General features: G+C 37.2%; 10 protein-coding genes and 1 long non-coding RNA gene across 14 annotated transcripts; 5 read left to right on the top strand and 6 right to left on the bottom strand.

Moving 5' to 3' along the window:
* Nucleotides 1-396: 396 nt before the first annotated feature.
* LOC118482211 lies at nucleotides 397-1784 on the bottom strand. Its single transcript, XR_004867732.1, has 2 exons — nucleotides 1676-1784; nucleotides 397-759 (listed from the first exon to the last, which is right to left on the bottom strand). It is a non-coding gene; the product is annotated as an uncharacterized LOC118482211 (long non-coding RNA).
* A 3256-nt stretch (nucleotides 1785-5040) lies between these two features.
* Nucleotides 5041-6457, bottom strand: LOC110876654. Its single transcript, XM_022124818.1, has 4 exons — nucleotides 6034-6457; nucleotides 5721-5939; nucleotides 5520-5641; nucleotides 5041-5442 (listed from the first exon to the last, which is right to left on the bottom strand). Exons 1-4 carry the CDS (start codon nucleotides 6455-6457, stop codon nucleotides 5041-5043), a joined length of 1167 nt encoding a protein of 388 aa, XP_021980510.1.
* On the bottom strand, nucleotides 6043-9610 carry LOC110876655. Its single transcript, XM_022124820.2, has 3 exons — nucleotides 7122-9610; nucleotides 6734-7032; nucleotides 6043-6652 (listed from the first exon to the last, which is right to left on the bottom strand). The coding sequence occupies exons 1-3, from the start codon at nucleotides 7459-7461 to the stop codon at nucleotides 6599-6601; spliced, it is 693 nt and encodes a 230-aa protein (XP_021980512.1). The 5' UTR covers nucleotides 7462-9610; the 3' UTR covers nucleotides 6043-6598.
* A 6749-nt stretch (nucleotides 9611-16359) lies between these two features.
* On the top strand, nucleotides 16360-21619 carry LOC110874876. Its single transcript, XM_035977800.1, has 4 exons — nucleotides 16360-16392; nucleotides 16578-16636; nucleotides 16738-16787; nucleotides 20775-21619. Exons 3-4 carry the CDS (start codon nucleotides 16759-16761, stop codon nucleotides 21283-21285), a joined length of 540 nt encoding a protein of 179 aa, XP_035833693.1. The 5' UTR covers nucleotides 16360-16392; nucleotides 16578-16636; nucleotides 16738-16758; the 3' UTR covers nucleotides 21286-21619.
* Nucleotides 17067-20520, bottom strand: LOC110879330 (subtilisin-like protease SBT1.7). Its single transcript, XM_022127770.2, has one exon. It carries the CDS (start codon nucleotides 19520-19522, stop codon nucleotides 17237-17239), a length of 2286 nt encoding a protein of 761 aa, XP_021983462.1. The 5' UTR covers nucleotides 19523-20520; the 3' UTR covers nucleotides 17067-17236.
* Nucleotides 21620-22764: 1145 nt separating the features above from the next.
* On the top strand, nucleotides 22765-23952 carry LOC110876656 (glycine-rich cell wall structural protein-like). Its single transcript, XM_022124821.1, has one exon. The coding sequence runs from the start codon at nucleotides 22765-22767 to the stop codon at nucleotides 23950-23952; it is 1188 nt and encodes a 395-aa protein (XP_021980513.1).
* A 129-nt stretch (nucleotides 23953-24081) lies between these two features.
* LOC110879331 (acyl-CoA-binding domain-containing protein 3) lies at nucleotides 24082-26392 on the bottom strand. Of its 3 annotated transcripts, none has more exons than XM_035977798.1 (3): nucleotides 25635-26390; nucleotides 25318-25426; nucleotides 24082-24365 (listed from the first exon to the last, which is right to left on the bottom strand). In XM_035977798.1, the coding sequence occupies exons 1-3, from the start codon at nucleotides 26270-26272 to the stop codon at nucleotides 24201-24203; spliced, it is 912 nt and encodes a 303-aa protein (XP_035833691.1). In that variant the 5' UTR covers nucleotides 26273-26390; the 3' UTR covers nucleotides 24082-24200. The 3 variants fall into 3 exon arrangements, with proteins under 3 accessions (XP_035833691.1, XP_021983463.1, XP_035833692.1); XM_022127771.2 differs by having other exon boundaries at nucleotides 24082-24405; nucleotides 25635-26388; XM_035977799.1 differs by lacking the exon at nucleotides 24082-24365 and having other exon boundaries at nucleotides 25318-25437; nucleotides 25635-26392.
* A 1517-nt stretch (nucleotides 26393-27909) lies between these two features.
* Nucleotides 27910-28967, top strand: LOC110879332 (uncharacterized protein At2g23090). The gene is made up of 3 exons (XM_022127772.2): nucleotides 27910-28069; nucleotides 28160-28200; nucleotides 28650-28967. Exons 1-3 carry the CDS (start codon nucleotides 27994-27996, stop codon nucleotides 28767-28769), a joined length of 237 nt encoding a protein of 78 aa, XP_021983464.1. The 5' UTR covers nucleotides 27910-27993; the 3' UTR covers nucleotides 28770-28967.
* Nucleotides 28968-29585: 618 nt separating this feature from the next.
* On the bottom strand, nucleotides 29586-33385 carry LOC110879333 (transcription initiation factor TFIID subunit 4b). Of its 2 annotated transcripts, none has more exons than XM_022127773.2 (13): nucleotides 33090-33385; nucleotides 32892-32964; nucleotides 32583-32716; nucleotides 32392-32493; nucleotides 31828-32261; nucleotides 31651-31738; nucleotides 31287-31422; nucleotides 31116-31171; nucleotides 30976-31032; nucleotides 30756-30896; nucleotides 30389-30656; nucleotides 30164-30277; nucleotides 29586-29930 (listed from the first exon to the last, which is right to left on the bottom strand). In XM_022127773.2, exons 1-12 carry the CDS (start codon nucleotides 33138-33140, stop codon nucleotides 30171-30173), a joined length of 1647 nt encoding a protein of 548 aa, XP_021983465.1. In that variant the 5' UTR covers nucleotides 33141-33385; the 3' UTR covers nucleotides 29586-29930; nucleotides 30164-30170. The 2 variants fall into 2 exon arrangements, with proteins under 2 accessions (XP_021983465.1, XP_035833690.1); XM_035977797.1 differs by having other exon boundaries at nucleotides 29729-29930; nucleotides 32583-32798.
* Nucleotides 33386-43040: 9655 nt separating this feature from the next.
* On the top strand, nucleotides 43041-44484 carry LOC110879334. The gene is made up of 3 exons (XM_022127774.2): nucleotides 43041-43441; nucleotides 43924-43991; nucleotides 44073-44484. Exons 1-3 carry the CDS (start codon nucleotides 43360-43362, stop codon nucleotides 44262-44264), a joined length of 342 nt encoding a protein of 113 aa, XP_021983466.1. The 5' UTR covers nucleotides 43041-43359; the 3' UTR covers nucleotides 44265-44484.
* A 3125-nt stretch (nucleotides 44485-47609) lies between these two features.
* LOC110879335 lies at nucleotides 47610-49360 on the top strand. Its single transcript, XM_022127775.1, has 4 exons — nucleotides 47610-47800; nucleotides 47935-48201; nucleotides 48454-48774; nucleotides 48883-49360. The coding sequence occupies exons 1-4, from the start codon at nucleotides 47732-47734 to the stop codon at nucleotides 49156-49158; spliced, it is 933 nt and encodes a 310-aa protein (XP_021983467.1). The 5' UTR covers nucleotides 47610-47731; the 3' UTR covers nucleotides 49159-49360.
* The last annotated feature ends 11588 nt before the right edge of the window (nucleotides 49361-60948 follow it).

The following is a 60948-nucleotide window of genomic DNA, read 5'->3' as shown; positions in this document are numbered from 1 at the left end:
TTAACAAACATTATATTAGACTGTGATTTTAATGTTTTGGTTTTTATTTCATAATTTTGTGTTTGGTGTTTTTTACCAGCTTTTATGTTTACCAATAACGTTGAAAACTTTGCGTCCTAATACCATTATTTACTTTGTGTTACTTATACGTGAACATATATGTTTATAATTTGCAAACTATTGAATATACACCTATGTACAACTAACTGGTATATGCAGCAATTAAACAACATAAATAGAAGTAACATGTTGGCCATATTAAATTACTCGCTTTATAATTATCAAATATTGCAGAGATTTGTACACGTATGTACGCCATCCATAACATGTTGGGTTTAATATATACATATGTACAACAACCTACGTCTACATACAACAACATAACACATATGTACGTGGACATTAGTACGTTTCTGCGTACCATCAAATGCTTATTAAGTTTAAAACATATATACAAAATAGAACGATACCACAAAGTATGACTGTCTTTTCAAAAGTAAAGATTCACACAATAGATAAGAAAATTACTAACAACTTCAAAATCAGTACCATAGTTCAACTAGGATTAATATAATTCTTAGAAAAAAAGACTACTTCGCCTTTCCAAAGTCATTCGCTTCTTTCTTGATTCTTTTGAGGATGTATATTGGCATCGGATAACATAAGTTGCACTTCGCTTTTTCAAAGTCATTCCTTTTCCACCGCCTTCCTCTATAGATGCCTGTTTCAAATCCTCAACTTTCTCAAATCGTTTCCTCCCTACATTATACACTCAAAGACAACTCAATAAATAGTTTTTTTATTTATTTATACACAAATATTAAATTATTCACCCTCATATAATACAAGTATACACAATCAAGACATGGGCATACATAGGTATTTACATAACCTAATAAACCAGATTCAAACAACATACACATATGTACAATTAGTATTTTTCACAACATAATAAATACAAGTTATTTACATAAGGTAAAAAACCAGATTCAACTCACGTACACATATGTATAGTTGTATTTTCACAAAATATTAAATACATATATGTATTCTTATATCATACAACCAGAATGCAGAGCCAATACACATGTGTACACTCCCATTATACTCAAACATAAAAACCCAATATGCAAGTGTACACATCTCTATACTAAAAGTATACACAGGTTTACCAATATTTTAACAAGTACAACGGGGAGCCAATGCACATGTGTATACTCCCATCATACTGAAAGGTATACATATACATACAACAACAGAATATACATATGTGTATACACCCTAAGATCTAACGACACATAATACATATGTGTATAACGACGTCTTTCCCACTATGAAACACAACACAAGCTACTAGCAAATTACCAGTATCTTACCACATATTGTGTATATACACATACGTACAACAACATGATATACATGTGTGTATGCACCCTTAGACCAAACAACATAGAATACATATGTGTATGAACCCTAACAGAAAACCAACTATTAAACAACCATTAATTTCTATTGTTTTATCAAAAAATAAAGTTTAATAACCAATCTTCCTTACTAATCGGATGAACCCTAACATAAACACATCCAGTTGACAAAATCGGAACGAACCAACTAACAAATCCACATTCGGATGACATACAAGAAGAAAAAACTAATTTACAATGAGATTTGGTACCTTCAATAATAGCCGGAAGATGTAAATGGTGAAGAAGAACGTTTCGTCGGAAAAAGATATGGTCATCAGTTGTTGAACTTCTAGAGAGAGAATGTAGGAGTAGTTTTTATTTTGATCGTATGTTTATAAGTGATGTGAGAAAATTGTGGGATTACCTTTTTAGAATGGAAGAATCAAAATTACAAAGCTACCCTCATCTCATTTAATTATATAACAAGTTACAAATAACAATTACAATATTACCATTGTTATTAATACTCAAGATCTCCTAAATAGATGGTTAGGATATGTTCATTTTGTTCACAAAAATACTATGGTTCACTCTTGAACCCTACCCTATATATAAATATATATATATATATATATATATATATATAGAGTAGGGTTCGCACGGAAAGTGTGTTTTTCCTAGAAAGTCTAGCAAGCGATCTGGTCCATCCGATTGGTGTGTTTAAGGGTTGAGATTAAATCAATGGCAATCTTGTAATATTTGAGTTTAATTAATTGATTGTTTTAAATGAGTAGGGGCAATTTTGTCAATGGCCGTGTTTTAAATCAATTAGATAACCGCCAGTTCCTAAATTCAAGCGATTTTCCCTCTCTCTCTCTCTCTCTCTCTCTCTCCAAACCCATCTTGGAAACCCCAATCCCTACCAAAAATAACTACAATAATGGAAGAAGATAACTTTAGAAACGATGGAGAGCATCGGATCAAATTAAAACACTTCTCCATCTCCACCATCTCCGAGTTCATCATCACCATTCAAATATTGTTCTTATCATCTCCGTTTTCTTGATGATGTGTTTTAACAGCAAGCAAATTAATACAGTTGTGTTTTAGCAGCAAGTAGATTCATACAGTTGTGGTTTAGCATCCAGATTCATACATATGTGTTTTAACAGCAAGCAGATTCATACAGTTGTGTTTTAGCATTCAGATTCATAAAGATGTGTTTTAACAGCAAACAAATTCATACAGATGTGTTTTAACAGCAAGCAGATTCATACAGATGTGTTTTAACAGCAAGCAGATTCATACAAATGTGTTTTAACATCCAGATTCATACAGATGTGTTTTAACAGCAAGCAGATTCATACAGTTGTGTTTTAACAACAAGCAGATTCATACAGGTGTGTTTTAACATCAAGATTCATATAGATTCATAGAGATGTGTTTTAACAGCAAGCAGATTCATACAGATGTGTTTTAACAGCAAGCAGATTCATACATATGTGTTTTAACATCCAGATTCATACAGATGTGTTTTAACAGCAAGCAGATTCATACAGCTGTGTTTTAGCATTCAGATTCATACAGTTGTGTTTTAACAGCAAACAGATTCATACAGTTGTGTTTTAACAGCAAGCAGATTCATACACTTGTGTTTTAGCATTCAGATTCATACAGTTGTGTTTTAACAGCAATCAGATTCATACCCTGTGTTTTACCATCTTTATATTGTGGGATCTATAAAAAAATTGACTTTAGCCCTGTAAACTGTTAAAACACAGCACCAAGAACATGCTGATAAATTCCAGTAATCTTCTGAACAATGGAATATGTGATGTAATGTGACATGGAATTTTAGTTAATGAACACATTGACTTCCAGATTTGAATTCGAAAATAATAAAAATTCCGAAAATTATGGAATTTTAGTTAATGAAGATACATTCCAAAAATAAAATTAAAATGTGAAATTACATGATAGCCCTTCTACTTAAAATCCCTCAATGACACATGTCCAATTCTTATTCCTTCCTAAACTTTCTAGGAAAAATAGACTTTCCACCTAACTCCTACTATATATATATATATATATATATATAGGGGACTGCTAGAATGAGAACCACCTCGAGTTGTAAGAACCGCGAGAACCACACCGTACGGGGCGAGGTGGACCAAATTTTTTTTTCAAAAACGTAGATGCATGTATTATAAACACATTCCTAAAAAAATTTAAAAAAAAAGTGTCGTGCGTGTAGTTTTTTACACAACAAGTTTGTGGTTTACGAGTTCCGTAAATTTATGGAACTCGTAAACCACAAACTTGTGGTGTAAAAAACTACACGCACGGCATTTTTTTAAATTTTTTTTTTTACGAATGTGTTTATAATACATGCATCTACGTTTTTGAAAAAAAAAAAGTGGTCCACCTCGCCCCGGATCAAGTAGTTCTCGCGGTTCTTACAATTCGAGGTGGTTCTCATTCTAGCGGCCCCCTATATATATATATATATATATATATATATATATATATATATATATATTCACATCTAGAGCATATATTTATAGGGTAGGAGTTGGCTACAAAGCCAACTTTTCCTACAAAGTGTAGGAAGTCATGTCCTTGTGACATATGGCAACTAGTTAATTTACTCAAAAGGGCATGATAGTAATTGATTAAATAAGTTATTTATGAGATAGATAATTATGGATAATTAATTGAGTTTTTTATGGAAACCCTTATTTTTTAAACTCAAGATTGATTCAGTTACGTATAACACATTAATAGCATTTTCCATCTCACATTCATATCATCCTTCATCCGAATCAAAAGTGTGAAACTTAAAACACACTATATGTTTCTTAATGTTGTGTTTTACCAGTTTCTGAGTTCTTCGCATCGTGTTATACTAGTTTTCACAATAAAACATAGTATCCTTCATAGCACATTCATCTCATCCTTCATCTGAAATTCAAAACATGAAACACATTAATTATTTCTTGACGTTATGTTTTATCAGTTTATTGTCTCTTCACATTGTGTTATATCAGTTTTCGCAATTAAACACACCCCTTAAACATAAACACACAAGTGCCTGAAAAACACAATATAAAACACACCAAACATTTATAACACATTTCTGGTTCTCTTTACCCATCATATTGTGTTTTATCAGTTTATGATTTCTTCACATTGTGTTATATTTATATCCATGATTTTAAGAGATTTTGGTTGTTTTTTAGTATAGAACATGATAAGTGAGAGAGAGAGAGAGAGAGAGAGAGAAGCTTGCGAGATTGAAGAAGTGGTTTATGGAATGACGGTTACTTGCCTTTTTTAAAAACACGACAAATGACTTTTGTGTCCTTCATCAATCAAATCATTCCTTATTTAAAATACAACTATTACTAAAATGCCACCAAGATGATCTCAACCATTAAAAACACTCATCCGATGGTCCAAATCACTTCCTACACTTTGTAGGAAAAACACACTTTGTAGAGGAACCTTACCCTATATTTATATACTAAAAGTCTAGAACTTATCTAATATTAATAGCAAAATAAAGAAGTGTTCATCAAGATCAACCAATGCAACCGATTGTTCATTTGTTCATCATAATTCATAACCTAAAACACTAAAACCTAATCATAAGCCATAAAATCTTCCTCCGAGTCCACATCAACCATCTCATCCAATTGTACATTAAGATCATCTTCCACATTGATTGGAACATCATCATCATCTCTATAGCGCGATCTTTTGGTCCTAGTACTTGGCCCAACTTCTTCGTTTCCTCACATTGCCTCTCGTACATCCGACAGCGAAGACCATCCGTACCCTGAATAAAGTCTTGAAGCTCATCTTGTGTTGGTGTAAGCCAATCATCATTTTCCTCTACATCTCTCAACAAAATAGGATCCAAAGATCTGTTGGCTTTTAATGAGTTCAAGCGCCTTTGTAACCTTGTGTTGTATTGAATGAATACAAGATCATTGAGTTTTTGTTGCAAAAGACAATTTCTTTTCTTTGAGTGTAACTGAACATAAAGAATAAAAGAATTACTTAACAAAGTAAATAAGTTGATTTAAATGTAATTTAATAGAAAGAACTTACATTATTGTCAAATGTACTCCAATTGCGTTCACAAGGTGAAGCGCTACAAGTTTGACTGAGGACACTAATAGCAAATGATTGGAGCAAAGGTGTGTCGATCCCATATGGACGCCACCATATATCTATATTTAATCATTTACATATTTGTTATAAATAATTGGAGTGATTTAATAAAATAAAATAAACTATATATATACTTACATGATGCAACTTTCGTTCTACCCCTTATAGCAGCCGCAGATCCAAATTGCCCAACTGAATCAATGTATAGATTCAAGTCCTGCCTCACTTTATCATTCTCCTCTATATTGGGCACTAGACAGTCAATAGCCTCGTAAAGTCCCGACAAAACTTCCGCATTCTTCTTTTTATCTTTCGAATTTTCCCCATGTAAAATAGTGGGGTTCAAGTAATATCCAACTTTAACACATTAAATAAAGAGTTAATATGAAAAGTAAACGATCTATATTAATTTAATTTTATACAAATAAATTTTAAGTTCAATAATTAATACATGCATGTAACGGGTGATGAAGTTGGTCGGTCCATCTTGCTTGAATGATACCTAAAATTTGATGGACAAGTCTTTCATCAGTTACATTTTTCTTGATTTGATCCTTTGCTCTAACCATTGCATCATAGATATAACCCATACTTGGCTTCTCTTCCGTATCAACCAATCTAACCACATCAACCAAAGGAGCTAGCACTTGACAAGCTAGTTGTATGTTGTCCCAAAATTTCGTTCTTCTCGCTATTCGCTCGACTCTCTTTCCAGCCACTGTCTTTGAAAAACTACTTTTCCTCCATTCTTCAGAGACAAACAATATGTGAATATGATGTCGATTCTCGTGGACACTCTGAATGGTATAAAACTGAGTTGCAAACCTAGTTACACAAGACCTGTGCAACTCTTTGTTTCTCGTCAACTTCCACATTAGATTAAGAATCCTTTCGTGGTTATAAATGAAAACCACAATTGCTCTTGCATCAGCCAGGGTAGTCTTTATCTTTGGTTCTCACCAATATCTTGAATCATGAGGTTCACACAATGTGCTGCACAAGGAGTCCAAAACATCCTATTGTAAAATCTTTCCAGCGGATTTAAAGTTTGACCCGTTATCTGTAATTAACTATAAGAAACAAAGTAAAAACATAAGTCAAAACATAACAAATAATATTTTATGGCATTTTTAACAAATATGTAAAAGTACCTGCATAATGTTCGCCTCTCCAACTTCTATTATCACCTCATTTATCATCTTCACAATTAAATCAGCATTCTTCACATGCTCCGATGCATCAATTGATTTCAAAAATATTGTTCCAAAAGGACAATTGACTAGGAAGTTTATCAAACACATTCCTTTCCCGTCTGTCCAAAAATCGGACATGATGCTACACTTATATTCTTCCCAATGTGGCCGAAACGAATCCACAAATTCTTTCGTTTCTTCCAACTTTCGTTTCATCAATGACACACGAATATTATGATAAGATGGAGCTGGCATACCTATAATAATGTCATAACTTATAAACTTTAAGTAATAAACAAATTAATAAATAATAAACTATCATTAAATCTTTATCACATTTAAATACCTCTTCCATAATCTCCAATGGCATTGATCATATCTTGGAAACCTTCATCACGTACGACATTAAAGGGTAAACCAACCGAATAAGCCCAAGTTGAAAATTTATCCCAAGCTTCCATCTTTAACTTCTCTTTTATTGGATTATTTCTATCCATTGTAGTTTGCTTTGTTTTTCCATGATCGGTCTTAAACATGCTATCAATAGAATCTCGCACATTGCTAGAACCCACAAATTTCTTTTTCTTTGAAACATTTTTTTTTGTAACAACTTCTTGTACATTATATTGATCGTCCTCATCCTCGTCTTCATCAACATCAATTGAATGTGATCTAAGAATCTCCATATTTCTTTTCTTTTCTAGTTATACCTTTTCCTTTTCTTTAATTGACGCTAAGACACTTTGCTGGATATCCACACTCACTTTCGAACAACCTTTGACTTGTCCTCCGGTATGAGTAAGATGTTGCTTTAGTCGTGTAATTCCTCTGCTCATCTTATGACCACAAAGTTTGCACCATACACATTGTTTTCTAGCGGGATCTCTACACTCTCCCCATTCCCAAGCCATATCTCTATTTGAACTTTTTGGGAAGTGTTTGCAACTTGGGCTTATTTGGGACAATGTTTGCAACTTTATGTGATTCACATCTTTTCCTTCATTTTGTCTCTTAATTCATTTCCCTTCCCCTCCTCCTGTTAAATGAGACTCGGGAACACAGTGGTTTTCATTGCCAGTTCAAATCATGAAAAAAATAGTCCGTGTTTCAAACCAAGAATTGAAATCGACAATGGAAGAAAATCGACTGAGACTGAATGACATATTAGGGTTCAAGTATAATCAGGGGAATTAAACTATATTCTAAAGATGAATTGATATGAAGCGTACCTTAAATCAGATGAATCGACGACACAATCGTTTATTAAAACAACACTTTAAATCATACATCACGTGATCACCATTATCTGAATCGGAACCGGAGTTGAATACCGTAGTCCAAACCTTTATCTTGTTCAAAAGCTTCAAAACAAAAATTAGGGTTTACATGATTTCAAGTAATTATGACCGTATATTAGCGATTAAAACCTGAGATGGTGTAATTAGTCCAAACCTTTATCTTGTTCAAAAGCCTCAACACAGAGTGAAGCCGTGCAGATGAACTCGATTGTGAATATTTCTGTAACAATGATACATCAACGGAGTTCTCTCCCATAATTTGAAATAAGAGGAGAGAAAAAAAAGATAGAGAGAGAAGAAAGAGTAGACGACGTGTTGATGAAGAATGAGGTGGTGAACTGAATGAAGAACCAAAATTTCAAAACTTCATTTCAAAATTAAATGGGTAAATTACATTTTCCGTCCCATGTTTGTATTGGATTGTAATGGATGCCCTTTAACTTCATTAATTACTGACTTACAGTCACTATCCTTTATTTGGAAATCTCATTACAGTGTACGCCCTTTAGCATTAACCAGGTTAAAAATTTCAGTCAAGTATGGCATGTGTTTTACACATGAGGGTAGATTAGTAATTTTATAATCAAATCCCCTCCATAGGTAAAAACTTTTTTTTTTCCAAAAAAAACATCAAGCAATGCTACTGCTGTTTCTCATGGTGCTTCATTTCATAATCCAACTTTCTTTCAAGAATCAGTTTAACCTAAATCACGATCACCAATGAGTCATTCATTATCTATATATTGATGAATTTTTTATGAACATAAATGAAATTTATTTTGCATCTTCTGAACTTTAAAGTTCCATAAAGAATCCATAAAAGACCACTCTGACCAAATCATATGTGGTGTTGACATTGGCACCATACAGGAGTCTGCTGCTTTTAAACGAACCGTTTCTGAACATAAAGCCACCAGTAAATCCCTCAAATCCACCACCATCACCAAATCCCCAAATCCATCCGTCGTTACCACCACCAGTAAATCATCCGGCCACCACCACCAAATCTGACCTAAATCTGGCGGCGATGATGTTTTCGAAAATGTAATGGGCTTTGAGGGTCGCAGGAGGTTGGAGACGACCTATTGTGGGTGCGACAGTGGTGGGTTCTTTCGAGGATGTGAAGGGCGGCCACTTTCTAGTGAGAGGAAACCCTAGCCATGCCACGTTGTCGGGAGTTTTCGAGGATCTGATGGGCGGCGCCGGCCGGCAATGGTGGGGTTATTTCAAGGGCATGCGTAACACCACCGCCATGGCACGCTGTCGCCATGGCTCTGCCACCAAGTGTGGTGACCGACTGTTTTCTAGAGAGAGAGACATGAGAGAGAAAAGAGAGAAAGGGGATAAGGTTTTGGATTGTGTGGCTGTAAAAATGAGAGGGATAAGAAATTATGTTTTAAGTATTTGTAAAATTACTAACCTACCCTCATGTGCAAAGCACATGCCACATTTAACTGAAATTTCTAACCTGGTTAGTGTTAAAGGATGTACAGTGTAATGAGTTTTTCAAATAAAGGATTATGACTGTAATTATTGAAGTTAAGGGCATCTATTGCAATTCAATACAAACATAAAGGACGAAAATTTTAATTTACCCAAATTAAAATGTCCAGAGATGTACTTATTATAATATATCATTAATACATATTCATATATTTATGTATTATAATTTGTTAAATGAAGTGATAAAAAGAAAATTATTTAATAAAATGAGGTGATGTAATAATAAAGTCCTCTGTAGTGGGGCGCTATTTGGGTGGGTTTTTGACCCATAGCGCTCAATGGCGCCTAGAACATCACGACGAGGGGCTTTATCGGGCAAAAAATAAAGGGCAGCGCCATCTCCTATGCGGCGCTATGCTTGTTTGGTTTTCAAATTTTGACCATTGAACGGTCAGATTTAAAAAAAAAAAAAAATCAATTTCCAATCTATAAATACCTCCCACATCTCCCATTTTTTTTACAATTCATTACATCTCTTCCATTCTGTTAGTGCAGTTGTCTGTCGACTACATCTTTGTTCGAGTCTTAGAGAGAGAGAAAGACAAGTTGTTACGAGTTTCACTACGAGATTGACTACGGCAATATCCAAGGGGGAGATTGTTGATGCATATTTTGTCTATCGCCTTCGTCAATCCGAGTCATAGTGAGAAGCCGGAAGGAATCAAGCGCATAATGTCATATTTAGTTAGAAATGGCAAGGTGGCAAACTTGTAATTAATGAGAACTTTCATTAAGTTGCCTTGACCATATAAATAGGGGATTATGTCACTAGTTTAGTAAGACTTTTAGAGATTTTAGAGTTCTTGAAAGAGATTTTGAGAAAGACTTAAGAGATTTTTGAGAGATTTTGGAGAAGTTGGAGAAGACTTTTAGAGATTTTAGAGTTCTTGGAAGAGTTTAGGAGAAGACTTGGAGAGGAGACTTTCTAGAGAGAGAAAGTAGAGAAAGAAAGTTGTATATACGTGATTCTTGTATCGTTCTTGTCAAATTTAGCAATGGAATCACATTAGTAGTACGTTATCGTGTGTTCGGTCACGTTCGTTCACGGATTCCGCACGTGAAACGTTCGTTACGCAATCGAACGGTGCCAAAACCGGTCCTACACATTCTTCTCTATATTTTTTTTATAAAAGTGTAGAAACTTCTCCCACCCTATTCTAAAAAAAATGGGTTCCCCATCGGAAGATTCGTTCACCAATGTTTACCGAAGATGTTTTTCACCCGAAGAAATCGCAGAGGAGGAAGAAGCGGTTACGAGTGCATGTACTCTCGTGATACAAGCAATGGAGCACGTTCGGCCTACTCCTCCTCCACGCCCCATTTTGAGGCGCACCTATATCTTGCGAGATCGTGAAGCCGCGAACGAGCGTTTGATGAAAGACTATTTTGATCCCACACCGGTTCACGGACCCAATGTTTTTAGACGGCGGTTTTGGATGAGCCAAAGGTTATTTTTGCGCATTAATAATGATTTGGAAGATAAGTATGATTTCTTTAAGCAAAGAATGGACGCACGAGGATATTTAGGCTTCAACTCAATTCAAAAGGTCACTTCCGCTTTACGCATATTAGCCTACGGAAAACACGTACGACATCAATGACGAATACTTGAAGATAAGGGAGAAAACAACACGAGATTGCATGGAACAATTTTGCGATGGTATTTTTTAATCACTTCTATTTATTTACTTTTATTTTTAAGTAAAGCACTAGTAAAACTTTTATATATTAAATTAAATTTTAGGTATATGTCAGTTATATGGAAACTTTTATTTGAGAAATCCCACTTGGAACGACCTTCTACAAATAGATGAGGTGCATCTAGAAAAGCATGGAATACCCAGCATGATTGGTAGCTTGGATTGTCGTCAATGGCGTTGGTATAATTGTCCAACCGCATGGCGAGGTCAACATACACGGGGTGACCAGAAAGGGCCAACTTTGGTTTTACAAACGATTGCGTCATACGACCTTTGGATTTGGTCGGATTTCTTTTGTGTAGTCGGGTGTCTGAACGACATTAATACCTTAGAGGCTTCACCATTATTAAAGAGCTGTATTTCTGGAACGATACCAAAGGCCGGTTTTCATGCAAACGGGAACGACCACGAGCATGGCTACTATCTGGGCGATGGTATATACCCGGAGTACTCGATTATTGTTAAAATATTTTCTGAAACGTTCGATGAGAAAAGAAAGTATTTTAAAAAACTACAAGAGTCTTCGAGAAAGGACATCGAGAGGTGTTTTGGGGTTCTACAACAACGATGACATTTTATCAGAAATCCTTGTCGTATGCGTCATAAGCATAGATTACGAGTGACCATGTACGCTTGCATCATTATGCATAATATGATCATAGAGGATGATGGAAAAGCGATATGCCAAAACTATATTCCGGAAGATTTAGTTGAAGGAACCCAAGCAACAATGGAAGAGAGACTCATATATGCTCAACTATTGCGATCTAAGGAAATACATAACACGTTGAAGGCGGATTTGGTCGAGCATGCTTGGGCGATTCGCCCAATGCGACACAATGGTGACGGCGAAGAAGATTCCGAGGAAGAAGAAGTTGAGGAATCCGAAGCCGGGAACTTTAAAGACGTAGGTTTAGATGCTGGAGAAAACGAAGAGGAAGAATGAGAGAACGACGATGAAGACGAAGAATAAATATATTCTTTTTTTTAGTGTAATGTTTTTTCTATTTTATTTTAATGTCTTTTTAATTTTATTGTAATGTTTTTTTATTTAATGGAATGGTTTTTAATTTTATAAAGTTAGAAATTAATTAAAAAATTTGAAAACTAATTAATTGAGTAATGATGAGGTAGGTGCTTTATAACTACGGGCTTAAGTGACATAACGCCCCATAAAGCCCATGTTTGACGTGACACGACACGTGTCGTATAACGCCCACAAAGAGGCTTTATGACTACGGATAGCTTAGGTTAAGAAAAATATTGTTAACGTAACATGAGATAGATACATAAACTTTTCTTATGTCATATTCTAGTCTCCTTTAATAGGAAGGGGAGATTTTCGCAAAATCCCAATTACAAATGTATTATATATCAACACGCGTAACATAATATTTTAAATATGTTTGTTTTTCCTTTTGTACTCTTTTTATTTTTTATCTCTCTTTATTTTTTGATTATTTAACCAAATAAGTATTAAAAGGTTAAATTTAATATTTTTTTATCATTTAACCGTTATACTCCTTGTAAAATGTCATGATACATCAATTTATTTTTATCCTGTAACCGTCATACGAACTATCACGTCGGTTCATGGGACATGTTGATTTAATCGCCAACTTCAAAAATAAGGGATGTGCCGGTTCGCATGAAAAACCACGTTGGTTCATAATGGGAAAGGCATTCACGCTTTAAACTAATACAAATATTAGTATCATTAGATATATTTACAGATTTATATATTGGAGAAGAATACATTACTGTTAGATGATATTAGTAACCTATAAACAATCAACTACTTTAAGCATAAGGTGGTTGTAACTTTGGCTTTGGGAGAGTTTCAAAAAAAAATGGAATTTTCCGTTTTAACCTTCAAGTTTTAATTCTTGACAATTTAAGCTTAAAGTTTTAATCCTTGTTTCCTTTTTAACCCTAGAGTTTTAATCTTTGACAATTTAAGTTTAAAGTTTAATCTTTGGTAATTTAACCCCTTTAATTAATTTGATTTTTCACTTCTAATTCAAAAATTTCAATCTTTTGCGATTTAACCACTTTGATTTTTTTTACTTATGTGTTGTAATCTTGGCTTTTGGGGGGTTTTCAAAGAAAAAATGGTTATTCATATGGTTGTTCCGTTGTTGTAACCTTGGCTTTGGGGATTTTTCAAATTTTTTCGCTTTATAGCTCATTCGAAATTTTGTGACTTAACACATCGCAACGTGCGTCTTTGGTTTAACGTTTTTACATTTCGTTCTAACGCGAGTTAACACGACGCAACGTGCGTGTGTGGGTGAACGTTTTTACATCATCTATTTTTTTCCGTTTGACAGGTTTAACATAACGTGCGCATCCTAAATCGACTTAGTTATAACTAAAGAATTCCCGCCGCATTGCGGCGGGTCGTAATTCTAGTTATTATTAAATAGAACGTTTGGTATTTAACAATAATCAATTAAACGATTTATACAAAGTATTATACTCATTTAAGATCCGACATATTAATTCAATATTTAAAACCACCATGCTAAAGACAATTATCATCAACATCCCGTTGCAACGCGAATGATAGCGTTAACTCGTTAAATAACAATATCATATCATAATTTTTCGTTTCTCTCTTACTAAACAACGATATCAAATCATTATTTTTTCATTACTCACTAATATATTTAATATTTATTATTTCAACAAATTCTTTTGTTATTTTTGTGTATTAATAACTATTTAGTTTAATATTTTATTGATCCAACCCCATATAATACATGTGTTTTAACCTAATATAATATATTAACAAAGCTAAGTAAAATTTTATAATAGAGTAAACTACCATTTTGGTACATGTGGTTTGGGCACTTTTGCCAATTTAGTCCAAATCTCAAACTTTTTAAATCTGAGTCTCTGTGGTTTCACTTTTATTGTCATTTTAGTCCAAAATTCAAAAACCCCCTTTTGACTGTTGCAAACTGCCTATTTTGTCTTTTTGTGCAGAGGCATTTTTGTCCAACTGATTTTCATTTAACATATTAACTAAATAAATCAACCAGCACATCATCTTCCCCAAGTTGTTTCAAAACCAGCATAATTGATCCCCTGATTCACCAAAATCCTCCCCCCCCCCCTCTCTCTCCCTCTCTCCTCTCTGCCGCCACAAGCACCACCACTTGCCACCACCCTCTCGCACCCCCACACCACAACCACACCCACAAGCACCACCTCTTCAGAGCAGGCGGCGATCTGGAATCCAAGCAGCGATGGAGTCACACTCGAGTTAGGGTTTGACGGCGGCGCTCCGGCAGCCGGAGGTGATGAGTCTTTCGTGTGCCGGTGAGCCCTACAAACCCAAACCTTTTACATCTTCCCCTACAAAACAATCAAAGATCAATGAGAGAACAGTCTGACCGGATGTTCATCGGTCAAAACCCTACAACAGCTACCGGTGAACACCACTAATGGTGGGTTTCTGTTCATGAACAAGGAACAAAGACGGCTGTCGGCGGCTATGGGTATATAACACCACCGCCACCATGAACACCACCGCCACCTCCTCCTCCCCCCTTCTCACTACCGCCACCATGAACACCACCGTCACCTCATCCCCCCTAAACCCAACCCCATCTGATAAACCGAACCTAAATTGTACATCTAGTTATACCCGCCGGAGAGGGTTTGGGGGTTGGAGTGAGAATATGAGGGTTTAGGGGTTGGAGTGAGAGTATGAGGCTTTGGGGGTTGGGTTTGGGGAGTGTGTAATCCTCTGTTCCTTCGTCTTTAGATGTGTAATCATTCGTCTCGCTCCATTCGTCTCCGTTTCTTCTGTTATTATCTTCCGCCATTGAAGAGGATGGAATAGGGAGGTTGAGTTAGAGGTGTACAAATCGGTTTTTTTTTTCAAAAACCGGTTTCGGTTATTAACCGAACCGGTTTTTTCACTCAAAACGAAAACCGTTTTTTTTTATAACCGGTTTCGGTTACTAACCGGTTTTTCAAGTCCAAAACAATAACCGGTTAGTACCGGTTTTTAACCGGATTTTTTTCCCGGTTTTAACCGGTTTTTAAAAACCGGTTTCGGTTATTAACCGGTTTTTCAGATCAAGATTAGTAACTGGTCACAAACCGGCGGTTCGGTTATAAAACCGGTCCGGTTATAAAAAAAACCGGTTTCGGTTTTTTTCCCGGTTTCGGTTCTAAAACCGATTTTTTTGTACACCTCTAGGTTGAGTAGAGGTGGAATGTGTGGGTTCGGAGACTCTAAACTAGGGTTTCTGCTTGCTCTGTTTTCTTTTTGTTGTTATGTGGATGAAGAGAAGATTATGAGGGTTTTGTTGTTGTTAAATGACTATTTTGTCCCTGAGGAAAAGGACAAAATAGCAGGGTTTTTTTTTAGAAATCTGAGTTGATTTTGCTTTTGGACTAAAATGGCAATAAAAGTGAAACCACAGGGAGCCAAATTTAAAAAATTTGAGATTTGGATTAAATTGGCAAAAGTGCCCAAGCCTCAAGGACCAAAATGACAGTTTACTCTTTATAATAAGAGAAAAATGCCCGGATAGTCCCTATGGTTTCGCATTTTTTCACCTATGGTCCTAAACTTTCTAAAATTACCTGAATAGTCCCCAACTTTTCATTTTTTGTTCCCGGATAGTCCATGGGTCTAACTTCAGTTTGTTTTCTCTGTTAAATGGGTGTGAAATGACCAATTTACCCTTTCCTTTAAAAGGCCAAACCACAGGGACTATCCGGGCATCTTCTTCATTTTTAGAGAAAAACCCCACCACCACGCTTCATCTTCAACCTCCACCCAACATCACCCTCCACCATCACCTTCTTCTCTGCAATTTTTCTTTGAAGAAACCCTAAAACACCCAAGTCACCTCACACCCCCTCATCACCTCTGTCTCTCTCTCTCTGATGATTACCAACGGAGATGATGCCGGCCCGGCCACCGTCTTGTAAAGGCACCAAGATGATTTAGAGTGTGTTGATGGAAAGCATTCACAAATCAAAGGCTGAGAAGGCTAGAGAGAAGACGTTGTCTGACCAGTTTGAGGCTAAACGTGCCAAGAACAAGGCTAGCCGGGAAAGGAAATTGGCTCGCAGGGAGGAACGTTTTGCTCAGGTAATTTGTTTTTTTTTTAAATGCATTAGTTAATGGTTAATTTGGCATTAATGCTATTTTAAACCAACATGTATTCTTTAATTGTGTTTTGATACATCAATAAGCCGTTCTGATGGTGTTTGTGATTGTTTATTCAACATTCTTATCAAATTCTTAATTTATAACTGTTCATTCATTTTGTTCAGGGCCCACAGGAGAAAGTTCCAGCTCCAGCAGCTGCTGTTCCTGCAGCACAACCTGCACAGTGAGTGAACACATTTGCTTCTGTTTTCTTGATGGATTCTGTTTGATTGTATGCTTTTTCTTTATTTGACAATTGATGGATATTGCCATGATTATTTGCAGGGCAACAAAGAAATCCAAGAAATGAGATCTGAATTTTTTGTCGATGTTAGGTATGAAGAAATTGGGTGTTTTAAAAATGTAGAAGATGCCCGGGATAGTCCCTGTGGTTTGGTCTTTAAAGGAAAGGGTAAATTGGTCATTTCACACCCATTTAACAGAGAAAACAAACTGAAGTTAGACCCATGGACTATCCGGGAACAAAAAATGAAAAGTTGGGGACTATTCAGGTAATTTTAGAAAGTTGGGGACTATAGGTGAAAAAATGCGAAACCACAGAGACTATCCGGGCATTTTTCTCTATAATAAAATAACTAAATGGTACATCAAAATTTGATCTAAAAGACAAGGTTTTATTCAACCGAATACACAAGTTTTTTTAATGATACAAAACCTTTTACTACTTAATATATAAAATTTCATTTATTCAAACGCACATTTTGAACACCAAACATAATAGAAGTGCCTCAAGCAGAGATCAACAGTACCATATCTCTGCAACTCACTTCCAGATAAAAGCAATTGGACTATTAACAGTGTAATTTCCACCGGACCATGCTAGACGACCAAAGCGGGTGGTGTTTGGAGGCCTAGACATAGCGGTGAATGTCACAGTATACACCTTCTTTTCATTTTTCTTGATGAAAGTGAGCTCTTCTGGCTCAACTTTGATCTTCACCGCACGCGTCTTTGATGATGTCGAAACCTTGTAAGTTGTTGGAGCACCTTCATTCACATTCGTCAGAGTCCTCGTGTAATTAACGACGGTTTGTCCTGAAGTTGCCGACAAAGGAACCATAAAAGAGGGGTAATTAAGATCTTCTGCCCTGTAGTTCCTGCCTTTGACACATTTGAAGCTTTCATCATACTTCCTAATAGCAGTAGCATTGAGGTTCAAAGCACAAAGGAAGCTCAGGTAGTCGTCCGTCGAGGCATTATAAACAAGACCAGGATTAAGGGCGGAAATCGGGTTAACATGTCCTGCACCTAGATCAAAGGGTGTTGCTGGCTCACCCGTTACAACATCCAACAGCTCTTTACTATTTTTGTATGTGTTATATGCAGTGGTCATAAGTGCAGATTTAATAGCTGCTGGACTCCATTCCGGGTGCGCTATTTTTAGTAATACTGCTATCCCACTCACGTGTGGGCAGGCCATCGATGTTCCCCACTTAATATTAAATTCCACACGTCGAGTATCATTTTCTAATCCTGAGGGACTTGCTTTACCACTCCAACCAGCTAGAATATTCACTCCAGGTGCTATGATGTCAGGTTTGAGTAGATGTTGTGCATTCGGATTCGGACCCCTGCCACTGAATGCTGCAACTATTGGGGATGGTTGGACGCCTAATTTGGTTCCTTCAAATGAAATTGTAGCCTCTGAATTATGATTTGAGACTATATAGCTCTTGATTTCATCGCGAGCTCTCTTGTTTACCACTATGGTTGGTATGAGGTGGAGGTCAACTTCGAGCTCTTTCAAGCGGTAAACAGTGTTAGCTAGGATCATTCCTACCCCACCAGCTTCCTTTACCACCATACCCTGTTTCACTTCTGAAAACCATCCCATCTCACACATGACAATTTTTCCGGTAACACTTCCTTGTGGCAAAGAACCTGGAAAACATAGATTACTATATGATATGTTACTAACGTGACCAGCGAAAACAAGTGGCACCATGGAACCTGGTAATGGTTCCTCACTAGTGTACATTGAAACTCCTGAGAAATTCTTTCCATTGCCAAGGGTAACATAGGCAGGAAAATCACGGTCCAGACTCGATGCTCCAACTGTAATTACCCATGGGGCGTTGTTCATTACGGTCTGAGAAGCTGGTCCGTCATTGCCTGCAGCGATTGATACGAATATTCCATGGGATACTGCCCTAAATGTCATGTAAGCAATGGGTTTTAAGAAATAATTGTCTAATGGGCAGCCGAATGACATTGATAATATATCGACACCATCAGAGATTGCCGCCTCAACTGTAGCTAGTACGTCACTGCCAAAGCATCCTCTCCGCCAGCATGCTTTGTAAACAGCCAGCCTAGCATGAGGAGCCATTCCTCGTGCGGTTCCTTTGGCATAACCAAAGAGACTAGCGCCAGTGACTGCTGAACCAACTGCTATAGTCGCACAGTGTGTTCCATGCCCATTTTCGTCTACTGGAGACCTCGAATCAACATTCTCGTTAAATGTTCCGTTGAGCGACGCTTCATATCCTCTCAAGAAATATCTCGCACCGATTAGTTTTTTGTTACAACTAGATTCGTTGAAGCCTGTACCGTTCTGGCAAATACCTTTCCACCTACTAGGAATAGGGCCAAACCCCGTATCATCTAGACTCTTACTTCCGGGCCACACACCAGTGTCCAACACTCCGACGATTACATCAACTTCTGACTTGGCCACGGAAAGCATTACATCACTTGAATCATCTAGTCCAAGAAACTCAGGTGACCGTGTGGTTTGAAGCTCGTATATCGGCTCTTCTTGGATAGACACAACCCCATGTTTCCGTTTAAGTAGCTTTGCTTCATCAACAGTGAGCCTGGTAGTGAAGCCATGCATAACCTTGTCGTAAGCATACAGCATATCAGTGGGCTTGGACACAGATCCTCTCATTGTGGCATCATACCAGTGTAGGTGGTGAGAATATGCCATTGGCATGAGGGACTTGTCCATGTGAACGATATACGTCTTCCGAGGGTCTGCAGCCACGTAACAGTAACGGTAACACATTATCGCCATTACTGTCATCAGGAAAACATTCTTTGGCTTCATCTTCTTAAGATTTTTGGGTTGGATTTGAAGTGAGGTGGTGGTATCTACTGCTATTTATAACTTAAAACTATGAGAAAAAGGATATGCTTATCCTTCAAGTGTGGCTATTAACATCATAGATCCATAAAAAAAAATCAAAAAGATCTGTTCTAAGAGTGAGTCTTAAATTTATTCAATTTCTACATTAATATATGAAAAGTAGGTGTAGGATGTAATATGTACGATGTAAATTAATGAGCATTGATGTCTAACTAATGTATTGAAGACAAGAAGAGGGCCATCAATTTGAATGTAAAGTTTTCAAAACATGGGTTATTAAGTACTCAACAGTTTTCAAATTCAATGTTTATTTCTCAATACGATTACAAACTAATGGTAGGTAGACGAGCAACAAGCTGCGCCGCTACCCCTTTCTGAATAGCAAACCCTACCCTGCTAAACACAAAATTCTGCCCCTTAACATGTGCGGTGTTACTGCTTACCACCTGTTGAACCCGCTTAAGGAACCGCACCGCGTCAGGGGCGAGAGCGCCAAATGTATCGAAAGCGAACGGGACGAACACGTGCTGATTCTCGATGCAAGCTTTTTCGTGTTTAGCTACTTTGCCCGCCTCTGCCTTGGTAATCGCATGTCCCGCCACAAACCCGTGGTCCCTTAACCCAACGAGGGGGGACACACCTGTCAAATCGACACACGCGTGTTTCCCTCCTTCCCATCCAAAAACAAGAATGTCCGCGGGCCGTAGCGTAGATCTCCCTTCTAATGGATCAGTCAAGAAGTTCACCGGAGCTTCCTTTTTTGCCGAGATACCTGCTCGCTTAAGGACATCATACAGCACATCTCGAACTAAATCATGTCGATACTTAAAGCCCGGTAATTCTTTGCAATGTACTGCATGCTCCCCAAAAGAATCCAAGCAACACTTCCGACATACAGGAGCTTTTTTATATGATATGGGATTGTGAAATATATAAATATTTTTGTAACAAAAAAAAAAAAAAAATTAACGTTGAAGTAATTGAAGAAAGCCGTACATTAGTTGGACCTCTCCCATGGGACATATGTAAATTCAAGACGTGAGATTCAAAATTCTACTATCAAAAAATAAGTAAATGTTTTGCCATAGAGTATCACCATCGAAAGGCTTCTAACAAAGATGAATCTTAAAAAATCTGATCCTTGGGCCGCTATCGAACCGTTAAAAAATCTGTTCCCGAGTTTGTTCCAGATTGAAGTTGATAAAAAGTGCAGGATTAGCGAGAGAGTGTCTAACGGTTCGGGCCAGGTTAGTCTCCTTTGGAAGTGGAAAAGACCCCCGGCCCAAGGCTCTGAACGAGAGGAACTGCATCAGCTGAACAGTTTATTGGAATCGGTTACGGTTACGGATAGATCGGACAGATGGATTTGGATTGGGGAAGGAGAGGAGGTTTTCAGCATTGCTGCAGTTAAAAAAACGATTCTGAAGGGCAGGGGTTCGAGTACCGGATCGAATTTTAAGTGGTGCAAGTGGGTTCCTGTCAAGTGTAACGTTTTCGCTTGGCGTGCGGTCATTAACAGGATTCCTACTGTAGAAGCCTTGCGGAGAAGAAACATTAATATTCAGAATTCGATATGTCTTTTCTGCATGAAGGAGAAGATGAGGTATGTCATCTCTTTACAGGTTGCTTTGCGGCCAACGTTTTGTGGAATTATGTTAGTAAATGGTGCCGTGTTCCGCAAATCTTTGCTTTCTCTGTTCAAGACCTGTTGGTGTCTTACGTGACGTGTGGTCTAAAGGAGCCGGAAAACGTCATTTTTCAAGGTATAATGATCATAGCTTGTTGGAGTCTTTGGAAGGCGAGAAATGAAGCTAGGTTCAGGAACGTGCCGGTTAGAATTGAGAAGGTTATTAGTGAGGTAGCGTTGGGGTTTCTTTGGGTTAAGAATAGAACGAAATTCAAGAGTTTATCTTGGGATAACTGGTGTAAATTTGTAATTATGTAATTTTGTCGTGTTTTTGGTGCCCCGGTTTCTGGGGTGGTTGTTCGTTAATGAAGTTTACATTTCAAAAAAAAAAAACAAAGATGAATCTTAACAAAGATCGATTGCAAATGTCATGTGACTATAAAATTATGAAAAATAATCATGATTATTGGTAGTAACTATGATGGATGATGGAGTATTTGAGTGTTATTGTTCCTTGATAAGACCCTAGGCTGAAGCCAAAGTCCCATAATCGACCTCCAAAGATTTGGCCAATATTAATCCAATAGTTTCGAAAATTCCTACTGAGGTCAAATCAAATCGATGTTCGAATGAGGTAAAATCGATTCGAACTAAGAACACCGATTGGCCGAGTTTTTTATGTTGTTATGGGCGTCCAATGTTGCTCTTGTTAATGTTACAACCCAATTTAGGTTTACACATGTGAATCATTCAAACAACACCTTTTGGCCCAGCTAAGATAGCACCAAACTCCACTTGATCAAACTAAAAAGCAAAGTCACGAGTCGGTTCGGCCCTCTTACTAATATTGGAAATCTAGAACTGAGGACTGCCCATTAGCATCATATTGGTCCAATCACGGGTCAGCTTTGCTCCATTTTCGGTTATTTTCCGTACATTACTGAACCCGTGTTTTCTTATGAATGGACTGAAATTGACATATTTTTTACATAACATGTTTTGTCTCTAGAATATAAACATACCTAATTTCGATATATTGGGCTTAACTTGACTGTAATTGATATTCTTTACATAACATGTTTTGTCTCTAGAACATAAACATATCTAATTTCGATAGACTGGGCTTAACTTTTTGGTTGGAACTTGTTTCAGACACCTAATAACCGTGTTAATTAAGTTTCAACTGGACTCAATTAGGCTCAAGGCTGGTGGCAGCGAATAACCATCTAACATATCAGGGTCGTTGACCAATTCCGAAATCCAATCACCATGCATAGCATGCAACTCTAAAGTATCACACAAATCGTTCTCACTACCAAACTAGCCTAATTAGTCCAGATCATGCTAATTGTACTGCACCAACAATGTATCTAGTCTTTTTCCTTCAAAAAACAAACTAGTATATATAGAAGATCAACACAAGGACACCACGCATATTAACTCCCTGTTGTGCAATAACTATCTTATATCTTAGTTGACGTTTTTGGTCCGTAGGATGCTATAGTTAATTTAGCAGTAATTATAGTTTTGATCGATTACAAGGTTTCTACATTCATCGAATTGGTTTGAGGAAATCATGGGAAGAAAGAATGTTGTTTTCTGCTGTTTGTATTTCTTCATTACTGTTTGGAGGGGGGATGGTTTCCATGTAGCTGTTGGAACCGATAGAACGGGCAGTAATGGGACCCAAGGAATGGATATCAGGCATGAAGATAAAAATACTACGGTGGCTGCTTATGGCGGAGCGGGAAATGGTGGTGTGGGAGGTTCTGGTGGAGGAGTTGGGTCTAGTAACGTAGGAGGGAGGGGATACGGGTCAAGAAATAGGGGAGGGAATGGAAATGTAGGAAGAGGTGGAATAGGCACTGGCAGCGGTGGATTTGGTTCTGCTGGTGGTAATATGGGCGGTGGTGGTGGTGGTTCTACTGGTGGTAATACGGGCGGTGGTGGTGGTTCTGCTGGTGGTAATACGGGCGGTGATGGTGGTTCTGCCGGTGGTAACACAGGTGGTGGTAGTTCTACTGGTGGTAATATGGGTGTCGGTGGTTCTGCTGATATGGGCGGCGGTGGTTCTGCTGATATGGGCGGAGGTAGTGGTTCTGTTGGTGGTAATAGGGGCGGCGGTGGTTCTGCTGGTGGTATGGGAGGTGGTGGTGGGGGTAATATGAGGAGAGGTGGTGGTTATACTAGGGGTAACAGGGGAAGAGGTGGCGGTTATGCTGGTGGTAATATAGGTGGAGGTGGTGGTTATGCTGGTGGTAATATAGGTGGAGGTGGTGGTTATGCTGGTGGTAATATGGGTGGAGGTGGTGGTTATGCTGGTGGAAATATGGGTGGTGGTGGTTATGCTGGTGGTTCTGCTAGTGGTAATATTGGTGGCCGTGGTAAAGGATCAAGTCCCGGTTGGGGAATTGGTGTTGGTAGAGGTGGTGCAGGTGGCGGTAGTTTTGGTTCTGGATATCGCAATGGTGGCAATGCTGGTGGAGGTGGTGGTTCTGTCTCGGGATCTGGTAACTGGGGTGGATATGCAAATGGAGGAAATACATTCGGAGGTAGTACCCAAGGAGGAGTTGTGGGTGGTGGCTATGGGTCAAACGGAGGTTTTGCTGGTGGTGGATTCGGTCCTAGGACGGGTTCAGGCACTGGTTATGGTAGTTTTGGAGGTTCAGGTGGCGGTTTTGGTGGCCGTGATGGCAGCAACATTGGTACAGATGGAGGAAATGGGTTTGTAGGGGGTCCTCATGACACAGAAGACAAGAAATAAAATGAAAGAACGACTTAGAATAAGCATGTTTTTTCTCTATTAATCATGTAATCGTATTGTATTACTTATTGGTACTAATAAGTAGTAAGCCTTTTGATGATTCTAACACAGACCAAAACAGTTCCTAAAAGTGTTGAATATTGTTATTTATTATATCATACGCAATATTCTTTTAATTGTTACAGCCTTGATGCAGACCCCTAACGTCAATGCAATCAATCTATACAAATAATCGATAATTCACTTCCCTATACATAAATAATCAAACCACAATCATACAGTTGAACACACCATACTAGAATATTGTAAAATGATACCGTAAATTTCATAAATCGGCCTCCATTTCTTGCAGCAAAAGAATTGTAAGCTTTAGCAGCATAACTAAATAGCCTTGCTTTTGGGCAATCTAAACCCTGAAGATTAGGTGGGAAATTACAGAAGTCAGTGTTTATCCTGAAATAGTCAAACAAGTCAAAGTCAGATACTCTGCTTCGTTTCTTTGATCAAATATCATACCAGTAACGAACTAGATATGCTGTCCCATTTACGGAAAATTTTAAATACTAATACTTAACCTAATCTTCCAAATTAACAAGTTCCATTTGCCATGTCAGATAAAAAGAAAAGTCAGTACCGACACGTCAACTGCCACATCATATCATTTTGACCCACAGGTCCCGTTACTCACATTACCCTAAATCGAAATCTTTAGTTACCATAAAAAAAATTAAGACCCAAAATAGAAATTTGACCAAGTTGTTTACTTCATTATGTTATCAGCCTTTTTTACAAAGATTTCTTTCGCCAACTTGCTAGTTTCTTCAAATTGTTTTATTTAGATTTTAACCTCTTGGAACACGTTCATTTCCGTATAGTAAAGGGTTCTTACATCAATTTATCAATCACATCTCAAATAATGCATAAACCTCTCTTGTCATTGCAACCCGAACTTATAATGCATAAAACAGTTTTGATGGATACAACACTCTCATGCCTATTTCATAGACAAATACGGCTTCAATTTCATCCTATATCATACCCAAAATGCTCTAACGCAACAGTTTGACTTTCACAAAAGCCAATTGTTCTGTATCTTCATCTAAATCTCGATATAAAGTTTATAAACACGTGTTATGCAGCAATGCAGCATATCTAGTTGCAATACATTCATTAACCATAACTAATCATCCAAAACAATTAATCCTTTAGTATAGCATTTCTTGTATTAAAATCATAGCATTCAAATCAAGAACACAGTTTGACTTCAAATAAAAGTCAACTGTAACTCTGTAACTTCCTTCAATTCCACTAAATCAAAACATGATCAAATATCACATATTTGTAAATTAAAACATCAACACTTACAAAAGAATGAATCCCTTGAGACCATCCAGGAGCCACCTCCGAAAGAAGAGCTATATACTTCTCCATAGCCACATCCGGATTCATATTCCCAAGCTTTTGCCACGAATTCCTTGTACAATTCTATCCATCAGTTCATCTTTGTTCAAAAAATTTAAATCAAAAACAAAATACAACACATTTCATTAAGGCGCCACTACCATACAATATTAATGATCCCTTTTATTAATCATACTCAAACTCATTATGGCATTAGCCCGTAATTAAGCAAGTAATCGTAAACATACAAAACATATCAACAACATTAACTTCAGTTATACCATTTAGCTCGAGCGGAGACCTTTAGAGCCATCGGCTGAGCTTCACGACAAGGACCTTCAGTCGCAACTTTATGAAGCGCGTACAACTGCATCTGCACATCACTTCCTAAACTCTGCAAACCATCATTCAATTTCCCATAATCTGCAGCCATAGCAAACACTTTCTCCAAATCACTCCTCTCAACCCCTTCCCAATCATCATCCGACGAATCATCTTCTTCCGAAATCAATCCTTCTTTCTCCTTCTCAGCTTCATCAATTCCATCATCACACAACAACTTCATACACACATTTTCTTCACAAATCACCCTTCCTTCATCTACTTTTGCGCTATTAACATCACAATCATCTTCAATTTCGCTACAATTCTTCTCGAAAACGATTGATTCCGCTTCCGATTGACCGGCAACAGCCTTATTGACAACAAATTCATCATGATCAACAGCAAATCGAACTTTCTTCGTACCTTTTCTTTTACTGACACTCTTATCTGTCTTACTAGACTTCAAATCATCCTCTAAAGCGTCACGAATGCTTCTATTTTGACGATGATCTGTTGCTACCGCAGCAGAAGCGAGCTTTGCGATCAGGACTATGAACGCAAAAGCTGCGATAATTGTCATGAACAGCGTCTCCATTGATGGAAGGTAAACGTAAAAGTATAGGGTTTTATATGAGGGATAAAATGAAGGTTGAGGAAGAAGATGAAAGATTTAGTTGTCAGAGATGAGGGCAAAGCATATTCTTGCTTTTTCTTACGTGGGTTACCTTTATTGAATTTTAAATTTTGCTATTTTTATTATTATTTTTGTGTGGGGTCGAATTAGAGTTTGTTATTTTCGTTATGCGTGTGCCGCCCGCCAATTATTGATTCATTTGAATTTTATTTGGTTAGTATGCCATCACGACTTGGATTGAGTTTGACTTGGTTAACAACTATTGATGTGTTGTCGGAGCAGCCCAACCTTTATGAGTCGTGTATCGGGTGTAAGTAAGTCAAGTTATTTATAAACTATTGCAAAAATTTGGGTTTTATTACTGGGTTTGCTGTTAAACTGATCATCTTATCAGTACTAGTTAGACAGAGATAATGTTATAAATAGTTTTCAAAGTTTAAAATACAACTATATAATTTGGGTTTTGTAATTGGGTTTGCTGTTAAACTGATCACCTTATCAGTACTTGATTAGACAGAGATAACGTTATAAAGTGTTTTTTAAAGAGGTTTTGAATTTGATGTAACAGCTGAGGTAGTGGTTTAGCGTTGTGGATGCTTTTGATTGTCTTAAACGATGATAGATCCGTGAGACCAACCCGTAAGCTATAGTATATGGTGTGGAGGCTCGGGAACCCGAACCGTCTGTAATGTATAGGTCGTTTTTTCTTCTACACATAAGTAACCCCTTACCCTAATGCATCAAAACTTCAATGGTCTTTAACCTTCCAAATTATAACTACTCTTTATTTTTATCTGTAATAATCAAATTATTTTCAATAATAAACTAACTACTTTACTTTTCCATACCGTACACTGTATATACGCACACTTAAATCATATACAAATACTTTAGAAAAAAACCTCTTAATTTTATGGAAGATTACAATTTTTTAAAAGTTTAAACACAGTTGACACCTAATTTTTACAAATTATAAGTATTTAAAAATAAAAATTTTGTTTTTGGATTTTCATAAACAGAAAATTTCGGTTTGGATATACATCTGTGTAAAATCTCAAAAACAATCCAACTTAAGGGGTAAGGCCAAATTTAATAATACATGAATACGTGGTCTTGACATCACAACTACATTATTCTAAGTAAATAATGCGTGTACTGGACTGGACTTATCTATTGATGTTTGTCACGAATCAATAATAATAATATAATAACATTTAAAAGAGTAAATTGCCAAAATCGTCTCTGAGATTTGGGTATATTTGTCATTTTCATCCAAAACAAATTTTTTTTACAATATAGTCCTTTATTTTTTGGATTTTTTGTCATTTTCATCCAAACATATAATTTGTTTTATTTTTTCTATCAAACATTTGAATGAAAATGGCAAACAATCCCAAATTTCAGGGATGATTTTCGCAAAAGAGTCAGACGTTTGGATGAAAATGACAAAAAATCCAAAAAATAAAGGTCTATATGGTACAAAAAAAAAGGTTTTATATGAATGGCAAACATGCCCAAATCTCAAGAAACGATTTTGGCAATTTACTCTATTCGAAAAGAAAACAAGGTTAAAAAATTAAAAAATAACAAACATCTAAAAATGTTGAGTATAAATAGTAATACCGAGCGAGCGAGCTGCACCAAATCGCAGAATTAGGGTTTGTATTTGAGTGCAGAATAGAATGGGTGGGGGAAATGCTCAGAAGTCGAAGATGGCCCGTGAAAAGAACTTAGAAAAAGCCAAAGCTGCTGCCAAAGGTACAATTTTCCCCAACCTTTTTATTCTTCCGATCGATCATGTGTTTGATCTTTTTAATCAGCTGTTTGATTTTTTCTTTTTCTTTGCAGGAAGTCAGCTTGAAGCCAACAAGAAAGCCATGAACATCCAGGTTAACTAACTTTTCATCTGTTGAATCATTCATTAGCAGTAATATTATTATTTTCATTTTGAAAATTACAAGTTTTGTTGATATTTCTTCTTACAGATTTTGTCAAATTACTTTACTTGCTGCTCTCTTCTGATACTTGATTCTCTGATACTCATTTACACTTCTTTTTAACTTAGCTTAAGATCTTAATTTGTTGTGTTTATATTAGTTTTGCTGTCTGTTTGGCTAGATATTAAGCAATTTCTTGAGGCCAAGTGTTATGTTTTAACGCCCACCACCGCCACATCAGCCCATAGGAGGCGTGAGTGTGGCCGGTATGTGTGTGGAGTTAACGCCACATGGCATAGGGCGTTAACGCATAACACATAGTCTCAATGTGTAATGAATGATGTGGCCATTGGCAAATGTTTGTGGTTGAAATTTTGTTGGGGCTGATTGTTGAATATCAGTGCAAGGTGTGCATGCAAACTTTCATCTGCACGACTTCCGAGGTGAAATGCAGGGAACATGCTGAAGCAAAACATCCAAAAGCTGATGTGTACACTTGTTTCCCTCATCTGAAGAAATGATATGGATGATGCCACTGAGGTTTGAAGGTTTTCAAGTGTGATTGTGTTACACAGTATGTTTATAATATCTCATCAACTTGTATCTCTTGTGATCTTTGTGTTGTTTCAAATGTTAGTAAAAAGGGTACCACCTGCAGGTTCCAATGTTTGGAATAATTGCATGAAATTACTAACTTAACACAATTAGTTTTGATAATATTATTATTGCCTAGATAGAATAATGATTTTCATCCAAAAATGTGTTTTGGTTGGTTAAAGTTGTGGAGTTGATATTGGAGTAAGAATTCGATCCTGTCAGTTAATGGAAATAAACTTTCCTTCGTACTAGTGATGGGATATGGAGTTGAAATTGGTGTTAGAATTTGATTCCCTCAACTAATGGAATATAACTTGCGGTCGTGCTAGTGATAGAATATGGAACGTTTAAAACATTTACTAGAAAGCGTCCACTGATCACTAAACGTCTACAACTCTGAGAGAAAACGCATTCAAGTGCTACTGCGCCATTACCACCATCATCCCTACATGATCACATCCTTGTTTGTCAGGAACCCTAACAAGAGGACATCAACCCTAATCTGGACACACTTGTTCGTGTCATGTTTCTGATCTGTTGTTTGGTATTCATTTATGAATATGAATGATGTGTGATAACTGATAACTTGGTAACAATCTACACAGCCAATAACATCATATATAAGAAAATATCAATAAGTAACTTGATATAACTTGTTCATTAGATTTTTTCTCCTTGAATAAGAAAATATTAAAAATGTATAATATAAAACATTCCCATAATAAGAATAATAATAATAATAATAGAAATACAACTTTATTATAAAATGCAATAACTATTTCAATTCCTTTACAGTTTTATGGTTCAAACATGGGACTCAGAGTTCAGTAGCATTTTTTAAGGATTTCACCTGCAACCCACCTTACCATCAAAACATAAAACAGGTTCAAAACACATTATACTATAGCAACAGATATCTGAATTGCAACCAAAAACAAGAAGTGAAAACAACATTCATGTAAAACGTTACTTTCATTTCTATCTACTTCTCTAACCCTATCATCTTCAGTTACTTCTTTTCTTAACAAAAAATCCTCTCAACAAATCAACTTCCGTGGACGAATGCATCTGATGGTGAACTAAACCTGCCAATTCATATACAAACGTATGTCTAAATATTACTCACCAAATAAACATGTGTGCAAATAAACGAAAAATCAAACGAGTTTTTGTACATAACGTGTTTCTTTAATTTCAGGGGAGATGATTGAGAAGTAACAAATATCACATTCATATCAATTTTTAAAAAACTTTTTAAGAATGGAAGTAGGAATGTTTTATTTATACAAACTGAACGAGTTATGCTTCCAAGACTAACCAAGAATTTAGACTTGTTCATAGAGGTGATGTATTAGTGTGGATCTTGACATCTGAATCTCCCTTGTTAGAACAGACATTACATCCTTCACCGAAACAGTACGAGGTAATGGACCTGTTACACATGTAACACAACTCACTTGTAAGAACCACAAGTTCCAGAATAATTAAATTTGTCGTTATACATTGACTAAACCAAATAAAAGAGAGGATTCTAAGTTCTAACCACAATTAGCAGTGACAGGACCCGAACTCCGCTCTGTATCTGGATTATCTTTAGTAGAGTTTCTCTCAGAAGTTGGCACGAGCTTAGGCCCAAGCCCAAGCCCAAGCCCAACACCTAAACTTGGGTGAGAAGCAGCCGCTGCATTAGACCCACTTTCTTGTTTCTGACGGGCCCGCTCAGCCTTTAGTTGCCATTTTAACAGCATGTCATCTCCTCCTACAGCCGCCCGTGCAGCAACATTTGCAGCTGTGGTCTGCTCTTTGTTTACCTTCAAATATACAACTCTCTTTTACAAATTTACTATATTAACTTCATATAGTTCCAAAACAAATGTGTGTATGTGTGTGTGTGTGTGTGTGACACTTGCCTCAGCAGCTCTTTTGAGTTTATCAGCATCAGCGTGTGTTTCCTCCCATTCTTCCCGAGCCTTTTGATTTAATAACATGATTTGTTGTCGAATGTCTGATGTGATTACAGTTCGGTGTCTTGGCTTCTCCATATCGACCCTCTAAATTATTATTTTTTTGGAAAAAATAATAAGTTCGAATTTATAAACTGAGAGAAGATATGAAACACATAATAATTACCTGTTTCGAAAGTCTAATGAGGTTGGTAATCAATCCATGAATTCTTTCCTCTACACACTGGATACCAAGTTGCATAATATTATAATAATACAATTGTTTAATGACCAATTAATTATAAGGTAAGGTAACTTGAAACTCACGTGTGACATGCACCGCTCCACATCATTGCTTTTGTTCTTGACACCACACTTTGCCACTATAAAGCATTTATTATAATACCTAAACTGTAAGCTACATTCTGTTGAGGTTGTATGTGCATAAATTGCGTTACATACTATTATAATATAATTATCAATAATTTAAATCTTAACTGATTTCCGCCACTTTCTTCTGGAGTGGAACTTTATGTAAAAACAGTCTTTCTTCTTCTTCTTGAACAAGCTTTCTAGTAGCTTCTGAAACGTGACTCTCTTCCTTGAATCCGAAAAATAGTTGTTCCTCCTCTTCCTAGTGACCAACATCATCACAGGGATAGATACCGAATTAATCGATGAATTAAGTATTTATTAAACAAAGTTGAAGAATGGACAAAGAGTGTTTGTGGACCATTTTGACACACGTTAAAAAATACCCTTTTTGACCTGTACCGAACCCAGCTGACCCGCACAACATACCACCTCTTTTTATCCTGAATTATACATGATTCAGCATCCATGATACGGGAAGAAAACATACCCGTAAATTCACCCCACTGACAGCAGTCACATCGTTAAATTGCTCAATACTTTGATCCGAAAATGCACCACACACTTTTTGCTTCTTACTGATATACACCAACATAAGACAAGAACTACATAATCGAAAAGAGTAAAAAGTAAATCATATAGAAGTTTAATAGAAAAGTCAAACTACCTTAGTGAAGAAACATGTGGTACTTCCAATGGTTTTTTATGGGCAACAGTTGACTTTTTCGGGGGAGTCTTTGCATTACTTCCAGCCGCAGATGACAAGTTTACATGTGGTAAATTACTTGTGAAATGAGTGGGACCACCCCCCTGCATTCTGATTGGATGAACCGGACCGTGGCTCATTTGTAAAGACAGTGAGGACATATTCGTATTTGGACTAGCACCCGTGTGATAATTACCACTAGGATGTCCATACGCAGAAAAAGATGATTGCGGAAAGCCCATATGTTGTACTCCATGTGAATCTGATCGGTGTTCCAACAATCGTGTTTGCTGAGATTTGTTTTCCATAGGTGGAGTGTTTGGATCCGATGAACGATGGATAGATGATGTGGCAACATACGCAGATGAATTTGGGGCATTTAGTTTAGCAGAAAGCTGAGCAGGATGAGAAAATCAGAAAACAACGAGTTATGTCCTATATTTACAACCATAACACCTAAAATGAAGAAAAATTCCATGAAAGGCGTAGGAAATGAAAACATACGACAAATATGTTTTCGTTTACCTGCCCACGTTGTTGTAACTTGTAGAGTGCCATCTTAATCATATGTTCCCCTACAATAGTCCGCATGAGCCGAACAAATTCGTTTTTGTCAATCCTATTACTCTGTGAACAACATTACCATTTAGCACGGCAACAATTTGATAAAACAGATTAATGTTGCTAAAGGATCACCCGTAAATCCGTAATTATACCTTCAATCGATTATACAGATCCTGGAGTTGCATAGCCCTGTCTTTATTAAGTTGTGATTGTATCTCAGGGAGCAAAAGACCAAATGGCACCTGCGTGCCAGCCCGCTGATTCATCGCATTAGCCGCTTCCCCTCCTGTTGTCATATCTACCTGATTACTCATTCTTTGCAACTCACATTCAGTCTCTAGGTTTTGTGTTATATTTTGAACATACAACTAGTTGAAATATGATGATTTTTAGGTTACTTTATGCATCGTTGCTTATTTGACATCAAAATTAAAATCGAAAAACAGTACACGAATATATACCAAGGCCTTCAATATCTCTGTTTAGGGCAGCGGTAATTGCCTCCACGTCAGCCGCTGAATGCATTGTTTCGTCCTGCGAACATGAAATTCACGTCGGTATTGACAAAACGATCACAAATTTCACAACAAATGTTGGAGATTATGGAAGAAAACACACACACACACACACAAACGTAGAGAAGTGTATAGGTATATGACCTCGTCTTCGTCAAGAAATTTCGTTATGAAAGAATTCATTGGCGGGTGCATATGATTTGCCAAATTGTGGTTTGATGTTGGTGAAATCCGTTCGGTGATGATGATGATCAGCGCAGAAGATGATCAACTGGTTCTTCAACTTGGTTTCAAAATAAGGGTTGTTCAATTTTTCATTATTTTACGTTCTTGTGATTTTAGATTTTCTATCTTCATTTTTGGTTCGCTTAATAATTTCTACACAAAATTACGATTTTTTCCTACGTATATTTGAGCCTCAGAAGATCTTGACGGCAACCTGAAAGATCACAATAAGAGAAGAGAGACAACACACCGTTAGCCTCGTTATAGGGAGGGGGTCTTTCTGTGACTAAGCTCGGGCGTGAGAATAAGTATGAAAAATTGGAAGTAAGGAGAAGAAGGGAGAAGTTTTAGAGAGAGAAAGTAGCGATTACCTTTGCGGAAGATCCTTGTGGGGTATTTATACCTTTTGGGTATGCTGACGTGGCGAGGTAGTTATGGCCGAACCAGTCACCGTCAGGCGGTTAGAGTTGTGGGCCCCGAGTTAGTTATGGAAGATCCTTTAGGTCGATCGTTCTAGTGTAGTTCGTCCGACTTGGTCCAATGGCGTCTTTCCTTCGGTGACTATGGTTCGACCCTTGGCGAGGGGGACAATCGGTTCGGTGACTATGTTCGGTCCGGTCTAGCACGTATTCTCATCAAGTCCCGCTAGTTCGTGGCGTTTATTTAATAAAGTTACGAACTAGTCTCGAGGCGTAGTTCGGTTTTTCGTTTGGGCGGTTTATTTAAATTTCGTTTATTTAATAAAGTTACGAAAGAGAAGAACTATGAATTACCTAGAAGGAGTAAAAAGAAATAATTTAGTTATGATTTTTAAGGTTTTTAATTAAAACGACGTAATTATAAGAGGTTTCACATTTAAGCATAGACTCATATTCACTTTCCCTATTTATGTAGTGCATACCTTAAAATTAAGTGTAGGAAAAATTATAAGTTTTGTCATTTATCTTTATACCACTTTTCAGGCGGTGTCCTTTTTAACGAATGTTGACAGACGGTGTCCTTTACTAGGTATTTTGTTGCAAGTTTAGTCCTTTACACCTAACCCAGTTAAAAAACCCTGTTAATTAAACCAATCCTTATTTAAAACATAAATATTACTAAAATGCCGATCGGTTATGGTTATGGTTTTTGGTCAAAACCGACCCAAACCGACCCATGCACACCCCTATGTAACACCTCGTAAAATCATGTCCAATGATGTGGTGACACGTGTAATGAACCCTAATAAAGTCAAACGTTGACTATGAGGGACTAATTTTGTCAAAAATCGAAAACCTTGATTGTAGAAGGATTGAAAGTGTCAACATGCCTAAACTAGGCCTCTGAGTGACCTTATACGGTGTCCGTATTCTCAATTGAGCCACTTGTTGGACGAGAGGAGCCGTTTGCGTAATTATGTGAAAGTTTGCGCGTCGAAGGGTTAAAAGTGTCAACATGTTAATTCTGACCTCTGAGTGACCTTTTAACAAACCGAGAGCTTCATTATGGTTCATCATATTCTCGGGAATGCCTAATATTGGATATGCAAGGCTTTTATGCCAATAAGTGAAGTTATGCGCAAGTTTGAAAGTTAGAGGGGTTAAAAGCGTCAATTATAGCTCTGAATGACCTTTTAACGAACCCGAAGCATCGTGATGTATTATAATACTCTCAAGAATGCCTAACATGGACTACATAAGGCTTTGATGCTATTAAACGATGATATGCGCAAGTTTGCGCATTAGAGGGACCAATAGCGTCAACTTTTGAATTTACACCTCTCGGTGACCATTCAAGCCAACGGGAGCATATTAACAATTAAACACATGCTTGGGAATACCTGTTATGGGCCATGGAAGGCTCGGATATAATTAAATGACATTTTGCGCTAGTTTGTGCAATTAAAAGACTAATTGCGTCAACTGCAAAAATATACCGCTTCGTGTGGTATCGAACCTTCCGGAATATGATCATAAGTTAAACATGCCTTAAATAACCTAAACATAGCTTATAAATAAGCTTTGAATGGTTTGGTGTATGAAAATATGCTTATTTGATCTTACAGGGACTAAAAGTGTCAAAAACGGCGTAAATTTGCATTTACGCGCATATCTTACGTTCTGGCCACATCTGGACATCCAAAATTTTTGTACACACTAAAATATTTTTATTTTAGTGATCGGCATGCAAAAATTGCATTCGTCGCGTAATTTGGATCGTTTTTCGCGTCCGTTCGTGTTTCGTCGTAATTCGACGAATAACGTGACCGTACGACCAAACGAGCCGACATCTAGCATGTTTTTGAGCATATCTCATGTCCCCTATGTTTAGGCATCATATTGAAACCTTGAAATGAGGTTAACAGGCCTCAAATAAGTCAGAATGACATCTATCGAGATCAAGGACTAAAACTGTCAAAATGATAAAACCGAGACAAGGGTCATTTCTGTTAATCTGCTGACGGTTGTCTGGACTAAGCATTGTCTCGATTCACGACCAGGCCCGACTCGTTGATCACGGGCTGCTAAAGCAGAAACATATCAGCTGATTGAGCTATTGAGCGTGCAAATGAAAGACAGGGACCAGTTCTGCATTTTTCGCCAAACTTATAAGCTGGGCCAGACTTCCAGGCGGGCCGCGTGGGCCTGGGCCACCTGATTGCGCGGGCCGCGTAAACGAACAGCAGCAGCGACAGATGCTGTTTGCTGTTTTGTTGTTTCCTTGGAGCCCAAGCAAAATCTCTAAACCATCTAGAGGGAAACTAGCAGCTGGTTAATTGTTTTAGAAACCTGCTATACACATGTAATGATCTGATTAACTCACTAAACACATGTCTTGATCCTAATTCCTAACCAAAAACTATATATAGAGCTTAAACCATTCATTTCAACTTGCACCTCCTTTCCTTATCTCTCACATCTTCTGAATCTGGAACTTCCAAAGCTAATTGGAGCTTATATTTTTGTAGAAAAGATAGCATGGACCCTTTGTAAGTGCCTTAGCCCACTCACTAGTTCAGTTTTATGTTCTATCAACCGAAAAGTCAAGTTATCGTAAATTAACTTTGACTTTCGGATTAAACTCTCATGGTCTAGCCACTGATCGAATTGAACTTGGGTTTGTGACCATATTTAGGTAGGTGATTAACCCCTGAAAGGGCACCTCCTAATTCCTTCGTTTGCCTAGTTAATTGTCGGGTCAAACCATTTAGGTAAAAAGTCAAACTTGGCAGATTGTGCATATTAATTAAAACCATAGATGCAGATGCTATAAATTATATTTTTACACTCTAATAGCTTGGTAATTACTATTAGAACCTGTCTAAGCTGGTCCAACCCAACGATTATGAGTTTAAGGTCGGTTCGCAACCGAAAGTCGCAAAAGCTTGACTTTGCTTTGACTTTTCAGTTCTGACCCGATTAAGCTTGATTCTTCCATGTTTTAAGCTTCCATTAGGACCATATTATTCAGTAGTATAACCCTCTTGAGTTATATGGCATGGTTCCTTGTGGTTTGAATTATACGCTAGTTTCCGCTATTATGCTTATAAACGCCCATTTTGCCCTTTTGACATAAGGATGAGATTTTTAGAAATGTGAGAGGGGAAAAAAAACCTTGGTTACTGATATATAAGCTTGTCCCGAAAATTTGACATCAGTTCTTGGTTCCAAATAGGAGTTATGCTCGATATCGTAACTAGAAGCTTTTAACTAAGTAAATTGCGATATCTTGCATAAAGCATGTTTAAACTTAGATTTTAACCCAAAACTCATTACCTACTGTTAAGATATTATTTTTAGGGATTGTTGGAGTTATTGATCAGATTATAAACTGATCATATCATAGAGTTCTTGTATTATTCGGTAAATGACGATAATAACCTTTTCATGCATAAAATGAGATTTACAAATGATTTGAATGCCAAATCTTTTACTACTGATTTCATATATTTAATAAATTATTTTGAGCATTCAAAACTGATCAAAATCTCTGATTTCCATAAAACCCCTTAATTATCGTCAATTAGCGATTTTTACGCTATTTAGGTGCATAGTATGGTTTTAAACCATAATTAACACCTAAGACTTGTTACCTACTAAATTTTTAAACAAATTTTAATATCATTACAGTAGGTATAAGTTATGAACTCAGGTTTCCAAAAATGCCCTTTAAAGCCTATGTGAAATGACCAAAATGCCCTTTCGGGACATAGTTTGGTCATAAATAGTAAATTTCACATATGTGTAATATGTTACTGATGTAATGAGATAAATTAAATATTTTTACTGATTAGAAAGGACCAGAACTACAATTTGTTATAAAATCTCTTTTAAAAGTATTAAAGTTTACCAAAATGCCCTTACGGGACTTAAATGGTTTTAAATACTTTTTGGGGCATATATGTTGACATCCTACTGATGTATTGACGTATTCTTAGCATGATAACATATGGAACTTGTATATGATTCATTTGGTTACCCGTTACGCATTTTACGCGTTCGGATCGGTTTATTTAACTAGTTTACATATGTTTGCCGAAACGGGTTTAACCTTATCGTTTTTGTCTCAAAATCCGGAATGTGTTTAGTTTACCCATATTATACAAGTATCCAAACTTGTTGGGTCTAAATAACATTCTATTCCGGTCATCGCTTAATCTAGCGTGTCGTACCGCGTTAAGATACTTTAAGCTAGTCGGTTTAAGTCTACGACTTAAATAAAGACCGTTAGCATTCTGAATTGGTTATATATTACCATCACTCCAGACTAGAGCCACCCGGTAAAAGCTACCTGCATTTAGATAGATTGGATACGACTGAGTTATTTTGCTGTGAATCAAGTATTAGCTCAGGTAAATACTTTTAACTCTTTTTCCCTTATACGGGCTTGGGATACGGTAGATTAATACCGCTTGGTCGGGTGTGGATCAATCAAATGCCGGATTGTGGCTAGTAAATCCACAAAACCTGTTTTGATACTGTTTTGTTGATAGCTTAAACATTTGGGGTTAACGACCGTGTCCTGGATATATCCTTGGCTCATTCATTTGTAAATGGCCACGACCTATGCGCAGGGTGTAGGCATACACCGAAAAGATGCCAATTAAAAATTATTAATTACCCACAAGTTGGGGATAACTACTTTATGGGTTTTAAAAGTGGTGTGTCGTTTAATCATGTCTCAGTCTCTGTACTGGGCCCCAGATGTGCGGTAAACATGTAATTCAGTATACAAGATTTTTATTATGAATTGTCCCAAGTTATAAAAGGTTTTGCGCCTTGTGCACTTAAATCAATTTTCATAAACTCCTTTCAAATGAGTCGGTTAAATTGTATTTACCAGTGAAAACTGACGTACTTTCAAAAGGCTAAGTGGCAGGTACTACTCGTAATAGGCTTGGAGCTGCTCGGTGTCGAAAAAGAGGATCTTGTAAATCCTTAAAGATGCCATAAAGTCTGCTAAACTTCATTTTATATATTCTGTAATGATCCTCCTGTGGATTGATATTACAGACTCGTCTATAATAAATACTATGATATTTTCAGACAATTGAGTTTGTAATAATATTTTATATTCCAAGACTTCCGCTGTGCTATTCTGTGTATGTTTGACCATGATGACATCAACTACGTCACGATACTTCCCACCGGGCCCACCGGTGACATGTGGAAATATCGGGGTGTGACATTTTGATTGAGGGGAAATTGAGGGCTTTTGAGAGGGAGAGAGAGGCGGGGTGATGGTGGGTGGGGAGGAGAGAGAAGCGGTGGAGAGAGACGGTAGAGAAGGTGGAGGAGAGAGAGGAAGCCATGGTGGTTTTTTGATGGAATAGGATGAAGGAGATGGGTAGATAAGGAAAGTGAAGGTTTTGAGAAAGAGGAGTGTTCAAGATCTGATCTTTTGAAGAGAGAGAGAGAGAGTGTTAATTTATATATATATATATTTTAATTTAATTAATTTAATTTTAGAGTAAAGTTACCAACTTACCCTCATGTGCAAGGCACATGTTATACTTAACTGAAAATTTTGACAAGGTTAGTGCTAAAGGACGTAAGGTGTAATGAGTTTTACAAATAAAGGATTGTGCCTGTAATTATTGAAGTTAAAGGCTATCCATTGCAATCCGATACAAACATAAAGGACGAAAAGTATAATTTACCCTTCCTTTTTTTTTAAGTTTACCACTTCACCAAATGTCTAAACCATTGCCAACACTTTTCACCAATGTTTAAACACTTTTCACTGATTGACGTGGCACACTCTCATTAGTTGATTTTTTAGTTTGCCACTCTAAGTGTTCAACCACTCCTAAGGGTGTACGGTGTGGCATGTGGCAAGGGGCGGCAAACTTGTTTGCCGATCGGCAAACACCGCCGCCAACGTTTTGGCGACGCGGCAAAGCTCACAAATCGGTGACATGTTACCGACTCGGGAAAGTTGGATTGTTTGAAAGTGGGGGCCAGCCTAACGGTAATATTACCGTTTAAATAAAAAAAATATTTTTTCTTTAAAAAATTAAACTATAAATATCAAACCAAACCATTTAACCAAATACCTTCAAATATATACCCAACCAAACCAAAAAATACCACCAATTCTTCCCAAAAATTTACCATACAAAATGGCGGATGAACTCCCGTTATGGTTCCCACCCATGAGTAGCGACAATTCATCCAATAGTAGCATTCTTTTTTTTCAAAATCTCATCGAAGAAGCCGAACTTCAAGATACCGGCACATCTAACCGAAGGAGATATATTGAACGTCAACGTGAGGAAGGGCATGAGACACTCATGGCGGATTATTTTGTCGAAGACCCGAAGTACAACGAAGATATCTTTCGGCATAGGTTCCGTATGTCGAAACGTTTGTTTCTAAAAATTGTGGCCGATGTGGAAGAGAACGACACGTGGTTTGTAGATGCCCCCGATGCGCGAGGTAAGAAGGGCTTTACGCCCTTGCAAAAGGTGACATCGGCTATTAAACAGCTCGCAACTGGAAACACTCCAGACGAGAACGATGAGTACTTGCATATGGCCGAAAGAACTTCCCGCGAGTGCCTAGAATATTTTTGTGACACGGTTTGCAAAATATACGGTCAAGAGTTCTTACGTAGACCGACAAGCCAAGACATGGCACTTTTATACCAAGCTCATGAGGAAAAACATCACCTTCCAGGTATGTTCGGTAGCCTTGATTGCACCCATTTCGTTTGGCGTTTTTGTCCGACAGAGTATCGAGGCCAATATATGCGAGGAGATCATCGATACCCGACTGTTATGCTCGAAGCGGTTGCTTCTCAAGACTTATGGTTTTAGCATGCTTTTGCCGGTCCACCGGGTTCTCAAAACGATATCAATGTTCTACAACAATCTTCGTTATTTTTAACGGAACGAAATGGAACCGCGCCAAAATGTCCATTTCACGTTAACAACCATTTATACAAACGTGGTTATTTGCTCGTGGATGGAATCTACCCTTCGTGGTCCGTGTTTGTGAAGTCGATCCCTTACCCTCACGAAGTAAGCGAAAAGAAATTCAAGAGGCAACATGAGGCGGCAAGAAAAGACGTCGAACGGGCTTTTGGTGTTTTGAAGGCGAAATGGGGTGTATTGAGTCGACCGATGCGAGCAAGATCCGTTAAAAAAATTAGGAGTGTCGTGTACACGTGTATTATTTTACACAACATGATTTTGAAAGATGAAGGAAAGGCGATAGCACCGGTGCACATTCGGGATCCTCCGGTCGAGCCCGCTCTAGACGATACGGTGTTTGGCGAGTTAATGAATGAAGACACGCATTGGAGACTCAAACACGATCTCATAGATCATCTCGCAAGTCAAGATTTACCCCATCTTTTATTCGATTCTGACGAAGACTAGTTTAAATTGTTTCAAGTTAATGTAATTTTATTGTTTTTTAATTTAGTGTAACTTTGATGTTTTTAAATTAATTTATGAAAGTTTATTGTTTTTTAATTTAATGTATTTATTCTACATTTATTAATATTAAATAAAATAGTGCAAAAAAAAATAATAATAAAAGTTTACCACTTCAGCAAGTGTTTAAACCATTGCCAACACTTTTCAGCAAAGTTTAAACACTTTTGCCTGATTGACATGGCGCACTCTGATTGGTCGGTTTTGTAGTTTACCACTCCAAAGTGTTTAACCACTTCTTACACCCTAAGATCCTTATGCCACATGCGACAAGGATTTCTGAGAAAATGCCATCGTTGCTGTAGAACCCCAAAACACCTCTCGATATCCTTTCTCGAAGACTCTTGTAATTTTTTAAAATACTTTCTTTTTTCATCGAACGTTTCAGAAAACGTTTTAACAATAATCGAATACTCCGGGTAGATACCATCGGCCAAGTAGTAGCCATGCTCGTAATCGTTCCCGTTTGCATGAAAACCGGCCTTTGGTATAGTTCCAGAAATGTAGCCCTCTATTAATGGTGAAGCCTCTAACGTATTAATATCGTTAAAACACCCGGCTACACCAAAGAAGGCCGACCAAACCCAAAGGTCGTATGACGCAACAGCTTGTAATACCAAAGTTGGCCCTTTTTTATCACCCCGTGTATGTTGACCTCGCCATGCGGTTGGACAATTATACCAACGCCATTGACGACAATCCAAGCTACCAATCATGCCGGGTATTCCATGCTTTTCTAGATGCACCTCATATATTTTTTGAAGGTCGTTCCAAGTGGGGTGTCTCAAATAACGTTTTCCATATAACTGGCATATACCTAAAATATAATTTAATATACAAAAGTTTTACTAGTAAGCTACTAAAAAATAAATATATAAAAGTAAATAAATAAAAGACAATAAAAATTACCATAGCAAAAATGTTCCAAGCAATCTTGGGTTGTTTTCTCCGCCATCTTCAAATACTCGTCGTTGATGTCGTACGTGTTTCCGTATGATAATACGCGTAAGGCGGATGTGACCTTTTGAATTGAGGTGAAGCCTAGATATCCTCGCGCGTCCATTCTTTGCTTAAAGAAATCATACCTATTTTCCAAATCATTATTAATGCGCAAAAATAACCTTTGGCTCATCCGAAAACGACGTCTAAAAACATTCGGTCCGTGAACCGGTGTCGCATCAAAATAGTCTTTCATCAAACGCTCGTTCGCGGCTTCACGATCTCGCAAGATATAGGTGCGTCGCAAGATGGGTCGTGGAGGGGGAGTAGGCCGAATGTGCTCAAATGCTTGTATCACAAAAGTACATGCACTCGTAACCGCTTCTTCCTCGGCCACGTCTTCGTCGGGCGAAAAAAATTTTCGGTAAATTTCGGTGAAAGTGTCTTCCGACGGGGAACCCATTTTTTTGAATAAGGTGAGACTAGCTTCAACACTTTTTTAAAAATATATAGAGAATGAGAGTTGGAATGTATTGATTTGTAAAAAAATGGAAGAGTAGGAATGTATTTATAGTGGGAAAATAAAAAAAATATTGATTTTTTTTTTTTTAATATATGACCGTTTGACAACGGTCAAAAATTCAAAACATCCATCAAATAACGCCGTGAAAATAATAACGCTGTGAATTTTTTTTTGGGCATAACGCCCTTCGTGTTGGTGTGGCCGGCGCCATACTGGCGCTATGGGGGCATATCACGCCCCAGTACGTATGCTCTTAGCTTGATCGGTAAACTTGATGTTGGCAGTGGTTTACCGAAGCGGTAAAGTGGTTTACAGATTGATTTTGTCGACCACCGTTCACCCTAAATCATTGAAGGGTAGGTCTAGTCACTATCGCTTTTACTACCTGTCATGAAAATCGGGTCCTCGATTCCCTAAATCCAACAAAAAGGTGCATGGTGTTGGTTGTGGAGTCACCAAGTGTTCAAAATCCATGTTCTGCACGGAGTTAGGGCTCGCATTCCATCACCTCTTCTCTCTGTCATGGCATTCAATGCGAATCACCATTACTCCTCATCCTGCAACACAAAGACAAATCACCTTCACATCCTTATTCATCATTAATTACCCCTTCCGTTATCAATGGAGCACCGGCACACTCACATGACCTTCTTCAATACCCTCCTCTCTCTATTTTAATTTATCACCTTCTTTTCTCTCCAATTTTATAAAAGGGGGTTTCGGTTGTTCATGGTTTGACGGGATTCACTGAAAAAGATACTTCTTCATCCTTATTTAACCGTTAAAGAACATAGCAGGGTGTCTCGACCATGAAGGGTTTTGGATTGTGGATTTTGTTCTTGGTGTTTGGAACAGCTTTGCTTGTCGTCTGCTTGTCTTCACTTCCTCCTGGTAATGTATTATATTATCTCCAATGTTTGTTTGTTTGATTGATTTACATTTATGGTTCATTAACTTGTATCTTGTGCTTTTGCACTTGTACTTCTGGAACTTGTCTTTGTTGCAATGTTGCTGATGGAAATATCATATATGTATTGTAGAATTGAATTGCATGTGTGTTGCTTTATACCGATATGTTGTAGTTAATTGTCATTTGAATTTGTCGTTTCTTTTTGGATTGTAAACATATCATTATATAAAACAATGATAAAAATCATTAAAAAATTAGTTGTTATGTTGTATAGAAATTATAATTATACAGAATAATAAACAAGCCGAACTCGAGCTTGAAAATCTAGTCACGAGCTGAGCTCGAGCGTTATAATTAAAGAGAGCTTAAACGAGTAGAGCTCGAGCTCCAATCCAAGTGGGTCAACAAGCCTTTTTTTGTGTAAAAAGGTTTCTATTGACCATTTTCTGATTCTCTTTATCAGGCAGTGATCTTGCCCGTGCCCGACATAAGAAAATCATGGAATTAACAAAGCCAAGCAGGAAACTGAAGGTATACAAATGCAATAATACAAACACATTTGATACACATTATTTTGATTTAAATAATCTAAAGTTCATATATGTTTTACAGGACTATATTCGTGATGAAAGTGACAATGGAGGCATGGGTGTAGACGATTACCTCCCTAATGACCCGGTTCCAAGTTCTAAGGCAATAAAGCCCGGCCCGATCGAGCATGGCACGCCTCTTATGCCTTACATACCGAAGCCCGCGCCTCCTAGTCCCGGGCCAAATGAGTCGGAGTATTTCAGGTTACCTTAGCCTATGTTGGTTTAGTATTGTAATAAGTTGTTAGGAATGGTATGTAATATAATTGGAACACTAGTGGGCATCCCTTTGTTCTTCTATGCTGAATTTGCCCCGAGTTCCAATAGGAAGTGTGACGCATTAAACTCGGATTATGAAAACGGTTGTAGTTTGTGTTTTGAAATGTTATAATGTAACACGTTAGCTGTTTGTTTTATAAGTTGTTGATTATGGTGAGTAATTGAACAATTAGTCCAACTATCCAACAGGATGAACTTGAATGCATCACAGAGTTGAAAAAGTATATGACAAAAGTAGTAGCTCTAAAGTGTATAAAAGTTCGGCAAATGTGGATTGTAAGAGTCCAAATACAAATTCAATATATTTTCAATCACTTCATCATGTAGTTCTTTAAATGGGACACTACTACACTAAGTATTAGTATCAAGTATTCAATGTTTTAAAAACATAGATTAAATTAAAGGGTCATTAATCTTTATTGTGTCAGACGTTTAATTTACATCGCGAATGTTTACAATACATATACAAAGTTTTAACCAGGTCTTGCAAAATGGGTGGGTCAGATAATTGGTAAAACTAGATCAGGTCAAACTAGGTTCAAGTCAAAATGCCCCATTAAATAGGTATATTAGTCGGGTTTGGGCTAAAATGAGTTCAGACCAAAAAGGGTTCTGCGTTGAGATTAGTTGTTTTAGAAAAACTTAAAAAATGGTTCACTTGTAAACAAATTTTGTAGTTGGCGATTGGCGACGGGGAGAGGAGGTGGTGTCGATGACTCGACGGTTGCAACGGAGGCATCAACCAATAGTGTTAGTAGTGGCGATGGTGGAGGCGACGTTGATGGTGGCGGAGACTGAGGCGGCGATGGTTGTGATGATGACTGTGGTGGTGGGGGAGGCAGCAATGGTTGTTTGTGAATGCGACGGGGGTGCTGTTAGCAACGATGAGTAGGTGATTGAGATAAAACATCGTTTTGGGTGGTGAAATCCCATTCAGACTCCCTTTAAACTAACATGTTTTATAAGAATGATATGTTATCTAACTTGATTAGACCTAAAATGAAGTGATCTTATCCAAGCTTGAATATAAATCATGCTATTGTCATTTAGCATGCAAGCTCACTATAAATGTGTAGGGGTGAGCGCGATATGGTTTTAGAACCTCAGAACCTGAACTGGAATCATTGGCCTGTGGTCCCAGCCCACCCCCAGGGCCACCCCTGCATCAATAAAAGGTTCCGGGTCAATTCCGGTTCCGACCCGTGGGTATTAATTTAGAACCACCAGAACCTTGAAAAAACTGCCATCGAACTCCTATCTATTCCTAGTTCCTCGTATTTCTCCTAAAAACTAAAAGTCATTAAAATCATTCAACTTCCTTGCGTATACATAATCCTTCAAAGATCAAACTATCGGCCAATGAAAAGTTCGGACTTTAGCCAATGAAACCTTCGAAGATTAGTCCGTCAAACCTTTTGCGATTCAGTTTTTCAAGGTTGAATAATGTGTATGCTTTAGGGTTTTTTTTGATAGAAAGGTTTTATGTATTTGCTTTTCGATTGATGTTACTACTATTACGGAACATTTTTTTTTTGTTTTATGCAGCCCAATTTACATGCCCAAAATAAGTTAAGGTTCTCGCCCACCAGACCCTTTACCTGACCCAACGGACCCTTTTGGACCCGGAACTAAATAAACATAAAAGGGTTGGTTCGTGGTTCACATTTTACAGGGTAAAAGGGTAAAGGTTCTAGAGGTCCCGGGTCCGACCCGTTGCACAACCTTATATTAAATGTGATTAATAATTCTCTCGTGTGTATACCCATGGCATTATAGTCTAGTGGTATCTTGGTGGTGAGATAAGGCTTATGACCATTAGGTCATGGGTTCGATTCCCACAAAGGGGGTTTTTCCCAGATTTATTGGGTTTCCTCCTGAATTGGTGTATAGGCATTATTGCCTAGTGGAGATGGATATGATCGGGTGGTTCTGCTGGTGGCACGATGATACTCCAGTGGTCCGTCAGTGATCCAGATTTGCCGTTCAAAAAAAAAAAAAAAAAAAAAAAATTCTCTCGTGTGTATAAGCTGACCATCGAAAATCTTGCCACTATAATAGGTGCGACTATCATGCTCTTAAGTTCCTTTCTTTCCAAGTTTATCCTATTTTCTAATTTCTCAAGGTAAATTAAATTTAATCCTTAATATTATCATTCTCAAGGTAAATTAAAATTTAATCCTTAATATTATCATTGTAGTTTTTGTTATCTCATTGTCACTTTTGAAACTGTTACTTACGAAAAATCACCTAAAACTAAATATTAACCTTACATGAGTGTAGTGGTGCACAAATCGGGTTTTTTTAAAAACCGGGTTTCGGGTAGGATCGGGTTCGGGTAGGATCGGGTTCGGGTAGGATCGGGTTTTAAAAAATCGGGTTTTTTTTAAAACCTGGTCGGGTCCGGGTCCGGGTTTTCTACCAAAAATGTATACCCTATATACCCGGGTTCGGGTCGGGTTTTATAAAACCCGGGTATTATAATACCCTATTTCCGGGTTCGGGTCCGGTTCGGGTATTCATCGGGTAGGGTTCGGGTATGCATCGGGTTGGGAAAAAACCCGCACCGGGTATTAAAAAACCCGCATCGGGTTGGGAAAAAACCGCATCGGGTAGTGCGGTTGTGGCTGGAGAAGGCTAGACGAGTGATGCAGGTGGCTGGAGAAGGCTAGACGAGTGATGCAAGTGGCTCAAGCAATTGCATGTTGAGCCGAAAAAAATCAAATGAGAACAACCAGGACCAGCCATGCATTGTCACGAGATGTAGTGGGGTTTTGGTTTAGTTCTTTTGGGCTTTGAAAAGAAATATGTGGATTACATAATTTTGTTCATCATAAGAACTAGAAACCTAATACTTAAACAAGATTCATTACATCAAAGTGCATACATAATTTTGTAAAATCATAAGAACTAGAAGTCTTAACGCATACATAATTAAACAAGATTACATCAAAATCGGGTTTTTTTAAACCGGGTTTCGGGTATAAACCGGGTTTCGGGTATAAACCGGTTCCGGGTTCGGGTTCGGGTATTTATAAAACCGGGTTCCGGGTATAAACCGGGTATAAAAAAAACCGGTTCCGGGTTCGGGTTTTAGATCAAATATGCATACCCGGTCCCTACCCTACGGGTAGGGTCGGGTTCGGGTATAAAAAACCCGGGTTTTATAATACCCGGTTCCGGGTTTTTTTTTCGGATCCGAGTCCGGGTTCGGGTTTTTTGTGCACCACTACATGAGTGTATACATATAGACATATTTACATATTATCCCCCATCCCCATAGAAAGAATAACCTAAGAAATGTTTATTTGGGCTGTAGGCCTGCATCCATAACTTCACAGTTCACATATATAAACTCACGATTCCTTGCTCCCCAATTCATTGACAACGTTTCCTGAATTATCAATGGCTACTTTTTTGCTTTCCAAACCCTGTTTTTATCCTCATTCATCTTCTACTCACCTTTACCGCCGGGTCAGTAATTCTTAAAATTATGGATCTTTTTTTGCCCTAGGCTCATCGATCGTCGTACATTTCTTACTTTTTGATCTACAATATATATATTTTGAGGGGTTTTTTGTTGTTGTTGTTTCATGCTTTTCGTGCAGGATGTGTTTCAACGTCATTCGATTGTTAAATACAGCCTGAGGCAGTATCACCACACTCCTGCTGCTGCTACTGTTGCTGATGGTGTGCATCAAAGAGAGCCCTTCGGTTTAATCCTTCCCGGTGCCCCGAACACGCGCTCACCGACCCCGACCCCGAACACGAGTTCTGCAACCGACGCGAAACCGGTAACTAATCGTCCATTGTCTCATCAAATACTTAATCCCGGAATGATTGTCTTGAGGAATCACATCAGCATCAGGGACCAGGTATTTGTATTCCGTTAATTATGTTGTTTTGCATTTTTTTACATGCAATAAGGTGGCGGAATCAGAGTGGGGTCACGAGGGTCCGTTGATCCCGGTTACAGGAATTTATTGAATTTTTTTATATAAAATATGATATGTTTTGAACATCAAGTTGTTGACTCGTTTATTACCCTGATAAAGAAGTTATGGTTCCGCCACTGCAAACTTGGGTTGCGTTAGTTGTAATCTGTTGACTCGGATGTAATATTTCAGGTTGATATAGTGAACATATGTCATACATTGGGTGTGGGTCCCGGCGGGTTTCAGCAGCCGGGTTACAGTAGTGGATCTAAACTTCAACTACAAAGGATGTGTTTCGGTCGAAATTGGGATCCGGAAACAAAGTATAGAGAACGTTACCGAAATGATGGTTCTATACCGCCCCCGGTTCCACCTGTATTTATTCCATTGGTTCAAAGTTTAATTCAAGATGCTCAAGCCCATTTAACCTCAGCGAATGAAATTCCTTTAATGCGCCCGGATGTTTGTTTGGTCAATTTCTACACGGCCACTGGTCGACTTGGTCTTCATCAGGTTAGCGTTTAAGTTAACCCGTTAGATATAAAACAGAACACATATAAACTCATTAGGTAGGTGGTTTGAAATGGTTACAGATGTTTGTGTGTTTTTGTTTGAATGTAGGATCGCGATGAGAGGCCTTATAGTATCCGGGGAGGGTTGCCCGTGGTTTCGATCTCCATTGGTGATGCTGGAGAATTCTTGTATGGTCATACTAGAGATGAAGACAAGTTACAGAAAGTTGTTTTGGAGTCGGGTGATGTTGTGATATTCGGTGGCAAGTCTAGGCTTATTTTTCACGGGGTGAGGGGAATCTTCCCGAATTCAACTCCTTTGCCGTTATTGGAAAAGATCAAGCTCAGACCGGGCCGTTTAAACCTTACTTTTAGACAGTTTTGAGCCTGCTCGTTTTGCTAGAAGCGTATGGAAGTCGATTGACCTTTAACTAATTAGTGTCTTTTTTATGAAGTCTTGTCTTTGATCTTGTAGTTGACGTTTGTTTCGGTTTCATGTAGATGACTTGATGCGCATCGAACGTTTTGTAGTTTGTAATTGCCTAGATAACTCTGACTCGTTTAAATCACACTCTCAGATTAACGTATTTTGATGGTGCTCTTTGTTCTGCCTCCTCAACCAGTCAACATTTAGAGTTATATTGACTGTTCGAGGAGGCAGAACAAAGTTTATGCATGGACTGTTGATGATGAAGCAGGGATGCATAAAATGTTAAATGAAAATGTGGATGCCATTATCACAAGTCATCCATCTTTGCTTACAAGTCCCATGCTATTAGAAAAGAAAATGCCTTGTTGATGGTTAATTATATATAAGGATGATGATCATTTTGTTGGATATAATGCTCAATTGTCGATTATAATTAAATGTTGCCGTCAAGGTACGACCCAAAGAGTTACACTTTGGGCAACGAACATTTAACGGTGTTTTAATCGTTAATCACCGGATCACGAAATAATAAGCGTAATAAAAGAAACGGGTAATTATTTAGAATAATTACGGAGAGACGGATTAATATTATAATTAATTTGTTAATTATAATTAATATCAGATAAATAAATATGTATATCCATATTGTTAGTTATTAGATATTAATAATAATGAGAGATATTATTTAATTATGAGATAATTATGGAGGAGTTGTGATTAGATTACAATTCCTAATCCTTGTATATCTTTTATTTGAAAAAGGAAAAGGATTTACTAATCATTCTAAAATTAAAACTCTCAAAAAAAAATCAAATATATTCGGAACTTTAATTAGTTGAAGTGGGATGCTTCTAATGGGGGTTCAAAAAAAAAGAAGGAAACAGAGAGTAGAAAAGGGATACGAACTTCATTGACTTTGGGGTTCTTGTTCGTTGCAAAAGGAACCAAAAGGAAAGAGGATCAAGAAGGTCTAATTGATTCTAACTTTTAAGTTCGTGTTTCTTCGATTACGCAAAAGGTAAGTAAAGTTTTTGAACTTTATTTTTCTTAGTTTAAAGGTTTCATTTGAAATTGTTTCAAACGAACAAATATGATTTCGTGGTCAACGATCATCTAGCGAGATCGTTCGTTGAACCAAGGTGTCTTTCTTGGATGTCATGATTCTTTAATTTTATATAACCTATTTTGATTGTAATAAGATCACTGGTGGAAACGGTTTAGAACCGAACCTCGTGTACATGTTTTCCGCTGCGTTCAGTTTGTTTGACAAATTGATAAAATTTTTTTTTTCTAAAAGTTACACGAAATTTCCAACAGTGGTATCAGAGCCACCTTACAAATCAAAGTAGGTTTATTTTTGATAAAGTAGTTTATAGAATTGCATGCTTAAAATCGAGTAGATTTGGCATAGGAATTTGTCATGTATAATAGTTATAGGCAAATTTTATTAAGGCCAAACATGAACACTTGTCAAAGTCCACTTTGACAAAATAATTTTTGGCCTTAACCTATTTCGTTTAGCTTAATGATCGTACTATGCAAATCCGGGTCTAGAATCGGTTTTAATATAACACGCGTACTAAATAAATTTTTTGAGCTACGCGCGTTACACACAAAAAAAAAATAAAACCGATAATATTGAAATAATGATTTTAATATGAAAACGATATATATTTTTTTATTAAAAAAAAAATAGAACTCATTAAATTTTTCCAATCTGAAATTTAAACAAACAAAAAAAAGGAAGTTTTTTTTTAGGGTTGGATCCAAGATTAAGTGGGAGCACAAAAGGGTTTGTGCTACACTTATTGGGCTCGGTTCACGTTCTTGGGCTCGAACGAACCGAACATATTATGAACCCGGAATTGCATATTTATTTATTTATTTTGCGTTTTGCCATGAGATGTTTATTACGCCATAAAATTAATAACTAATACACGATCATTAAAACGACAATTTTAATAAAAGGTTTATTAAGTATTGGATAGGTAATTAAAATAAACAGTTTATTTTAAAATACAAAAAATCAAAATTGGTTTTTCAAAAATTAAAAGTTAATTTGAAAACCGTAATTAATAAACGTTATTAATTAAAATAAATTTGCGACACGACCAACTTAGATTAAATAGGGTATTTAAAATTAATCGGTCGAGTGATTGAAAGGTGTTTCAAGTCGTCACAAATTAAAACGTAAAATTGGTTTTTACAAAGGAATTGTATAGCCTATGTTCATGCCATAGGCCGTACAAGTATTTTAAAACGACCCGAACTGGTAATTTTAAAATATAACCCAAATTAAAATCGATATTCTACGCCACCCTAAATTAAGAACACCCGAACTGATCTATCCGAACCCCTGGTGCTAGTGTTTACCCTGCATCCAGGCCTACGGTTTTGGTTAGGGGTAGTTCCGCGATTTCCATGCTTACATGGGCCGGGTTACAGTTCTGATTTGAGGACAAATATCGCTTTTGCGACACGAGAGCGAATGTTAGTGTTTACCCTGCATTCGTCTTCTACGGTTGTGAAAGTGGGTGTAGTTGGGGTTAACGTACCAATGCTTGACAACACTCGTCATGCGACCCCAAACCGAGAATTGTGTAGTTGACACAATTGGTGATCGTCACCTACCCTTCAATCTATGCCAGTGAAGAGTGCTAAGTCCATTCACTGAGTTATGGGGAGATGGGATCTCATCCTAATTCCTAAAATTTTGTATATCTTGGGTCAAAATTGAATTAGGTTAATGCATGAAAATTACTAATAAAATTTTCTTCTAAATTCTACAGATGTCTACAAACAATTCTGATAACACCAAATTCTCGCTTAAGTCCATCCTTGAAAATGCTAAACTTGATAATTCTAACTTCATGGATTGGTACCGCAACCTGAAAATTGTTCTCAGGGCGGAGAAAAAGGCTTATGTCCTTGAAGGACCAATTCCCGAAGCACCTGCTGCTAATACGGGTGCAGCCCGTAGGACATGGGAAAAACATGTTGATGATTCCCAAGATGTGACATGTCTTATGCTTGCTATGATGATTCCAGAACTTCAGAAGAATCTGGAAAATTTGGGAGCATATGAGATGAGTGAGCAGCTGAAAAACATGTTTCAGCAGCAAGCTCGTCATGAGCGTTTTGAGGTGATGAGATCTCTCATTACATGTCGCATGCAGGAAGGTACTTCGGTCAGTGCTCATGTACTGAAAATGAAGTCTTTCGTTGATCAACTGGAGCGTCTGAACGCACCCCTTAGTAATGAGTTAGCTACGGATGTGATCCTTAACTCGCTACCCAATTCATATCATCAGTTCGTAATGAACTATAACATGAATGGGTGGGAAAGAACGATCCCAGAGTTGCATCAGATGCTAAAAACTGCTGAGACAAACATCCCAACTAAGGGCAATCCAGTGCTAGCGATCAGGGAAGGAAGAATTACCAAGAAGAAGCAATCCAAGGGAAAAGGCAAGGCGAGTAAGCAAGACAAGGGCAAAGGCAAAAAGGTTGCCACTCCGAAGGCAAAGCCTCATAAAGATGCCAAGTGTTTTCACTGTGATGAGATCGGGCATTGGAAGAGGAATTGTCCCAAGTACCTGGCTGAGCTGAAGCTTAAGAAGCTGCAGATAGGAGAATCCTCAGGTATACATGTTATTGATCTATTTTCCTTTTCGAGCAAATCTTGGGTGTTTGACACTGGATGTGGTTTTCACATTTGTAATGATTTGCAGGGACTAAAAAGGATTAGAAAGCTGAAGCAGGGTGACTTAGAGCTGCACGTTGGGAACGGGCAGAATGTTGCTGTGAAGGCAGTTGGAGAATTTATTCTTGAATTACCTTCTGGATTGTTTATTTCTTTAGACAATGTTTTTTATGTTCCTAGTTTGACTAAGAATATTATTTCTGTTTCTGCTTTAAGAGAACAAGGTTTTAATTATGCTTTTGATATTGTTAATGGTAACATCTCTGCATTTTTAAATGGTGTGTTCTATTTTGAGGCTAAGCCTCACAATGGTGTCTATGAAATAGATACTTCTAACAATAGATCAAATAATATGGTATGCTCTCTTTCCTCTAAACGTGTTAAAACTAGCTTTAATCAAACATATCGTTGGCATTGTCGTCTTGGCCATATTAACATCAATCGCATGAGGAAGCTCCAGACTGCAGGGATTCTAGAATCCACGGGCCAGGAGACTTATGATTTATGCGAATGTTGTCTAAGTGGCAAGATGACTAAGGCCCCTTTTACCGGAACTAGTGAAAGGGCCAAAGACCTGTTAGAACTCATACATACTGATGTATGTGGTCCATTCAGGACTATGTCAAGGAACGGGGAAAGATACTTCGTTACATTTACTGATGATTATAGTAGATATGGATATGTTTATCTTATGAAGTTTAAACATGAAACCTTTGAAAAGTTCAAAGAATTCCAAAATGAAGTACAAAATCAACTAGGGAAAACGATTAAGGCACTTCGATCCGATCGAGGTGGTGAATACATTAATCAAGAGTTTGATGAACATCTCAAGAAGTGTGGGATTATATCCCAACTAACTCCACCTGGAACACCACAACTTAATGGTGTGTCTGAGAGGAGAAATCGAACCTTATTAGATATGGTTCGATCAATGATGTGTCGTACAAACTTACCACACTCCTTTTGGAGTTATGCTCTTGAAACTGCTACACGTCTTGTGAATATTGCTCCTACTAAAAAGGTAGAAAAGACACCATATGAGATGTGGCATGGTAAACCACCTAAAGTCTCTTACCTTCGCATATGGGGATGTAACGCTTATGTTACCAGTGAGTCTTCGGACAAACTTGATCCTCGCGGTGAAAAAGTTGTTTTCATTGGATATGCATATCCGGTTGGTTATTATTTCTATAATCCTGCTGAAAATAGAGTTTTCACTAAGCGTCGAGGAACATTCCTAGAGGATGAGCTTATGGCGCGAGGAATTGGATATAATCTTGTGGATCTTGAGGAAATTCGAGAACCACAAATTAATCAACCAATAGTCAAATCTGCCTCTCAACAAAATATTGTTGAACCTGAACCTGAGAGGATTCAGGAATCTGATGTAACACTAGGCGTCCGCAGAAGTACGAGGGATCGTCATGAACCTAATCGGTATTCACCTGATAGGTACGTCTTGATAATAGATCAAGAAGAGCCCTCAACCTACAAAGCTGCGATTTCAGGTAACGAATCTGAAAAATGGCTCGAAGCCATGGGCGTGGAGATGCAATCCATGTATGACAACCAAGTCTGGGATTTGGTTGAACTTCCTCCCGAATGTCGGACTGTAGGAAGTAAATGGGTTTTCAAGTTGAAAACAGACATGGATGGAAATGTGCAAACCTATAAGGCTCGGTTGGTTGCTAAAGGATTTACTCAGACTCAAGGAGTTGATTATGAGGAAACCTTCTCGCCAGTAGCCATGCTTAAGTCTATTAGGATTCTACTTGCCATAGCCGCGTATTATGACTATGAGATATGGCAAATGGATGTCAAAACCGCGTTCCTAAATGGACACCTTACAGAAGATGTCTATATGGAGCAGCCTGAAGGTTTTGTAGATCCTAAGAATCCTAAGAAAGTTTGCAAGTTGAATAAATCCATTTATGGATTGAAACAAGCATCTCGAAGCTGGAATCTTCGTTTTGATCAGAAAATCAAACAATTTGGTTTTATCAAAAATGAAGATGAGCCGTGTGTTTACAAAAAGGCAAGTGGGAGTTCTATTACTTTTCTAATCCTGTATGTAGATGACATACTTCTCATTGGAAACAATATCCCGATGTTGCAGGACGTTAAATCCTGGCTTGGTAAATGTTTCTCAATGAAGGATCTTGGAGAAGCTGCTTATATTCTAGGAATAAAGATTTATAGAGATAGATCTAAGCGGCTACTTGGACTTAGTCAAAGTACGTATATCGATAAGGTCATTCGGCGCTTTTCGATGCAAGATTCCAAGAAGGGTCTCTTGCCAATGGCAAGTGGAACCGTACTGAATAGTCATCAGTGTCCCAAATTGGACAAAGATAAAGAGGATATGAAAAAGGTTCCATATGCCTCTGCTATCGGTTCCATCATGTATGCCATGTTATGTACTAGACCGGACGTATCGTTTGCTCTTAGCTTGACTAGCAGATATCAACAGAATCCTGGTAAAAGTCACTGGATTGCTGTGAAAAATATCCTAAAGTACTTAAAAAGAACTAAGGATATGTTTCTGATATTTGGCGGTTTGGAAGAAGAGCTGAAAGTAAAATGTTACACTGACGCAAGCTTCCAAACGGATCGTGACGATTCACGATCTCAGACAGGCTATGTTTTTACTTTAAATGGTGGTGCTATAACTTGGAAGAGTTCTAAGCAAAGCGTGGTGGCCCAGTCGACCACTGAATCAGAATATATAGCGGCTTCAGAAGCTGCTAAGGAGGCTGTTTGGATGAAAAAGTTCATTGCTGATCTCGAAGTTATACCAAGCATACAGAAGCCTATCGAGATATTTTGCGACAATACAGGTGCAATTGCTCAGGCAAAAGAACCAAGGTCGCATCACAGCACGAAGCATATTCTCAGAAAATTCCATTACATACGGGAAGTTTTGGAAAGAGGAGACATCGTAGTAGAGAAAATTGATACTAATCAGAATCTAGCGGACCCGTTTACTAAGCCTATACCTCAAGTGAGACACGAGAAGCATGCTGATTGTATAGGTCTTAGATATGCTAGACAGTGGGTCTGATTTTATAATTTAGTAATTTGGTGCATTTTGAACTGTAAACAGTATTTTATGTTTATTTGAATTTAATGGTTGAATGTCTTTTAAACTATTATATTTGTGTTCAAATATTAGTACGTTAAGTATCTATGAATATTGTATTCTAAAATGTCCGTAGTCTATCAGATTCGTGAGAACCAATCTGGTAAAAGACTATTGTGAATTAGATGGTTGATCCATATCATGGATACTCAAAGTGTTGAGAACCATATTCACTGATATGATTAGTTGAATCATATTGGGCGTAACTCGTTTCAAAATGATCTTCATGGATCTTAGTCATAAGACATTTTGAATAGGTACGATCATTGTATCCTTAGACCTACGGTACATACTAGAACTAACTTAAATGAATGGTTGCTCTTTGATTCTATCTAACGCTGTACGTAACTGGCAGTAATAAGGATAGTTTTGGGAATGATCTGAAGTTTAGTGGGAGTTGTTTGTAGCCAAAGGGATCTGTGCTTCTATACTTAGGAGAGGAACACTCTGGCGCCTTTCGTTGGTTTGAACTGGTGTTAACGCGTGGCCACGCTCGAACTAGTAGTAGTTTGATAAACCACTTCAAATCAGGAACGAAATTAGAAATGGTTGAATAATATATGAGAATGAATTGGATCCATGTCTCATGTTCAACAAGTGTTCAATACAGAGGGATAAATGAGTCAATAACCAGGGCTATAGTATTTGCAAAACCAAAGGTTTGATTATGCAAAGAATTAGTTGACATAAATTTGTCATACCTTGCCGGGGGCAATATGATGCAGCTAGGCACCCACTATTGTCTACATTGAAACTTAATCGGCCAATCGACCAAGTGGGAGATTGTTGGATATAATGCTCAATTGTCGATTATAATTAAATGTTGCCGTCAAGGTACGACCCAAAGAGTTACACTTTGGGCAACGAACATTTAACGGTGTTTTAATCGTTAATCACCGGATCACGAAATAATAAGCGTAATAAAAGAAACGGGTAATTATTTAGAATAATTACGGAGAGACGGATTAATATTATAATTAATTTGTTAATTATAATTAATATCAGATAAATAAATATGTATATCCATATTGTTAGTTATTAGATATTAATAATAATGAGAGATATTATTTAATTATGAGATAATTATGGAGGAGTTGTGATTAGATTACAATTCCTAATCCTTGTATATCTTTTATTTGAAAAAGGAAAAGGATTTACTAATCATTCTAAAATTAAAACTCTCAAAAAAAAATCAAATATATTCGGAACTTTAATTAGTTGAAGTGGGATGCTTCTAATGGGGGTTCAAAAAAAAAGAAGGAAACAGAGAGTAGAAAAGGGATACGAACTTCATTGACTTTGGGGTTCTTGTTCGTTGCAAAAGGAACCAAAAGGAAAGAGGATCAAGAAGGTCTAATTGATTCTAACTTTTAAGTTCGTGTTTCTTCGATTACGCAAAAGGTAAGTAAAGTTTTTGAACTTTATTTTTCTTAGTTTAAAGGTTTCATTTGAAATTGTTTCAAACGAACAAATATGATTTCGTGGTCAACGATCATCTAGCGAGATCGTTCGTTGAACCAAGGTGTCTTTCTTGGATGTCATGATTCTTTAATTTTATATAACCTATTTTGATTGTAATAAGATCACTGGTGGAAACGGTTTAGAACCGAACCTCGTGTACATGTTTTCCGCTGCGTTCAGTTTGTTTGACAAATTGATAAAAAATTTTTTTCTAAAAGTTACACGAAATTTCCAACACATTTAACCTTTTCTTTTAACTTCGATTAGTATCTCATTTTTGCAGTTAATTTGATTCGAGGGTTGGAATGTCATATTTGGTTAAGAAATTAATTATATACAATAAGAATATGAATTCTAAAAATCACATATTGGGTTAAGAAATTAATTTGAATTGGAATGTCGATTTCATCCATCAAATTTATCACTAACATGTTTGGTTCTTAGGTTTGTTGGAGTAGGAATATGAAATCTAAGAATACAATATTTTTACTAAGACACTGCTTAGAATTGGAATTGAAATAAATCCACTCAAACTCGTTAATGTAAGACCATGAGCAATGGGCTGACATAGAAAAACATTTCTACGGGCAACATTGGAGGGGGTGGATTTTTAGCAAGTAGCACATCAGGAGGTTTGGTGTATATGCAAAAGCATGTGAGCCATAACTTAATAAAAACAACTAGAATTACGACCCGCCGCAATGCGGCGGGATTCTTTAGTTATAACTAAGTCGATTTAGGATGCACTCGTTATGTTGAACCTGTCAAACGGAAAAAAATAGACGATGTAAAAACGTTCACCCACACACGCACGTTGCGTGGTGTTAACTCGCAAAATTTAGAACGAAACGTAAAAACGCTAAACCAAAGACGCACGTTGCGATGTGTTAAGTCACAAAATTTAGAACGAAGCATAAAGCGAAAAATTTGTAGAAAATGGAAATTATAAAGGACCAAAGTTGAAAGTAAAAAAAGTTGTGAGGATAGATTTGTAAAAGATAAAAAGTTTTGTGTTAAAAGTAAAAAAACAAATAATTTTGGGTTAAAAGTAATTTATGAAATACTTTTGGGTGAATAGTAAAAAAAATCAAGTTTTTTTTTTTTTTTTTTTTTTTTTTTTTTTGTAAAAGCCCAAAGCGAAGGTTACAACAACCATATGCATAACCATTTTTTCTTTGGAAAACCCCCAAAGCCAAGATTACAACACATAAGTAAAAAAAATCAAAGTGGTTAAATCGCAAAAGATGGAAACTTTTGAATTAGAAATGAAAAATCAAGTTAATGAAAGGGGTTAAATTGTATAAGATGAAAACTTTTAAATTAGAAGTGAAAAATCAAATTAATCAAAGGGGTTAAATTACCAAAGATTAAAACTTTAAACTCAAATTGTCAAAGATTAAAACTTTAGGGTTAAAAGGGAAACAAAGATTAAAACTTTAAACTTAACTTGCCAAAGCTTGAAACTTTAGGGTTAGAAATGAAAAATCCAATTTTTTTTGAAAAACTCCCAAAGCCAATTTTACAACTACAATATGCATAAAGTTGTTGGTTATTAATAAAGTTTTAATTTCCTTGGTTTTGTTTACCTCTACAATGAATCAGATTCATCACAACTAAGGGATAGATTTCTAGGTTTTTTCCCTTCAAAACGTCTCCTCCTTCACAATTAAGTGATGTTTAGTTTTTTAGTTTTAGAAATGTTAATGTTTAAAAATCTATTTAGTTATCTTAGTTAGAATTAATTATTTTAGTAATGAGAAAATAAAAAAAATCTAAAAACTGATGATGTAGATGTGTAAGTATTGGTATATATTTTTGGAGGGTTGGAAAAGAAATGAGTGTTTTTCATACATTTGTAGAAATCTGATGTGGCGATTGGACGCATTTGTAAGTGCATTTAGCTCCTTGCATTTGTACAGGTCTAGAAGAAAACCCCACGTTGTCCAAAATAATTGGAATCATCGACCATTGTCGTAGTTGCCACCTCACCTCACCTTCACCACCATCACCATGTGTCGGCGACAATTGTGGAGTGGTAGGGGTGGCAAGACGGCATGGATGGTGGGGGTGGTGATAACGCAATGGATGATAGCGGCAATATATGGGTGGCGATGGTGACAACCGGTAATGCGGTGGTAGATTTTAATTACTTTCATAATTTTTTGGTTACTCATATACATTACAAGTTATAATTCTTCTGACAATTCAATTCCGCTCAGTTGTTCTACCTCTGTGAGGCAAACGTACCTTAATTTGTCTTGTAAGATTGTAAGTATTTAGTTGCCAAAGGCAATACATTACTCAAACAAGACAAGCAAAGTTCAAACTCGACTCAACTACTTCTTCAAGTATTAAGTGTTGATCGAAAGATCTTTGAACCTAATGCACATGGAGGTTCATGATCAGGTCGAGCTCGGTTTGGAAAACACAAGTTTTTAAATAATAGTTAAAAAATAAGTTACTGAATATCTGTGGTATTTAAGTCATTTAGCTTAACAAAACTTCACATTATGGCAGACTATTAAAATGTGAGTAGCTTTTGTAGTTATTAAAAAGGTGTTTAAACTTTAAAAAGGTGTCAATATCAATTAACTATTATTAAACAATAGATATTAAATAGTGTGAAATATCTCTTTTAAGTATAGCACTTGTTGGGCTGTCAACATATAATCCGTTCGACTCATAAAACACGCATTGTTAATTTGTAGGTTGGGTTGTCATACACATGTCTAAATCAAATTTTAACCCATTTGGTTTTGAGCAACTCAAACCTATTATATATTTCTAGCCACTAGGTTCTAACAACCATTTCCTAGCAAGTAGTACATCCCGATAGGCGATAGATGTAAAAAAACCAGTTTGGGCCCGCCAAACTGGTTCACGAGTTAATCTAGCCCGTAAAAAAACCGGTTTGGGCCCCATCCTAACTTGACGGATTGAGCCCAGTTTGAGAGTTCATATGTATAAATCGGTTAGAGCCCGAACCAGTTCGAGGAGCTAAAGAAATTGAATGAAAAAATTGGGTTTTTTGAGCCAGACCAATTTTCAGCCCAATCCAAATCGGTATGAGTGAGTTGGGGTTTTCAACCCTAAAATCAGTTCCCAACCTAAACAAGTTTGAGTACAATTCAAAAAACGGTCCAGTTTAAACCCAAACCGGATTTTGTACACCTCTAATCCTCACAATGCACCCATGAATCAACTTTGATCACCTAGTTGAACTCTTGAGGTTGCATCCACATATTATATTATAATATAATATAAGACAATCAAATGACCCAACCTTTATTAGACCATTGGCATAGAAATTGGACCATATACATAAGTTATGAGTGTTAACCTAACATCACAATCAAAAGTGGGTTATGGATGGTCATTGATTTGTAAACATATGCATTTTGGTTACTTTATTTTGAGTAATCTCTAAGTTATGATTTATTTC

Source organism: Helianthus annuus, chromosome 9 (genome assembly GCF_002127325.2).
Source record: "Helianthus annuus cultivar XRQ/B chromosome 9, HanXRQr2.0-SUNRISE, whole genome shotgun sequence".
Classification (NCBI taxonomy): domain Eukaryota; kingdom Viridiplantae; phylum Streptophyta; class Magnoliopsida; order Asterales; family Asteraceae; genus Helianthus; species Helianthus annuus.
This window is presented reverse-complemented; position numbering and strand designations above follow the sequence as displayed.

Coding starts and splice junctions, on each gene's coding strand:
- LOC110879332 (XM_022127772.2), top strand. CDS start 27,994: ATGGGTGGGGGAAATGCTCAGAAGTCGAAGATGGCCCGTGAAAAGAAC. Junction 28,070..28,159: donor AGCCAAAGCTGCTGCCAAAG/GTACAATTTTCC, acceptor TTTTCTTTGCAG/GAAGTCAGCTTGAAGCCAAC. Junction 28,201..28,649: donor AGAAAGCCATGAACATCCAG/GTTAACTAACTT, acceptor GTTGAATATCAG/TGCAAGGTGTGCATGCAAAC.
- LOC110879335 (XM_022127775.1), top strand. CDS start 47,732: ATGGCTACTTTTTTGCTTTCCAAACCCTGTTTTTATCCTCATTCATCT. Junction 47,801..47,934: donor CTACTCACCTTTACCGCCGG/GTCAGTAATTCT, acceptor CTTTTCGTGCAG/GATGTGTTTCAACGTCATTC. Junction 48,775..48,882: donor GTCGACTTGGTCTTCATCAG/GTTAGCGTTTAA, acceptor GTTTGAATGTAG/GATCGCGATGAGAGGCCTTA.
- LOC110879331 (XM_035977798.1), bottom strand. CDS start 26,272: ATGGAGACGCTGTTCATGACAATTATCGCAGCTTTTGCGTTCATAGTC. Junction 25,427..25,634: donor GTCTCCGCTCGAGCTAAATG/GTATAACTGAAG, acceptor GAATTGTACAAG/GAATTCGTGGCAAAAGCTTG. Junction 24,366..25,317: donor CTCAAGGGATTCATTCTTTT/GTAAGTGTTGAT, acceptor CCTAATCTTCAG/GGTTTAGATTGCCCAAAAGC.
- LOC110876656 (XM_022124821.1), top strand. CDS start 22,765: ATGGGAAGAAAGAATGTTGTTTTCTGCTGTTTGTATTTCTTCATTACT.
- LOC110874876 (XM_035977800.1), top strand. CDS start 16,759: ATGAGATCTGAATTTTTTGTCGATGTTAG. Junction 16,788..20,774: donor GAATTTTTTGTCGATGTTAG/GTATGAAGAAAT, acceptor TAAAAAGTGCAG/GATTAGCGAGAGAGTGTCTA.
- LOC110876655 (XM_022124820.2), bottom strand. CDS start 7,461: ATGGAGATTCTTAGATCACATTCAATTGATGTTGATGAAGACGAGGAT. Junction 7,033..7,121: donor CATTGGAGATTATGGAAGAG/GTATTTAAATGT, acceptor ACATTATTATAG/GTATGCCAGCTCCATCTTAT. Junction 6,653..6,733: donor GAGAGGCGAACATTATGCAG/GTACTTTTACAT, acceptor TGTTTCTTATAG/TTAATTACAGATAACGGGTC.
- LOC110879333 (XM_022127773.2), bottom strand. CDS start 33,140: ATGCACCCGCCAATGAATTCTTTCATAACGAAATTTCTTGACGAAGAC. Junction 32,494..32,582: donor ATCTGTATAATCGATTGAAG/GTATAATTACGG, acceptor TGTTGTTCACAG/AGTAATAGGATTGACAAAAA. Junction 31,172..31,286: donor GAAGAAAGTGGCGGAAATCA/GTTAAGATTTAA, acceptor AATGCTTTATAG/TGGCAAAGTGTGGTGTCAAG.
- LOC110876654 (XM_022124818.1), bottom strand. CDS start 6,457: ATGTGGAAGTTGACGAGAAACAAAGAGTTGCACAGGTCTTGTGTAACT. Junction 5,642..5,720: donor TAGAACGAAAGTTGCATCAT/GTAAGTATATAT, acceptor GATTAAATATAG/ATATATGGTGGCGTCCATAT. Junction 5,443..5,519: donor GGAGTACATTTGACAATAAT/GTAAGTTCTTTC, acceptor CTTTATGTTCAG/TTACACTCAAAGAAAAGAAA.
- LOC110879334 (XM_022127774.2), top strand. CDS start 43,360: ATGAAGGGTTTTGGATTGTGGATTTTGTTCTTGGTGTTTGGAACAGCT. Junction 43,442..43,923: donor CTTGTCTTCACTTCCTCCTG/GTAATGTATTAT, acceptor TCTCTTTATCAG/GCAGTGATCTTGCCCGTGCC. Junction 43,992..44,072: donor AGCCAAGCAGGAAACTGAAG/GTATACAAATGC, acceptor TATGTTTTACAG/GACTATATTCGTGATGAAAG.
- LOC110879330 (XM_022127770.2), bottom strand. CDS start 19,522: ATGAAGCCAAAGAATGTTTTCCTGATGACAGTAATGGCGATAATGTGT.